Source organism: Jaculus jaculus, chromosome 8 (assembly GCF_020740685.1).
Source record: "Jaculus jaculus isolate mJacJac1 chromosome 8, mJacJac1.mat.Y.cur, whole genome shotgun sequence".
NCBI classification, from domain to species: Eukaryota; Metazoa; Chordata; class Mammalia; order Rodentia; family Dipodidae; genus Jaculus; species Jaculus jaculus.
Window position 1 is genome coordinate 41,114,268 of NC_059109.1, and position 67,317 is coordinate 41,181,584.

The 67,317-nt window shown below is 52.5% G+C and overlaps 4 protein-coding genes across 11 annotated transcripts in view; 1 reads left to right on the forward strand and 3 right to left on the reverse strand.

Annotated features, from left to right (window-relative positions):
• Nucleotides 1-359: 359 nt before the first annotated feature.
• On the forward strand, nucleotides 360-40,262 carry Pak6 (p21 (RAC1) activated kinase 6). Of its 4 annotated transcripts, XM_045156405.1 has the most exons (11): nucleotides 360-1,078; nucleotides 1,857-1,947; nucleotides 14,955-15,052; nucleotides 28,705-28,913; nucleotides 31,097-31,732; nucleotides 35,312-35,809; nucleotides 35,916-36,049; nucleotides 36,332-36,458; nucleotides 36,544-36,669; nucleotides 37,072-37,206; nucleotides 38,698-40,262. In XM_045156405.1, the coding sequence occupies exons 4-11, from the start codon at nucleotides 28,710-28,712 to the stop codon at nucleotides 38,863-38,865; spliced, it is 2,028 nt and encodes a 675-aa protein (XP_045012340.1). In that variant the 5' UTR covers nucleotides 360-1,078; nucleotides 1,857-1,947; nucleotides 14,955-15,052; nucleotides 28,705-28,709; the 3' UTR covers nucleotides 38,866-40,262. The 4 variants fall into 4 exon arrangements, with proteins under 4 accessions (XP_045012340.1, XP_045012341.1, XP_045012343.1 ...); XM_045156406.1 differs by lacking the exon at nucleotides 1,857-1,947; XM_045156408.1 differs by lacking the exons at nucleotides 360-1,078; nucleotides 1,857-1,947 and adding an exon at nucleotides 11,603-11,713.
• Nucleotides 5,134-15,248, reverse strand: LOC123462795. 5 transcript variants are annotated; one of them, XM_045156413.1, is made up of 4 exons: nucleotides 15,222-15,248; nucleotides 14,057-14,295; nucleotides 13,795-13,876; nucleotides 10,531-11,216 (listed from the first exon to the last, which is right to left on the reverse strand). In XM_045156413.1, exons 1-4 carry the CDS (start codon nucleotides 15,230-15,232, stop codon nucleotides 11,114-11,116), a joined length of 435 nt encoding a protein of 144 aa, XP_045012348.1. In that variant the 5' UTR covers nucleotides 15,233-15,248; the 3' UTR covers nucleotides 10,531-11,113. The 5 variants fall into 5 exon arrangements, 4 of the variants coding, with proteins under 4 accessions (XP_045012347.1, XP_045012348.1, XP_045012344.1 ...); XM_045156409.1 differs by lacking the exon at nucleotides 15,222-15,248 and having other exon boundaries at nucleotides 14,057-14,546; XR_006638528.1 differs by lacking the exons at nucleotides 13,795-13,876; nucleotides 15,222-15,248 and adding an exon at nucleotides 14,500-14,549.
• A 3,624-nt stretch (nucleotides 40,263-43,886) lies between the features above and the next one.
• On the reverse strand, nucleotides 43,887-45,213 carry Ankrd63 (ankyrin repeat domain 63). The gene has a single exon (XM_004660779.2). The coding sequence runs from the start codon at nucleotides 45,211-45,213 to the stop codon at nucleotides 44,056-44,058; it is 1,158 nt and encodes a 385-aa protein (XP_004660836.1). The 3' UTR covers nucleotides 43,887-44,055.
• A 6,071-nt stretch (nucleotides 45,214-51,284) lies between these two features.
• Nucleotides 51,285-67,317, reverse strand: part of Plcb2 (phospholipase C beta 2) — a 24,102-nt gene continuing 8,069 nt past the window's right edge. The window contains exons 8-32 of the mRNA XM_004660780.2: nucleotides 62,970-63,070; nucleotides 62,657-62,823; nucleotides 62,422-62,568; nucleotides 62,087-62,244; nucleotides 61,753-61,835; nucleotides 61,420-61,504; nucleotides 60,268-60,418; nucleotides 60,092-60,201; nucleotides 59,912-60,008; nucleotides 59,150-59,234; nucleotides 58,901-59,025; nucleotides 58,259-58,413; nucleotides 57,574-57,738; nucleotides 56,913-57,012; nucleotides 56,337-56,441; nucleotides 56,097-56,191; nucleotides 55,911-55,992; nucleotides 55,616-55,657; nucleotides 55,264-55,477; nucleotides 54,966-55,131; nucleotides 54,763-54,839; nucleotides 54,577-54,672; nucleotides 54,035-54,092; nucleotides 53,362-53,448; nucleotides 51,285-53,007 (exon numbers count right to left, since the gene is read on the reverse strand). Coding sequence (XP_004660837.2) covers nucleotides 52,804-53,007; nucleotides 53,362-53,448; nucleotides 54,035-54,092; nucleotides 54,577-54,672; nucleotides 54,763-54,839; nucleotides 54,966-55,131; nucleotides 55,264-55,477; nucleotides 55,616-55,657; nucleotides 55,911-55,992; nucleotides 56,097-56,191; nucleotides 56,337-56,441; nucleotides 56,913-57,012; nucleotides 57,574-57,738; nucleotides 58,259-58,413; nucleotides 58,901-59,025; nucleotides 59,150-59,234; nucleotides 59,912-60,008; nucleotides 60,092-60,201; nucleotides 60,268-60,418; nucleotides 61,420-61,504; nucleotides 61,753-61,835; nucleotides 62,087-62,244; nucleotides 62,422-62,568; nucleotides 62,657-62,823; nucleotides 62,970-63,070 — 2,955 coding nt within the window. The 3' untranslated portion in view covers nucleotides 51,285-52,803. The remainder of the gene's footprint in view (nucleotides 53,008-53,361; nucleotides 53,449-54,034; nucleotides 54,093-54,576; nucleotides 54,673-54,762; nucleotides 54,840-54,965; nucleotides 55,132-55,263; nucleotides 55,478-55,615; nucleotides 55,658-55,910; nucleotides 55,993-56,096; nucleotides 56,192-56,336; nucleotides 56,442-56,912; nucleotides 57,013-57,573; nucleotides 57,739-58,258; nucleotides 58,414-58,900; nucleotides 59,026-59,149; nucleotides 59,235-59,911; nucleotides 60,009-60,091; nucleotides 60,202-60,267; nucleotides 60,419-61,419; nucleotides 61,505-61,752; nucleotides 61,836-62,086; nucleotides 62,245-62,421; nucleotides 62,569-62,656; nucleotides 62,824-62,969; nucleotides 63,071-67,317) is intronic.

The window sequence follows — 67,317 nt, forward strand, 5'->3', positions numbered from 1 at the left end:
CATGCATACTGTGTGGCACCCCCATCCTCTACACACAGCCAGTTGAGAGCCTGTAAGGGGAGCACAGCCCAGCTGTGGTCAGCCCCCCTCCAGTTGCATAATTCCAAACTTGGGGGGCTTAGTGGTGATCCAGGGAGGTCTGGCTTCTGGGAGGGGGGCAGAAGTGGAGTAGAGTACAATGAGCTCCCTCAGAACCCTGATGGCAGCTCTTCCTCTTCCTCCCCCTCAATAAAAGGAGGCAGGGAAAAACGTGTTTTTATAAATAGCTCCAGCCCCAGCTGATTTGTAAATTCAGTGTGTGTGTGCGTGTGTGTGTGTGTGTGTCAATGACATCACCCTCCTTCCCATGGCAACACCCGACGATATCAAAATTGCCAAGCAACGTTGGAGCAGTCTCGCGCCCTGAAGAGCAGGTCGCCGCCTGAGGATTTAATGGAGAAATCCCAAAGTGAGCGCGGGTGCACTGTGGAGGAGGGGCTCCCCGCGGCCAGGGCTGCCGGGCCCTGATCGCCAGAGGAAGGCAGGAGCTGGACGCGCTGGGGATCCGTGGCCAGCTCCCTCTGACAGCAGCGGCTGACCACAGCAGGTGGGGGAGGGTACTCCTCCTCTACTGACATGCCAGGAGCTGCCAGCAGCCATCCAGGTGACTAAGCCTGCCCACCGCCACTGAGTCACCCGCCCGCCAGAGCTTTTCTTCCTTCTCCTCGGCATCTGATTATTTTGGGAGCTGAAAACTTGGAGCTGCACCTGAGGCCCGCCCCTTCGCGCTCTCCCCTCCCTACCTTGGCTCGGAGAAAGATGGGACTTGCTATGACTCTGCTGCCACCCCCTAAGGACATGGAAGGCACAGCAGGAGCCAGAGGTGCCCAGGGAGAGACGGCAGCTGGCAGAGTACAATAGCAGACATGGTGATCAGTCGCCCATGTGTCCTCTGGAGGTGCTGGGAGAGAAGGGGAGTCTTGTCCACACTGACTGGAGTCCTCCCGGGCTGGCGTTGAGCTCACCTTTCATGGGGATGTTTCTGTAAGCGAGTGGCATTTGGAGAGCAAGGCTGGATTGCTTAGACAGGCCTGTGCAGGTAGGTGGCTCTGTGCTGGGTGTGGGCCCACGTGTGCAGGAGGGTGAGTGAGTGTGTGTAGCAGTATTTGAGCCAGGCCTCTGCTGATGACAGCTGCTGGGTCAGCAGAGAGCTGGAGATGGGCACTTGACAGCAGTTGATCCTACCTGATGCTGAGCAGGCCCGGTCCGGGATGGGTGCTGGAGAGAAGGGACGCCAAATGGCCTAGGCAGGCTGAGGAACAGCTGTCAGCTGGGGCAGGCCCTGGTCCTCGATGGGTCCACAGGACACAGAAATGGCAAGATGCCAAGGTAGAAAGTAGTTCTGAGGGTTAGCCATTGGTAGGATCCAAACTCACTTTAGGGGCACCAGGCAAGCACATCAGTTAACCCTCTCACAGAGAGCCCTGGGGATCAGGAAACACCGCCCCTGTCAGGAATCCTGTCCTCCCTAGGCAGTGCTGGTCAGCACCTATGTTGTTCCCTGCTGAGTTCACATCCAGTGAATGATGCTGTCTGGCTAGCGCATGGTTGCGGGGTGAGAACCCTTGAGCCCCTGACCCCTGTAGGGCAGACCCCAGTGTGTCAGGAAGAGGGGCGTGGGGCCCTTTCCTCCCCCACACAGCTGGCAGGCTTGAGAGCACATGGGTGAGTAAGCCTGTGGGGAGGGAGGCTGTGCCCAGAGGGAGGAAGACACCAACCAGGAGCCTTCAGGAGAAGAGGCTAGGTGAGAAAATCACTAAGGTGTTTTCCTTTCTTTTTCTTTTTTCTCTCTTTTTTTTTTTTTTTTTTGCCCAAAGGGAGCACCACTTTCTGGGCTCCAGACAAGCACCAGCCTGCAGCAGTGGGAGAGGGGAGAGGGGGAGGCCCAGCTGCCCAAGAGCAGCCAAGGTAAGATCCCTGCTGCGGCGGCGGGTTCTGGCTTACTAGACTGGGGACAGGGTGCCCAGGTGTCGTCAAAGCCACTGGGACAGAGAGGCTAACTCCATGTTATAGCCAGCGGCCCAAAGAAGGTGTGGCTCCCCAATAGAATAAGTCCCATGCCCAACACTACCTGCTACCCTGTGCCCCCACTAGGTGGAATTTTGAAGTAGCTCAGTGCTATCAGGCCTCAGACTCCATGCCAGAGAGACAAGGCTTATTTCTGCAGTTCCTGCTCCTGCTGGGCCAAGCCAGCGCCACCAAGACGCCCTACAGGAGGCCACTCTCACCTAGCTCTCATGTATTCATTCCACAAATATTTATGGAGTGTCTGTCTGTCCTCTGGGCCCCAGCTCCAAGTCACGCCCTTTCCCTGGGCTTGACCTGGCCAACTCTGCCTCTGAAAGTCAGCATTCCAGACTTAGGAGGCTTCCAGGCTGCACAGTGTTGCTCCCAGCAGCCTCGTGCTCCCTGCCTCTGCGGCAGGGTTCCTGCCTGGTCAGCTCCATCGGCCCTGGGAACCCAGGTTATAAAGCACACCCGCCCCCGGCGGGCAGCAAGGGCAATTCAGTGAGTGCAGTCTCCCCTTTGCTGGCATTGCACACGAAGGCCAGGAGAGTCCTGCATTTCTGTGTGGGGGGGTGGGGAGGGGCTCTTTCCCTAAGCTGGTTGTGATGGGAAGGAACTAAGTTCCATGTATTAAGGACAAGTTCAGAATGGGCCTGGGACTTGATCTCATAAGAGCTCCAAGGAGGACCCCAAAATCTCTGTAGGGAGATTTCCCTGCCAGGCACAGAGGCGACAATCTAGGAACTATGGTGGCAGGGGCACCAGAAGAGGATTGGCACTGAGAGCAAGCCCACTTGGAAACCCCTGATTTCGGTGGTAGCCCCATGTCCCTTGGGGTGGTGCGAGTGGAGGACACACACCTTTCTAGTCCCCCAAGGATAGACTGAGTGAGCTCTCTGGGCTATGCCAGCCACAGGGAACAGGCAGGCCAGTGGGGTCTCCAACCCACTCCTGTGCCCCATTCCTAAGGATAACCAACACCACCTCTTGAGCACATGGGGCCAGGGTCAAGAAGAGCCCACACTGTCTCCCACATCTGACTCCAGGATGAGAAAAGTGCCCTGGCTATGAAAAATCTTGCTTCAAAAGGGGCTCCAAGCCCGCGGAGGGGGAGGCTCCAGTGGTGCAGAGCTGAGCAGTAGCTAGCGCCCAGCTAGGCAGAGTTGGTAGCCGCTGCTGAGCGCAGGCAAATAGCAGGCCCACAGGTTGTAACTGCCTGGGCCAGGAGGGGGCCTAAGGTAGTGGAGGGGCCTAGGGGCAGGAGAGGATAAAGCGGCCTAGGGCTTTAAGAGGACTCAGAAAAGGCTCTGGAGCTGGCTTTCTTACAACATGCCCATCTTTGTGGGAGCACCTCTGCCTAGGGTACTAGCCTGAATCAGGCAGAGGCCAAGATGTTAAAACATTGCATTCCTTACCCATATGGCCCAGAGAGGCCTGCAGTGCACTGTGTCCTGGCTGCCGAAGGCAGAAAAAGCTCATGGGAGATCTCTTTGCAGAGATGTCCTCTAGACTGTCAATGGAAAGGCCCAATGGCAGAGGAGTCTGTCAGACTTGGGTAGCAAGGGTGATGTTTTGCAAGCTTGTCCAAAAAGGGCTTTGAGGAGGGAATTCATTTCTCTAAGTCTCTGTGGTAGAAGCGAACTAGTCAGCAACTGAGCAGAGCATGAAACATGGAAGTTTCTGGGGCCATGGCTTTCCTGTGCCCATAAGCTCTGTCTGCCTGGCCTCAGAAAGCTGTCACCCCTCCACACTCTTCTCCCCTATCAGTGTTCAGCCACTGGCTCCCGGGAAGGCTGAGGCATGAAGTGGGCCGTTACGATAAAGGGGAACTTGACTATTCCTGGTGTCTTGGTCTATTACATTCTGCTATAACATGAGAGACTGGGTGATTTATACATAACAGAACTTTATCTGGATCACAGTTCTGAGGTCTGAGTGGTTCAGGGCAGCCCCCATCTGTCAAGGGCCTTTGTGTTGCCGTATCATCCCGTGACACAAGGTGGAAAGCAAAAGAGTGTGAGGGAACAAAGGGTTGAATTCGCTTTGATAATAAGCTCTTGTGGCAAGGACATCAGTCCACTTGTGAGGGCAGTACACTCCTGCCCCAAACACCTCTCAACACTGTAGTCCTGAGGATTAAGTTTCCAACAGGTCATGGCCCCTTGCAAGATGTTGGATGCAGGAAGTGTTTGTTCCAGTCCACTGACTTTCAGGCAGGTGACCACAATTGCCTGACTACGTACAAAGCCCCGGTGGCTGGAGAAGGGGGTGGGGGAAAGATGACTGGGCCGAGCTCTGGGGAAGCTTGCCTTCTAGAGGAATGGAAAGGAAAGCTGAACTTGGGGTCAGAGCCACCTGAAATAACCTGAGCCATAGAGTCAGGCCAGCGACTGGCCTGACTTCATCCTGTGCCCTCTTGGAGCCCCAAACTCATTCCTGGAGTGTCATCCATTCCTCATCTAGTCCAGATACTTACGAATTTAAACCAATACTGGAAGTGGAACCTTATAAAGATGGATCAGAAAGGCTAAGTCAAGAATGAACATGTTGCAGGCAATTTTCCTCCTGGGGAGATGTGAACACCCATCTCCACCCCAAATAGGACAAAGATGGCAGACCAAAGTACTATTGCTCCAGTGCCAGTTCAGTGAACTGATGAGTTTATTTGGGGGGGGGGTCACTTACAGAGCATATAGGAATGTGGGGCCCCCAAAGCAGCCACTTTGATGGAGCTTCCTGTGTCAAGATTACTCCTCAGATGCTCCTCCCTGTCTTGGGGTGAGGGCTTACCTACAGAGCATAAGACCCCCCAAAGCAACCACCTCGATGGAGCTCATTTTTCTACCTTGTGCATTTATTGTACACAGGGAGCACTTGAGATCTCAGGTGGGGGTCTGATGACCCTGACCACACAGTCACTTGAGAGTTGTCCTAGCTGCTTTTTAGATATATGTATATATTTATTTATGAGGAGAAAGAGAGAAAAAATGAGAATGGGTGCACCAGGGCCTCTAGCCACTGCAAACAAACTTCAGATGCATGTGCCACCTTTTGCATCTGGCTTTACATGGGTACTGCAGAATTGAACCAGGGTTGTCAGGCTTTGCAGGCAAGCATCTTAACTGCTGCGTCATCTCTCCAGCTCCCAGCTGCTTTTAACAAAGCTGGCAAAGTTGTTCAATGCAGAGGAATTTTGCCATCCAACAAAACACCGTGAGGAAAACAGTTCCTATCTTCAGGCCCAGGCAGAGGAGCTTAGGGAGAACTGCAGCAAAAGCCAGACCTGGCATGGTGTGTGTCTGTGCAGCAGAAGCAGGCGTGGCAGGACTGGGTTGCCTCTGCCCCGTGACTTGGATCAGTTATTTCATGTATTTTGGTCTCCTGGCCCACAGAGATAATTATAATACCTGTGAGCTGAATAAGGATTGATTATGTGGGAACAATGTGGGGACTGTAAGGAATATCAGAGGAGAAGAGTGTCAGGAGGAAGAGACCCTAAAACCTTGCTGAGGGGACTCAGAAAAGGGTTCCTGGCGAGGCTGTGGAAAGAACCCTCCCCTGCAAGAAGCGGAGGCTCTCAGAATGAGGACAGATCCAGGCTCAAGAAAGCTAGGAGGAGTCACAGCATCAGATCCATTTAGCAGATTGTGTGCTGAGGTTCCCTGGGGACTCACTGAACATTCAAGTTTCTTCTGGGGTCCAGAGCTGAAGGTCTTGGAACAGGCTGCACCTAGGGAAGGGATCAAGAGGCAGTGTGGCCCTGGTCCCGTCTGTGCCCTTGTGCCTGGAATCCTTTCTCACATGGTGGCTGCAGCTCCCTGAGGAATCCTGTAGTAACTTGTTCCATCTAAAGCAAAAAACCCAGAGGGCTGAGGGTAGTCAGTCTGGCAAGTGACTTGAGATACCTAGTAAACATAAAGCTCAATTCCAGAGGCTTTTTGCTTTTACTCCCAAAGGGTTAACTGTACTAGCAATTTATAGAAGGTAACCTCACATTCTACTCACCTAAAACAAGGCAAACAGAACATGATGGGCTTTATGCTGGGAGTAATCCCATACAAATCAACAGTTCCTTCATAACTACACACAGCCTCAACCCCAGCAAGGGGACACCATGCTGGCCAGTAAGGTCTATAAAAGTTCATTATGACATTATGGCAGTGTAGAGACCCAAGCATTTCCAGAGAGACATGGATAGCTGTTTTTGTGCACATGTGGCTTCTCTGGGGCAAACTACACTGCCAAAGCCCTGCCTGGATCAGAAAGTAGGGCATCTCTGCCTTGGTGACAATCTGCTTGTGCTTGCCCACAGTCCCTATGTACTCAGTTCCTAGGCCTCTGGCTAAGGAAGTGTCCTTTTTCCTCGCTTTAGAACCAAGGGAGGGCTCCTCTGGGTGCTCAGAGAAGCAGGTGCAGAAAACTCAAGTTAGCTGGTGCATTGTTCTGACCTCTGATCCCAGTGCAGTGGGGCCCAGCCTGCTCTCCTCAGGGCAAATAGCAACAAACCAGTCACCTTGCCCAAGGCCACCTGCGTGTATGGCGCAGGAGCTCCTGAAAGCCAAGGCCTAGCAGAGTTAAAACCAGGAGGACTGGTTCTGTGGTTCAGCTTCCTGGCCAGGAACATCTCTAGCTCCATTTTCTTTCTTCCTTTTTTTTTTTTTTTTTTTTTTTTTTTTTGGTGTGGTGGGGTCTTGCTCTAGCCCAGGCTAACCTGGAATTCACTATGTAGTCTCAGGCTGGCCTTGAACTCATGGTGATCCTCCTATCCCTGCCTCCTGAGTGCTGGGATTAAACCCATGTGCCACCATACCTGGCTGCATGTTCTTTCTTTCAGCTTTGAATGACGCTCCATATGGCATTGTGCAAGGAAGCACCTGGGTAGAAGGAGCTAGGGGAACCAGTTGTGCCACAGCTGCCAGGCCCGAGCACAGGGGCTCAGAGGAGCAAAGGGTTACCCATAAATGAGCTGCTTAGATTGCTTCAGCACTTTCAAGCCAGAGTGAATCCTAGGAATGTTTAATTCAACCATCACCATCTCACAGGGAAGGAAGGTGGGTCCTGAGATCACCCAGATAACTAAAAGCCCTGCCTCTCTGCCTAGTGCCCTTGGCTACTCTGGATACCTGTCCATCAGTAGCAGCACCCGAGGCACACCTCCCTTCCCCCAGCAGGAGCAGATGAGAACCACTAGGCGGTCTGATGGCTTGAGAGAGGTGGTCTGGCCTGACATTGGAGGCTGGATACACCCCCATCCTCCCTCCCCTGTGAATGCCCTGTATCCTGCTCAACACTGATTCCCAATCGAGCCTTCGCTCAGTAATCAAGTATTTCCCAGGGACAGACTTCTCTTTTGGGACCAGGCCACTAGCTGATAACCAGATCTAATTTGTGAATGTATTGGCTCTGTGTGTCCCAAGTAGCATCTTCCATGCTAACTACTGGCTAAGAATGCCTTAAGAAGCGGGGAACAGCCGGCGTGGTGCCACATGCCTGTAATTCCAGTGCTGGGGAAACAGAGGTAGGAGGATTGCCATGAGTTCGAGGCCACCCTGAGACTACATAGTGAATTCCAGATCAGCTTGGGTTAGAGCAAGACCCTATCTTGAAAAACCACAAAAAAGAAAAGAAGGGAGCAACGGTGAGAGAATGTGGACATGAAAGAGCCTGCGCAGAAGGACAGGAGCTCTAGCTCAGATGGACTTCTCACCAGCATATATCTCCATCCCCAGGCAGTCGTCACTGTCAGCGATCTGAGATAGATGAGAAGACTTTAGAGCAGACCCTTCTGGAAGATGATGTGTCCCAGATCCAGAAATGAGGAGAGAGAGGGAGGTCTCAGCCCATGGGAAGGTTACAGGCTCAGAACAGGAATGAAGATGGAAGTAAGCCCGCAGTCCAGGGGAGGAGCTGCCTCCTGGCCATGCACCCTCTCAGCGGGGAGACAGCTAGAAGTGTGGCAGTGGTGTGACCACGACCATTGTTCACAGAACTGTTCAGCAGGCCAACCATAGCAGGCAGAGGCTCTGTCAAGTGTGTGCCAGAAAGCTGGCGGGAGCCAGAAAAGGGATGACAGCTGAGCGCAGACCAGCGAAGTGGCAGTTAGATGGCCTTACCTTCAAACTGCCCCAGTGGACAGTGCTTCCTGAGGGCCACACAGCTCAGACCCTGTGATCTTCCATGTCTTTACACCTAATGTCTTCTGCAGGAGTCTGGTAGGGCTTGAACAGCCATCCTAATTCCTCACAAGCCTTGGCCCTCACCTGGCCAGGAGGCACAGGCCTCCCTCCAGCCACTCACCTGTCCTGCCTGAAAGTCGGACCCTGGGCTTTACAGCGAGGTTGCCACAGTCACAGTCCTGCTCCCGCCTCAGACCTAAGGTGGCAGCTGCAAACCCAGGACAGAGAAGGAAGGATAATGAAGGGTTTCCATTCAGGGTGGCTCCCAGCTGTTGTTCTGCCAGCTGCAGTGCCAGAGCTAAAGTGCCAGCAAAAGACATTTGGATGGAACTTTAGAGGCCATTAAGAGAAGGGTCTGCAAAGCAATTGTAGCAGAAAGATATTAAATGAATTCATCACGTCTCAAAAGTGAGCGTCCTTACTGCAGAGGTGGCTCTTTCTGCTCCCTGGCTCTTCCCACAGCAGCTCAGCTCATGAACCTGGCAAGGGTGTTGTGACCTACAGTGACCCTTGCTCCTGCAAGGCTCACCCCTTGGAACTGTCAGGCCACTTGAGCCCCCAGTACCAGGTTTTGTTTTTCTGTTTGTTTTTTGAGGTAGGGTCCCACTCTAGCCCAGGCTGATCTGGAATTAATGATGTAGTTTCAGGGTGGCCTCGAGCTCACAGTGATCTTCCTACCTCCGCCTCCCAAGTGTTAGGCTTAAAGGCATGTGCTACCACGCCCAGTTTCAATGCCAGTTTTTATTGGGGAGCAATATGTATTCCTACTGGCATAGGAAGCCTAGAATTGACTAGAACTTGAGAAAAAGGCAAAGAGACTTGACATACCAGATGTGGCAGTTTCCCTCTGCTGAGACCTCGGATGTCTATAGGACATATTTATTAGTAGTGAAGAAGGCACTTTTCTCAATCATATAACAGGGGTTCTCTTTCTGGAGTCTGAAGTGGACAGATCTGTTGAATTGGTTGAACAGCAAGCAATAACCTTGTCTTTTGAAGGATCCTGTGATTCTGCTCTGTAGCCCACCACCCTGGGCTCAGTGGCTCCCTGTGGCAGGTGTATGCATACACAGGGTAGGAGCTCTTCTTGTCCCTTCGTCAGCCATGTTCACCCTGTCTGGAGGTACTGGTCCTTAGGACTCTTCTACTCTAATGCTTTAGACCTCATCATCCTACCACCTTCCCAAGGAAAACACTCCTTCCCCAATTACCCATGTCAAGACACCTAGCTGGGCACTGCAGGGTGAGTGGACAACTGCCCTTCAAGTGCTCAGGGTCCACAGGTGTCAGCCCCCACCTCCCCAGCAATCTGGCAATTGGTCTCCTATTTGTCAAGCCAGGTTTGGTCTGTGAAGAACAGATGGTTAAGGCAGGGAAGAAACCCAGCACTTGGATCCCGGGAGGAGACTCAGTGACCCTGCACATGTGAGAGTCCTCATGCCCTGATTAGAAACTAGGTGGGGGCACACCCCCACATCTCTATGCTGCACATGACTCACCCTTCCCAGGTAGTGGTCTGAGTTTGCCTCTTCGGGCCAACAGTTCAGACTGTCCTTGGGACCAGAGACTTCTGAGCGGCAGAGTCAACAGGCTTGGATTCTGGCTTCTCCCCCCAGTTGTTGTGATAGAATACCATCAACTGTGTGCGTTAGGAACAATAGAAATGGTTTCTCACAGTTCCAGAAGCTGGGAAGCTCAAGAACAAGGTGTTGGCAGATTTGGTGTCCAGTGAAGCCCACTTCCTGGTTCATAACTGGTTGTCTTCTCACAGTAACCTCACATGGCTACTGGCTAGGGACCTCTTGGCTATGTGTACTGATCCCCTTCAGGAAGGTATTACTAGAGGGTGGGAGTGAAAAGCCTGAGTTCTGATAGCCCCAACAAGCTAAGTTCAGCCTCCCATTCTGATATGCCAATTAGAGATAAGTAATGATGGTGAAAATCAGACAAAGATTTATTCAGTATAGCCACATTGAAAAGAAAAATTAACAATGGGGCCCGGGACTGGAGAGATGGCTCAGTGGTTAAAGTGTCTGCCTACAAAACCCAAGGACCTAGGTGCAATTCCCTAGTACCCACATAAAACCAGATACACAAGGTGGCGCAAGCATCTGGAGTCTGTTTGCAGTGGCTAGAGATCCTGGCACACCCATCCCCTCTCTCTCTCATAAATAAATAAATAAAATGAAATAAAAATTGGGGCTGGATATGGTGGTACACACCTTTAATCCCAGCAGAGATAGGAGGATCACTGTGAGTCTGAGGCCAGCCTGAGGCTACATAGTGAATTCCAGGTTAGCCTGGGCTAGAGTGAGACCCTATCTTGGGGAAAAAAAAAATGGGACCCAATGAACTCCAAGCCCACCTTCAGGGGGGCTGATCGAGGTTTAGGTTTCAATAGAGGACAAAGGTTACGCATAATTAAGCAGCCCTGGACGTTGTGTTCTCACCCACCATGGAGCCATCATTGTCTCCACTCTGTCTATCCTGCAAGGTGGTCCGTAAGTCTTCAGAAGTGTAAGAGTTCTTCCTCCTCGGGCAGGCTTCCCCACCATGGGACTCCTGGAGAACTTTTAATTCTTTGGGGTCCATGGTCTGGCAGTCTGATAGCTCAAGGGAGGGCACAAGTATCTCTCTTTCGAATACCTTCTCTCTTGCCAGGGTTGTTACAAGGAGGTCTGTCTTCATGTGCTAATCACCTCTGAGACCCTACCTCCTAATACCCTCTTCACATTGGGGACCAGATAAGACTGGGGGAATACAGAACCCAAATATTTGGTGTAGCAGGAAGTATGAGACCTTAACCACTGTGTGCCTCACTTTCCTCATCACATAACACTGTAGTGTATCCATCCCAAGGTGATTATAAAGATGGAGTGAGAAAGTATGTGTCAACAGCTCAGCCCAGGGCCTGGCCCGCAGGATATGTTCAGTAATGGGCAGGCACCATTACTTCTGTTGTCAGGAGGGCCGAGGCATCCACAGGAAGGAGGCCTGCAAGAGAAAGAGAGCTTGTTTGCAGGTTCCTGCTCTCAGGAAGCATTTCAAGTCAGAGCAGAAAGGTGCAGGGAAAGATAATGTGTTTGTATTTCTAAACCACAAGTTGATCCATATCTTTCCTCTTTGGCCCTAACCTGGGCTCACAGCTCTGGCTGCTGGTACTCAGATGTTACAACAGGCCCGACAGCCACAGGCTGAGAAAGAACTGGGAAATGCCTGCTCCACCCCATGTGCTGCCCGAGGCCTTGGCAAGGACGCACTGGCTGGCCAATGCCCTATAGTGGGCAGGGTTCCAGGAACCCCTTTCCACCTTGAAACATCTGTTCTCCATGCTTTTGTCTTTTGCCTGCCGGGGGCTCCCGCCCAGGGTGTGGACCATCAGTGCCTCAACAACTAACTCCTTCTGCCAGTGGCCATCTCCTCAGAGGCAGCTGTGTCTGGTGCCCTTCGACATCCTCAGCACCACAACAGGGAAACAGGACCAAAGGGAGGTGTGTGAACACTGGGGGACACGCTGCCCCCATATTGTTGCTGATCTTCCTACACTGCTATTGAGCCCTCTGCTCTGAAACAGGGCTGAGCTGGGCATGGAGCACAGAGAACAGGGAGAGTTACATGATTAATCACTTGACCCACCCTGAATGCCCCAGTTGTCCCAATGTGCAGTGTGTCATCCAACCACATGCAAAAAAGGCCGGAAGTGCAGAAATGTGGTTTGTGGTAGGCCTGAGGTTTCTTAATGTAGTTTTTGAAAAAAATATTTTAAATATTTATTTTTTTAAAATTTTTTTAATTTTTTGGTTTTTCTTTTTTTTTTGAAAGAAATGAGAAGGGCGTTTTCTTAGTATTGAAGAAATTTACCTTCTCAAATTTCTTTTTTTTTAAATTTTTTGGTTTATTTATTTATTTATTTATTTGACAGCAACAGACACAGAGAGAAAGACAGATAGAGGGAGAGAGAGAGAATGAGCGCGCCAAGGCTTCCAGCCACTGCAAACGAACTCCAAACGCATGCGCCCCCTTGTGCATCTGGCTAACGTGGGACCTGGGGAACCGAGCCTCGAACCAGGGTCCATATGCTTCACAGGCGAGCGCTTAACCGCTAAGCCATCTCTCCAGCCCCTTTTTTGGTTTTTTGAGGTAGGGTCTCACTCTAGCCCAGGCTGACCTGGAATTCACTATGGAGTCTCAGGGTGGCCTCGAACTCATGGTGATCCTCCTACCTCTGCCTCCCGAGTGCTGGGATTAAAGGCGTGCGCCACCACACCTGGCTTTAAATATTTATTTATTTTATTCATTTATTTGAGAGAGAAAAAGAGGCAGAGACAATGGGTGCACCAAGGCCTTTCAGCTTCTGTAAACAAATTCCAGATGTATGTGCCACCTTGCGGCTTACGTGGGTCCTGCGGAATGGAACCTGGGTCCTTTGGCTTCGCAGGCAAGCTCTTTAACTGCTAAGCCATAACTCCAGCCCTTAATGTAGTTTTGTATTTAGTATGGGAGCTTTTCTCTCATAGCTAACAGTAGTTTTTTAGTACTCCCAGTGATGGAGGATTCATTAATTCCCTGGTCAGTCTTCATTGGTTCTCCCAAGGTCTTCAGAAACCCCACTGGAGGAGCTCACAAGGTGGGGGAACCCAGAATTTTATAGGCTTACTCCTCTTCTATAGGCAAGAATGTGACTTGGCTAGTATCCACTCTGGGATATGCAAGCCTGGAGTCAAACCAAATTAGGTAGTAGTTCATTTCCGATAATACTCTGTTATTCACCATTTATTATAGTTCAGCAGTTCAAAATTATGGCTTGAGGCTATGGTTTAGGTATATAAAATTATTTGTATTAAAAGACAATAATTCACATGTACATTTGTGAATCAGTAAAAAGTAATTTAGGGTGTTGGTTCTAGATTCAACCCCATAATACATTTTGTTCACATTCTCAGCGCTGGCCTGGCCCTCTCCTCCCTCCACACCACAGAACTTTCTTCCTATAGCCAGCAACAGGCAAATTCATCTATGCCCCTGGGTAACTGATCTTTGGGGAAGCCATACTTGTATCACTTCAAAGGACTGAGTCAGCTTCCTGAGCAGCCACAAAAGTCAGGATTTGGCCTACAGTGTCTAGCAGCCAAAGGAAAATCATCCACTTAGGAAAATTCTAGATAGGCGGAGGGGAGACAGAGTAAGGAAAAAACAGAGACTATTTGTACTTAGGTGTGCTAAGCAGGAGTCTGGGAGAACCTGTCCAGGCTTCCATGCCAGCCTTCCACAGCTCACAGCTTTCCCCAGGGCGCCTGTGGTGCGGCCATACTGGGCACTGATCTGTTTTGGTCTGAGTTCCCATGGATCACCTTAGTGCTATTTAGTGGGATCTCCAAAGTGAACTATGCAAGTAATAGAACCCACCCCACCACGCAGGTGATTTATCCAGGCATGGCACCCATACAACCAGAGAATTAGTCAATAAAAATATGTGGCAATAACTGAAGTACCCAACAATGGTTAAAAAAAGAAAAATCCCCACAGTGTCCTATGTCCCAGTCTGTGACACCAGCAGTCACCCAGCCCCCACCTGAAAGCAGCCATTTGGGTTCCAGATGTCCTGGATTTCCAAGCCACAGTCCCCTCAGCATTCAGACAGCATACAGCCCTCTCTGTGGAGAACGGCAAGGGTCCCCAACGTAGAACCCTTCCCACCCTCAGGAGAAGTAGGGCAACTGTCCCAACCTACCCCAACCTAAAGCCAGGGTTGAGCCAGAATGTCTATCCTCACCGTGGGCCAGGGGCTTTTGGGCAACAACGGGGACACTCACTGGGTCTGGAACAGGACTCACCGATTCTGGGTGCTGAAAAGCTTTCTCTCCCCTGGAATCTTGAGACCACAGAGCCTTCAGGACCAAGCCAGGTGCGAACTGGAAACCCCTTTAAGTCCTGCACTCCTGCCTGCACGGGGAAGCCACCCCGGGCCAGTGTCCGTCCGTGACTGTCCAGTTCGGGCAGGCGGGCCGCGGTTCCGGGCTTCAGGCCTCCAGCTTGGGCTGCGGGAGAAGTGGATCCTGCGTTCCACGGCGTGCTGTTGCGCGGCAAGATAAAAATGCACGAATTACACGCAGCCGGCGCCCAGAGAACAAGCCCAGGTCTGGCCTTTGCCCGCGGGGATCGCGGCCGGGTCAGGGCTGGAAGGCGCCGGGTCGGGATCCGGGCTTGTGCGGTTTGAAAGCATTGGGACCACAGGGTCACCCCTGGGGCCATGGAGCTCCTGGCCGCCGTTTCCCACCTGAGGCCACACCCTGAAATCCAACTCCCGGGCCGGCCAGGTGAGCCGAGCCGGCGCTGCTCCGACACGCAGGGCTGCCCCTCCTCGTCCCTCCCGCCAGGGCGGGCCGGGCTCCCGCGGCCTCTCCCGGCGCTCCCGCTCGGCAGGTGGGTCCCTCCCGGGCGGCCACCGAGGGCCACAGATCCCTGGGGACGGAGCCGCGCCGCACGCACGCCCTCCTTTCCCCGGGTTTTCAAGTGGCTGAAGTTCGGGGAGGGGGAACCCCCCCACCCCCGGAGCGTGCACCCAGCCAGCCCGCCCGGAAGCCGCCGCCCCCCACCCCCCACCCGCACCCGAGCTCGCTAGGCTGCCCGGGTACGGTGCCCAACGTCCCGGACTCCAGCCCGTCTCGCAAACTCGGCGGGCACGGCGGGCTACAACTGATCGCGGTGTGTTTCCGATGTGTTTCTGCCCAGGCCTGCGGAGGGACTGGCCCCAGGAGAGTCTAGACCTTCCTCTGCTCGGTACCCGGGATTGCTGACCGCTCAGCCCTAAGGAGCCTCGGCCGCAGCGGGTGAGTGAGGGAGACACAAGCCCCAGCCCCCCCCCCCCCCAGTTCTCCCGACCCCCCCCCCCCCGAACTAAGTGAGGGAGGCACGGCGGCAGCTCTCCTGGGACTGTTAGGAAGTGGCAATGGCCGCATCTAGGTGTCATTTCTCAATCCTATGAATCGCTTGCACCACCTCTGCCACATGGTAGGCCAGCGGGGCTTCGAATGGCCCGCCCTGTCTCTGATTGTCATCGGGTCCGAAGGCCATAGTGGAGGCATTGTCTCGCAGCCCGGGCGCCCTGAGTGCATGCTTGGGAAGAGGTTCAGGTCTGGGCTGAGCGGTTCGGGAAGCCCTGCTAACATTGCCCAACTCTTCCTACACTCAGAGTAGCAGTCAACGTGGGACATTGCTGCTAGGCATAGGGCTCCCGGAATGTGGGCTGCACGCCCTGCAACTTGCCCTGTTCTGGTGGGTTTTAGGCTCCTCGGACTTATTTTTCTATATGAAAGGCAGGGAAGGGTCCCTGGTATAGACATAGGTCTGCTTATTTTTTGGCTGGGGCAGCATACATTGCACTGTTGTGAGTTCTTCTCAGGCTATAGAGAGGACCTTGCCGAACACCACGTTTGGGACCAAGTAGAGCTGGATTCGTATCTTCATGTTGCCTTTCACTAAGCCTTGGGCAAATTGCTTTACATCCCCTCTCTCTTTTAGAACGTATTTATTTATTTATTTATGATAGAGATAGAGGGGGAGGGAGAGGAAGAAAGAAAGGAAGGAAGGAAGAAAGAAAGAGAGAGGGGGGTGGCTGGTGTGGTGGTGTATGCCTGTAATCCCAGCACTAGGGAGGCAGAAGTAAGAGGATCTCTGTGAGTTCGAGGCCACCCTGAGACTACATAGTGAATTCCAGGTCTAGGAGTAGAGTGAGATCCTGCCTTACAAAGAAAGAGAAAAAAAGAAAGAAAGAAAAGAAAGGGTGTGTCAGGGCCTCTAGCCACTGCAGATGAACCCCAAACACATGTACCACCATGTGCATCTGGCTTATGAGGGTTCTGGGGAATGGAACCTAGGTCCTTAGGCTTTGCAGACAAATGCCTTAACTGCTAAGCCACACTCCAGTCCCCCACCCCTTTGTTTATTTTTTTTTTTAATGTCTGTAAAGTGGGGATCATTGTAAAGTGGCAATGATATTACTGTCCCTGTAGGGTAGTAGCAAGGAGTAATTGTCATGACAAATGTCCAACATCCTGGGAGGCTGCCTCACCAGCCTCCAGTTGGCATAATTTAAGCCACCCTGAGCTGGGGACTTTGAGACCAGAGTGGTCATTTGGCAAGATATCATTTGAAGATGTGAAAGCCAAGCTCTAGGAATAAAGTAAAGGCCAGAGGGCCCAGGAGGGCAAGTAGGAGGAGGTCCTAACTTGCGGCCTATAGCATGGGGAAGAGACCATTTCTGGAGGGAGATCTAGCTTTAGAGACAGAAACAGCAGTACCCTCTCTACATGATGCATGTATGCATATGTTCATGGGTGACCCTGAGCCTTTCATTGCCCTGGGTGCTGCCTAGGACACCAGGAACCTTTGTCTTGAGGCTTCTGGTTCCATGTCTGCTCTGAATAGCTGTGCAACAGAAGAGATCGTTTGGCACTGGGCGTGGTGGAGGAGCTTAAGTCCAAGAGACTTTGCATCCCACCTCTGCACATGCAATCTAGGATAGTAGTTTTTCATCTACTCAGTTTATTCATCTGCAAAATAGAGCTCCTAGGGCTGGAGAGATGGCTTAGTGCTTGCCTGTGAAGCCTAAGGACCCATGTTCAACTCTCCAGGTCCCACGGAAGCCAGATGCACAAAGGTGAGGCAAACACAAGGTCACACATGCCCACTAGGTGGCACAAGCATCTCTGGAGTTTGATTGCAGTTGCTGAGGCCCTGGTGTGCCAATTCTCTCTCTCTCTGATCTCTAAAATAAGAATAAATAAATAAAATAAAATGGAGCTCCTAGTAGCTACTATTAACCATCAGATGCACTAATCAAAAGTGCCTAGCACAACAGCTGGCATGTGGCAGATACTATTTATGCCACCTCTTTCTTCCTCTCCCCCACTACCTGCTATGTTTAAAATAGGCCCAGTAAAGCAGGTTCAGCCTACCTCATGGTGGCTTGGAGCATAAAACAAGGAGGTAAGGAAAACGGGTGTGGAGAGTGAAGAGCTGTAAAAACTAAAGCAGTCTTGGGATTCTATTAGGAGTCAGTTGAAATCGGACAGTAAGCAGGTCCCTGGCCTGCAGTGGAGCAAGGAATATCATTCTTTAGGTCTTTACTTAGGGACAGCCCCTTGCCCAGGACAGCTCAATGCTGGGCACAAAGGCTGGGATTCTAGGTGTAGATTCAGAGGTCAGTAGGCTGGTCTGGTGTGAGCTGCTGCTGGACCATACACTGTCTGAGCAGGCTGGAGCTGGGCCCAGAGGAGGCCCAAGTTAATATTGACCTTTCTCAGCTGGCCAGCCCGGCTCTTTGGCCTCTCTTTCAACTGGAGTGTTGACATAAGCCACTGAATGAGCTTCATCACCATATTTTTTTACACAGCAGCCCATTATCTCTCTCCTGGGAATTCTCTAGGGCCTGTGGTATGGGAATGGTGACAAGGGGCAGGGAACCCTGACATGCCACAAACTCTCTGGGTCACTTGAGTGTACCGCTCAGCCTCCTGAGGACTTCTGTACTTTGGCAGAGTGGCCCTGGGTAATGCCTACAGGCCCGCAGGTCATGGTGGAAAGAGCCACGGACCAAGCCTAGGCTCTTACCTCCCCTCCCACCCCCCCCAACAACTGAGCAAAAAGCAAAAAAGCAAGCCGGGCGTGGTGGCGCACGCCTTTAATCCCAGCACTTGGGAGGCAGAGGTAGGAGGATCACCGTGAGTTCAAGGGCACCCTGAGACTACAGAGTTAATTCCAGGTCAGCCTGGACCAGAGTGAGACCCTACCTCAAAAAAAAAAAAAAAAGCAAAAAAGCAAGTGACACTCCCTTACCCCCTGGTGTGGCTTTGGGAGTTAGAATAGGGTTCTGGGGAGTCACTTCTCTTGACTCTCTTATGTCATGTAAGATGAGCAAATGGCAGGCCTGATCAATGTTCGAGGCAGAGCAATGAGGGAACTGGGGGCACATAAGGGAGGAGCTTTGGGAAGGGCCAGGAGCTCCCCATCACTGAATACATTTGAGCCAGAGTGCAGCTAGGGTCCTGTTGTAAGTGCCACAGGGGTCAGAAATCTGAGTGGGGGCAGAAGGTTAGGCCAGGCATGTCCATGCAGTGGGCATCACCATCTGAGAACAGGCTGTCCTATTACAACATCTTATAAGAAACTTAACCCACTGAAGAGTGAGGGCCTTGTCTCATTTACCACTGTCTGCAGAGCCAGGAGTTGAGCCAGTGCATAATGAATACTTTTTGAATAAAAGAATTAATGGTTTTAAATTTGTATTTTTATTTATTTATTTAAGAGAGAGAATGGGTGTGCCAGGGCCTACAACCACTGCAAACAAACTCCAGACGCCGTGTGCCACCTTGTGCATCTGGCTTTTGTGGGTCCTGGGGAATTGAACCTGGGTCCTTGGGTTTCATAGGCAAGTGCCTTAACTGCTAAGCCATCTCTCCAGTCAGGCCATTGACAATTAAGACCATCAGACATTCTCAGCCACAAGGCTGGTTAGGATACTACTTCTGGATGGGTAGGCTGACCGTCCCAAGGAGAGTTACAAGGAGACCAAGCAACCTGCTGTAAGTCTCAGGGTACCAACGCACAGCTCTGTAGGGGACAGCATCTTCCCTAGGCCACTTTGGTCCTAGATAGTGGCAATGATGGTACTTTGCTAAGCTGTATAAAATCTCAGTGTTGCCTCTGTCTCATGGTATGGTTCTAGGATAGGCACTTTCCCCTGGGTGTCTTGGGAGGGCCGGAATCCTGATGGCTGACTGCATCCAAGTTCATCTGAGGGTCTGGGCCAAAATGGCTCCTTCCTTGCTACTGAACTTGTGCAAACTATTTAGTTTTTGTGGCCACCAGGTTCCTCACCTGCATGATGGGCACAGTAATAGTGCTTTCTCACAGACGGGTGGACAGGAGATCACGAATGTGGCATGTTCACCTCAGGGCCTGGCACTTTTTACTAGGTTTCACTAAGGGATTCTTTTGTGCTTTTTAAAATTTTTATTTATTCATTTTTTTATTTAAGGTAGGGAGAAAATGGGCACACAGGGCCCCCAGCCACTGCAAAAACAAAACAAAACAACAAAAAACCTCCAGACTAGCAGTGTGGTGGCATGTACCTTTAATTCCAGCACTCAGGAGGCAGAGGTAGGAGGATGGCTGAGTTAAAGGCCACCTGGAGAGCCTGGGCTAGAGTGAGACCCTGCCACAAAAAACAACAACAACAAAAAAAAAAACACAAAAAACCCACCTCCAGCATCTGGCTGTACATGGGTACTAAGGAGTCAAACCCAGGTCCTTAGGCTTTGCAAGCAAGTATCTTAACCACCAAGCCATCTCTCCAGCCCACCCTAAGGGATTCTTACCAAAATGATCCAAACTTTTCCTGGAGGAATAATATTCTATAGCCTCCCCCTCACTGAGCCTGGAGAAGCTGGCAGAGATGAGTCCATTCTCTTATCATCAGTAGATAGAAATGTTGAGGCACGAGGCCCAGAGAGTAGGCCAAGGGCACAGGCCTTGGCAAGGTCCAGGCTAAGCTTCAGACCATGGCTGTGAGCTCTGATAAGCAGGCCTGAGCCTTTCTGTGAGTTGGGTTGGGACCTTGGCCTGGGTATCCTCTGCTATTCTGGGAACCAAGAGCTGGCCCTCCCTTCTTGACTGATACCTTGGAAATGGCAGGGATTTTTACCAGCCTCATTCCTGAGAAACACTTGACCAACATTCCAGAACTTGTATGGCCAACCAAATCCAGACCCCTTCAAAGGAGCTGCAGACCCCTCTAGGCTCACTTTTTGGAAGCCGCCTCAGCTTGGGAGGCATTTTTCTGGTTCCCTTCAGCTAGCTAAGTATACTTCCCTTGAAAGGGATTTAATGTGTAAGGACCAAAAGTCGTTCAGAGTCAGGTGTGGAGGGTAGTGCAGTGACCACTTCAGACACTGTCATTCCTGGTGAAAAGCAGAGGTGACAGGTTACGAAAATAGCTGATATTGATTCAGGGCAGGATCCAAAAGTGATTCCCATAGGGGAATTCTAAAACCACTAGAGCATGTTTGGAACAGACATACACCCCCTGGGGGTCTGCTTCAAAGGGCAAGGCCCGTGTCCCAGATGCTGCAGTTGAAACAGGCCTAGCTCTGCCCTGGGTCTGTGAGGCCCAGCAATTGTGGCATCCTAGGCTTGAACATATGGTTGTCTTTTCCTCAGAGCAGTAGCAGTTTGATGGCTGGTTTCTGGTCCCTGTGTGGACACTAGAAGTGCCCTCCCTTGTCCCTGTGGAATGGTATCATAAGACATGGAACCTTGCCCAACTCTGTACGCCAAGTCTGTGGTTGTCTCTGTCCCTAGGGCTCTGCTTTTTCTATATGCCAAACCCCATTCATTACAGCCCCCCTCCACCCCAGTGCCCTTTTAAAAACATTTTTTTTTCACCCCTTCAGGATGAAAATATCCTTGTTCCATAGAAGGTAAGGGTCAGCCTGCAAATCAGAACAGTCTGGGGCTCTGACTCACAAACTAGCCCAGAACTTAGCAGCTGGGGTGGAGGGAGCAGACCCGGCCCCTCCCACTTCCCAAACTCACATGGGTTTATATCAGGCCTTCAGCCAAACCCAGCTCATGAAGACCTCCAGGAAAGGAGTCCAGCAGCACCGCACTGCCTCCCGTGTGGGCCTAGAGACAGAGCGGGAGCTGTGGGATCTGACCTGGGTTCGGGCCCCCAACTCTATGATCTGGGCCAGGTACCCTGACCCTTCTCGAGCCTACTCTCGATTGTTTATAATGGTCATTCCTTCCTCTCAAAGCTGCCTGTCTTCAGATGGAGACTGTCCCTGACAGGTGCTCAAGGAAAGCTACTACTTGTCCTGTGTGAATCTCTAGCCCCTTAGATACCATTGTACCAGCCCCCCCACCCTCAGTGACCCCAGGTCTATGGCTCCCAGAACTTTACACCACCTAGACTCTAAGGTTTGCCAGATGGGCATCGCTTCCTTCAGAAACTCAGTCAGGAACTGTCAGGCTCCCTCTGCCAGGCTTGTAGCTGGGGAGCTTCCTTCTCGGCACTTGGGTATCCCCAGTCATAGTTCAGCCTACCAGAAGTTGATATCAAAACATTGATATTGAAAACATTCTTTTTAAAAATATTTTATTTGGGGCTGGAGAGATGGCTTAGTGGTTAAGGCACATGCCTGTGAAGCCTAAGGACCCCAGTTCAATTCTCCAGGTCCCACCTTAGCCAGGTGCATAAGAGGGTGCGTGTGTCTGGAGTTTGTTTGCAGTGGCTGGAGGCCCTGGTGCGCCCATTCTCACTCTCTCTCTCCCTCTACCTCCCTCTCTGTCTCTAATTAATAAATAAAGTTAAAAAAAAAACCTTTAAAATTAAAAATTTCTCTCTCTCTCTCTCTCTCTCTCTCTCTATATATATATATATATATATACATATATATGTATGCATACATATATAATCTAACACACAAATAAATAAATTACTAAATACTTTTATTTTATTTAGTTATTTTATTTAGTTATTTGCAAGAGAGAAAGAGAGAATGGGCATGGTAGGGCCTCTAGACATTGTAAGTGAACATCAGACACATGTACCACTTTGTGCATCTGTCTTACATGGGTCCTGGGCAATTGAACCTGGGTCCTTTGGCTTTGCAGGCAAGCACCTTAATCATTAAGCCATCTCTTCAATCCTGAAAACACTCCTTAAATGCTATATTGAATGCCTAGCCTAAGGTCCAGTCCTCAGCCAGCCTGGGTTAGAAAGAATGAGGCAGGAACAGAGGGGACACCTCATCTCTGCCCATTTCTGCCTTAGGTTTGAGGCTACAACATCTCTTTCAAGGTATGCAGAAAAAAATCAGAGGTTGGCTGTGTGAGGAAAATCCTGCCTTCCTCCTCAGTGGTGTCCTTTAGGGCCACTCCACCCTAGATGGATGGAGGTGAAGATTCTGGGGTAACACTAAAGACTGGTATGGCCTGATTTGCTTGAACACCATAGTGTCATGGCAAATGCAGCAAGTGCTTCCCTCAGCCCCAGAGCTCTTGGAAATGGGTAGGAAAAGGAGCCCTAGAAATGGTAAGTTGGGGGCCTTTGAGCAACTGGGTAAGCAGAGGACCCTTATATCCGAAGTATTTCATGTGCGGTGACCAGGCATTACTGGCTACTTAGATGGGTTAGTGCCTCTTAGAACCTCAAATCTTTATTGATCGCTTTATATTTAAAATATTTGGGGGGCTGGAGAGATGGCTCAGTAGTTAAAGGTGCTTGCTTGCAAAGCCTGACAGCCTGGGTTCAATTCCCCAGTACCTACATAAAGCCAGATGAACAAAATGGCGGCATGTGTCTCGAGTTCCTTTGCAGCTAGAGGCCCTGGATCTTCTCTCTTTTCCTCCTCCTTCTTTCTTTCTTTCTTTCTTTCTTTCTTTCTTTCTTTCTTTCTTTCTCTCTCTCTCTCTCTCTCTCTCTCTCTCTCTCTCTCTTTCTCTCTCTCTCTCTCTCTCTCTCTCTTTCCATTTACAAATAATAAAAATATTTTGAGCTGGGTGTGGTTGCATATCCCCAAAGTCCCAACACTTGGGAGACAAAGCAGGAGGATCAGTAGGAGGCCAGCCAGGGCTACACATGAGAACTTCTCTAAAAAACAAAAACTGTGTCCCTTAGAAGAACAGACAGACGGCATAGGAGAAAATCACTCATTTAGCCCTTCCAGTCAAACACACAGCAACTATTTTTCTATATTCCCTTCTTGGTGCACTGATGACTCAGTGTAGGTGAACCCTTAAGTAATGACTCCCTAACCTGCACCATCAAAAAGTCTGCTCTGGCCCAGCATGGAAGAGCACAACTTTAATCCCAGCTCTTGGGAAGCAGAGATAGGAGGATCGCTGTGAGTTTGAGGCCACCTTTGAGACTACATAGTGAGTTCCAGGTTAGCCTGGGCTAGAGCGTGACCCTACCTTGGAAAACAAAAAACAAACAAATGAAAATTCTGCTCTTGACAAATAAGACATTGATGGTTTAATTTGTCTCTGGAGCTTATGGGTGTGGACAGGTTTTGACCCCAGCAAGCATGTCAGAAACTCTAGGAAAATGCATCAAACTTGGTCCAGTGTGGGCACAACACTGGGCCACACTGTGGGGAGGACAGCCAGGCTACACCCCTGTATTTTCCCATTCACATATATTTCTATGATCCAGTTCTAATTAACTTGGGGGTATTACATGAACTCATTTCTCATGTCCATTTTTTCCCACATGGATATTTAATTACATCCGTGACATTTATTGAAAAGATCTTCCATTCCTACCATATTGCAATGTCACCTTTGCCATAAATCAAGTGACCTCATGAGTGTGTCTATTTCTAGATTCTCTTTTCCACTCCATTGCTCTATTTGTCAATCCTTGTGCTAATTCTATACTATATTAATTATGGTAGCCTTATAATAAATCTTGAAATATATTTAGTATAATCCTCCAACTTTGTTCTCTAACATTGCCTGGGCTATTCCTGGTTCTGTGTTTCTTTGCACATTTTAGAACCAGTGTGTCAGTTTCTGCCAAAAGAAATATGCTGAGACGGAAATAAGTCTGTAGGTTAATTTGGGAGTAACTGACATCTTCACAGTATGAAATCTTCCAGTCCATTAACATTCCTTAATATCTCTAATAATAATTTGTATATTTCAATGTAAAGACCTTACACATATTTCATTAGATTGATTCCTAGGAATCCTCTTTTTAAAAAATGTTTTCAGCCGGGCGTGGTGGCACACACCTTTAATCCCAGCACTGGGAGGCAGAGGTAGGAGGATTGCCGTGAGTTTGAGGCCACCCTGAGACTCCATAGTGAATTCCAGGTCAGCCTGGGCTAGAGTGAGACCTTACCTCGAAAAACCAAAAAAAAAAAAAATGTTTTCACCAGGCGTGGTGTGCTCTGCTTTAACCCTAGCACTCAGGAGGCAGAGGTAGGAGGATTGTCGTGATTCAATGCCACCCTGAGATGACATAGAGAATTCTAGGTCAGCCTGGGCTAGAGCAAGACCCTACCTTAAAAAAAAAAAAAAAAGTTTTTATTTGTGAGCAGAGAGAGAAAGAGCATGTCAGGACTTCTTGAAGTTGCAAACAAATTCCAGATACATGTGCTGCCACTTTGTACATCTGGTTTTATGTGGATACTGAGGAATTGAATGCAGGCTGGCAGGCTTTGAAAACAAATGCCTTTAAAAATATTTATTTTTGCTGGGCGTGGTAGCGCATGCCTTTAATCCCAGCACTTGGAAGGCAGAGGTAGGAGGATTGCCATGAGTTCGAGGCCACCCTGAGACTCCATAGTGAATTCTGGGTCAGCCTGGGCTAGAGTGAGACCCTACCTCGAAACACCAAATAAATAAGTAAATAAATAAAAATAATTTTTTTTTTGGTGTTTCGAGGTAGAGTCTCACTCTAGCTCAGGCTGACATGGAATATTTATTTAAACTCCAGGTGCATGAGCCACCTTGTGCATCTATCTAGCTTATATGGGTACTAAGGAATTGAACCTGGATCCTTATCTGCTAAACCATCTCTCCAGGCCCCCACCTTTTTTTGAGGTATTGTCTTAGCCTAGCCCAAGCTGACCTGGAATTCACTGTGTAGTCTCAGGGTGGCCTAGAAGGCATGACAGTACACCTACCTATACCTTCAAAGTGTTGGGATTAAGAGCATGTGCCACCATGCCCTGCTTGCAAGTGCCTTTTTAACTACTGAGCCATCTCACTAGCTCCAGCATTTGCTATTTTTAAAAAATTTAATAGGAAAGACAGAGAGAGAAGTAAGCAGATAGAGAATGGGCATACCAGGGCCTCCAGACACTGCAAAGGAATTCTAGATGCATGCACCACCTTGTACATCTGGCTTTATGTGGGTACTGGGAATCAAACCTGGGGTCCTTAGACTTTGCAGGCAAGTGCCTTAACCACTGAGCAATCTCTCCAGCCCCAGCATTTGTATTTTTAATACAAAATGGTGGTAAATCATTGTATCTTTACACTTAATTTTCTTTAAAAAATTTTTTATTTATTTATTTATTTATTTTTTTGACGTAGGTCTCACTCTAGTCCAGGTTGACCTGGAATTCATTATGTAGTCTCAGGGTGACCTCAAACTCATGGTGATCCTCCTACCTCTGCCTTTCAAGTGCTGGTATTAAAGGCGTGCATCACCGTGTCTGGCTTATTTTATTTTATTTTTTTCTGAGGTAGGGTCTCACTTTAGCCCAGGCTAACCTGGAACTCACTCTGTAATCCCAGCTGCCCTCAAACTCACAGTGAACCTCTTCTTTCTATCTTCCCCTAGTGCTGGGATTAAAGGTGTATGCCCGGCTTTTTTCTCTTTGTCTTTTTGTTTTGCTTTATTTTACCTTTTTTGAGACAAAGGCTGTGTTGCTTAGACTGTCCTTGAACTTTTGCCTCAGCCTCCCACCAAGTGCTGGGATTAAAATTGTAAACTACCACACCCAATTTTGCTTCATTTTCTGTTAGTTACTGGAATGTAGAAATTCAACCGGCTTCTTCTTTTTTTTTTTTTTTTTTTTTAGGTAGAGTTTCATTCTAGCCCAGGCTGACGTGGAATTCACTACGTAGTCCCAGGGTGGCCTCGAACTCACAGCAATCCTCCTACCTCTGCCTCCTGAGTGCTGGGATTAAAGGCTGCACCACCACGCCCGGTTTGACTTCTTTTTTATGTTGACCTTGAATTGAGGACTTTCTAAATTCACTTATTTAATCCCAGTAATTTGTATGTAGATTCTCTGGCTTTACTACTTTCACAGACTTTTGACCCTGGCAGAGCTGGCTTGCTCACGTTTCAGATGTATCCTAGCAGCCTCTCTTTAGGTCACAGATTTCCTGTTATCTAAATGACTGGTTGATTTCTAAATCTCTCTCTGCTACCCAAAGCCCAAGCCCCTCACCTCCCAAACTTCTGCCAGTTCCCCCACTTAAACCCTCAGCCCTTGGCTCTGGGCTGATGTTTCTCTTCAGGTCTCTGCTGCTGTCTCTGCGAAGGCCTTGTCTGGGAATGGCCATTAGGGTGAATTAGGAGAGGGTACCAGTCACTGAGACCACTTACTAAAGATGCTGCCTCTGCCCCAATACATTCCTACAGCAAGAGCCAAGTTCTTGGCTGGGCTGGGAGAACTGTGGAGTGGGGTCTCTGTACCTCCAAAAGATTTCACAGAGCTACGGAGGAGACACGCAGTTTAACTAGCCCAAGGGTGGCGGGCATACCCAAGAGGACATGACGGATATGTCTGCTGAAGCAAAAAGGCAGAGGCTGAGAGAGAGGCGGTCCAGTTTTAGCAAACCATGAAGAGGGCTGGAGAGATGGCTAAGTAGTTAAGGGCTTACCTGCAAAGTCTAATGACCCGGGGTTCAATTCCCCAATACCCAGGTAAAGCCAGATGCACAAAGTGACACATGCATCTGGAGTTCCTTTGTAGCAGCTAGAAGTCCACCCCACCAAGCGCCCATTCTCTCTGTCTCTCTCCCTCCCTCCCTCCTTGAAAATAAATTTAAATTAAAAAAACAAAACAAGCTGGGCATGGCGGCACACGCCTTTAATTCCGGCATTTGGGAGGCAGAGGTGGGAGGATCACCATGAGTTCGAGGCCACCCTGTGACTGCATAGTGAATTCCAGGTCAGACTGGGCTAGAGCAAGACCCTCCCTCAAAACAAACAAACAAAAACATGAAGATGCCACAGTCCCCTGGTCTCAGAACCTAGAATTCAAGCCTGACTTCTCAAGAAGTAAATGAGAGACGAACGGCGTGTGGCATCACTTCCAGACCCTAACCTGTCCAAGTGCCTGTGTCTGGAGGCCCCCAGCTTAGAGACAAGGGTGGAGAGAATATGGCTAGAGAACAGCCACATCTGCTGGAAGTCTGCTACTCGGTACTGTGTGAGCCTCAGTTACCATGAACACCACTGGGTAGATAAGGAACACTGAGGCTCAAATTGCTTTAGCTTGCTCCTAGTTACTCCAGATTAGGGGGAGACTTCCTGAAGTTCAAACAGATGCCTTTCACTGGGAACTCCTTGGTTTATAGGGATCCTGCATCTGTGATTCTGCCCGTAGGGCGTGTTAGGGTGGCTGCTGACCACAAGGTCTAGAAAGGTAGCTGACCTGCTAAGAGGCATACTGGGCATTCCCGCTGCCTGACGCATGGGACGCCCCTGGTGAGAAGCAGTGGCTCTTCCCACCCTTGCCTTTCTCAGTGGTCACATTATCTCCAAGACCCAGGACTCTTTCCAGACCCTGTGAAAATGACCAGGGAACAAAATGCTGTTTCCAGAGCAAAAGCCACGAGGGAATGTGATGGCCCTGTATGCTTGCTCTCCAGATGATGTGTAATCCAAGCATTCAAATCGGGACACATGTTAAGCTGTGTAAAGTGGTATGTACTTGTAGTCTCAGCTAACTCAGGAGACTGAGGCAGGAGGATCCCTATCCGGGCAACAAGACCTGAGAGAGGGAAGAGATTCATTTTGGTTGTTTCTTTTAAAGTATTTTTTCCCCTTTATTTATTTGAGAGAGGGAGAGAGAAAAAGAGAGAGAATGGGCACACCAGGGCCTCTAGCCACTGCAGATGAGCTCCAAACCCATGTGCCACCTTGTACATCTGGCTTACATGGGTACTGGGGAATTGAACCTGGGTCCTTAGGCTTTTTTGGTTGGGGGGGGGGGAGTGGATATTTTTGTTTGTTTTGGCTTGTTGAAACAGGGTCTTGTTATCTAGCCCAGGCTTGCTCCAAACTCACGGCACTCTCCCTACTTCGCCTTCCTGAGTGCTGAGATTACAAGCATATGCCACCATGCCCGGCTCACGGTTACATTCTGAAGCGAGATTCATTCAGATTTTCCTTGTCTTGTACTCCTCTTAAATCATTGAAGAATCAAGGTCATATTTACTTCCTTACATGAGACTGCCAGCCTTCCTCTCTCCCTTTTTTTTTTTTGTTGTTCTTTTGAGGTAGGGTTTCGCTGCAGCCCATGCTGATGTGGAATTCACTATGTAGTCTCAAGGTGGCCTTGAACTCAAGTGCTGGGATTAAAGGCAAGCATGCCACCACACCCAGCTTCTCCTTCTTTGACATGGAATAACATTTATAATGGACCTTGGGTTTTACAAAAAGCAAACAAACAAACAAAATAATGCATGCACCCAATCTTTGTCTCCTCAGCAGGTGACTTGGCACAGAGAAGACAGATGCCTCTTTTTCTTGTTTACAGCCTGCATTGGCTTACTTACCAGGCTTGTTTCTGAGGGGTTCTGCTGGGGGCCACTCATCTCCCTAGGAAGTTGGGCTGACTGTGAGGGCATCTCCAGGCCAAGGACAGAGGCCAAGGAGCCTGACGCCCAGCATCTACTGAGCCACCACTGGGTCCCTGGGCCAAGGTTCAGCTTGACCTTCTCCTTGCAGTCATCATGTTCCGCAAGAAGAAGAAGAAACGCCCCGAGATCTCAGCCCCACAGAACTTCCAACACCGCGTCCACACCTCCTTTGACCCCAAGGAAGGCAAGTTTGTGGGCCTACCCCCACAATGGCAGAACATCTTAGACACCCTGCGGCGTCCCAAGCCTGTGGTGGACCCGTCACGAATCACACGCGTGCAGCTGCAGCCTATGAAGGTAAGGGGATGGCCTGCAGCCAGTCTCTGCTGCCTGTGAGCCCCCATGGGCACCTGGTGGAGGCACCAGGGTAGATCAGATCGAGCCAATTGTCTTCATTCCCCGCTGATCATCTCTCCCTGGTGAATGTGAGCCTGGGGAGTCCCCCTATGCAAGGTGGTAGGGATGCTCGATTTAACAAACAAAATACGACTCCCAATTAAATTTGAATTTCAAGCCAGACATGGTAGGGATCCAGCACTTAGGAGGCTGAGGCAAATGGGTTGCCTTGAGTTAGAGGATAGGCTGGACTAGCTACATAGTGAATTCTAGGCCAGTCTGGGCTACAGAGTAAGACCCCTGTTTAAAAAATAAATAAATAAATAAATAGGGCTGGAGAGATGGCTCAGTACTTGCCTGCAAAGCCTAATGACCCAGGTTTGATTCCCCAGTACCCATGTAAAGCCAGATGCACAGAAGTGGCACATGCATCTGGAGTTTGTATGCAGTGGCTGGAGGCCCTAGTGTGCCCATTCTCTGTCTGTCCTCTCTGTTTGCAAATAAATAAATAAATTATAAAAATTAAATGAAAGCCGGGTGTGGCGGCACATGCCTTTAATCTCAGCACTCAGGAGGCAGAGGTCGGAGGATTGCTATGAGTTCAAGGCCACCCTGAGATTACAAAACAAATTCCAGGTCAGCCTGAGACCCTACCTCGTAGAAAAAAATTAAATGAATAAGGGACTAGGGCATTGATTCAGTAGGTAAGGGTACTTGCTATACAACATGAGAACCTAAGATCACTCACCAGGACCCGCATGGAAAGGTCAGGCATGGGAGGTGGGCGCAGTGCCTCACGCCTTTATTTTTTTAAAAAAAAATTTTTATTTATTTATTTGAGAGAGATATATATACAGAACTAGAAGGTAGACAGACAGAATGGGCGCGCCAGGGCTTCCAGCCACTGCAAACGAACTCCAGACGCGTGTGCCCCTTTGTGCATCTGGCTAACATGGGTGCTGGGGAATCGAGCCTCTCAAACTGGGGTCCTAAGGCTTCGCAGGCAAGTGCTTAATCGCTAACCCATCTCTCCAGCCTGCCTCATGCCTTTAATCCCAGCACTCGGGAGGCAAAGGTAAGATTGCTGTGAGTTCGAGGCCACCCTGAGACTACATAGTGAATTCCAGGTCAGCCTGGGGTGAAGTGAGAACCTGCCTTGGAAAAAAAAAAATCCAGGCATGGCCATGCATACCTGTAACCCCAGTATTAAGGGGGGGGGAGTGGAGACAGGAGGATCATGTGAGCTCCAGGCTCAGTGAGGAGACTGTCTCCCAGAAATAAGGTGGACGAGCCTTAGATGGAAATATTTAGCATCTTCCTCTGGCCTCCACACACATGCACATGTGGTGTGTGCATCTACACACAAGTGCATACACCAAATGCACACACACACCCCAAGCCAAAAAAAGAACAAAATTGAGCCAGGCATGGTGGCACATACCTTTAATCCCAGCACTCGAGAGGTAGAGGTAGGAGGATCACCATGAGTTGGAGGCCATCCTGAGACTACATAGTGAATTCCAGGTCTACCTGTGCTAGAGTGAGACCCTACCTCAAAAACAAAACAGAACAAAACAAAAAAGATATTCAATTCATCCAAATTTCCAGTAACAACAATCTAAAGTCTATGTATGTCCCAAGTAATATTTATTTAGACCTCCAACCCCAAGGAGGCTGTGACTCTCGTAGAACAAGGGTCCACATGAGAAGACCTAAGAGCTGGGTAGGAATTAGGGTCCGGAGCCTTGTCAGGATATGTGTGGAGGAGGCCCCTGGACTGGTCCTGGCCTCCTCAGACAGCTCTCTTGGGCCTCAGACAGAATTAGGGTCTAACGCCCATTCACTGTGCTCCACAGTGCACCAGGCTCTGCTGGCCACCCACTTGGCATGCTGGGCTATAACCTGTGGTTACCCACCTGTGTGCCCTGCTGACAAGGGCTTTTTCCCCTGCATCCCTGTGGAACATCCCAGCGCAGGGCTGACCCGCTGTAGGCTCAGGCAAATGCCTGAAAACCTAACAATGGGTGGGTGACAAAGGACTCTGTGGGTGGACCTCCCCAAAGCCTTCAAAGAGCCTTTGAGTCATCTCCCTGCCATAAAGGTACTTTTTCTCCATGCTTTTTTTTTCTTTCTTTCTCCCTTAGACAGTGGTGCGGGGCAGCTCAGTGCCCACAGACGGCTATATCTCGGGATTGCTCAATGACATCCAGAAGTTATCCGCCATCAGCTCCAACACTCTGCGTGGTCGCAGTCCCACAAGCCGGCGACGGGCACAGTCCCTTGGGCTGCTGGGGGATGAACACTGGGCCGCTGACCCAGACATGTACCTCCAGAGCCCGCAGTCGGAGCACACTGACCCCCATGGCATCTACCTCAGCTGCAACGGGGGCACGCCAGCAGGTCACAGGCAAATGCCATGGCCCGAGCCCCAGAGCCCACGGGTTCTGCCCAACGGGCTGGCTGCCAAGGCACAGTCCTTGGGTCCTGCCGAGTTCCAAGGTGCCTCACAGCGCTGCCTGCAGCTGGGCGCCTGCCTGCCCAGTTCCCCACCTGGCACCTCACCCCCCATGGCCACAGGGAGGCGTGGGGTGAAGACTGCCAAACATGGGTCTGAGGAGGCCCGGCCACAGTCCTGCCTGGTGGGCTCGGCAGCCAGCAGGCCAGGTGGGGAAGGCAGCCCGAAGACCCAGGAGAGCAGCCTCAAGCACCGGCTGTTCCGAAGCATGTTCCTGTCCACGCCCGCGGGCAGCGGCAGAGCAGGTCCCGCACCGCAGAGCAAGGTAGGTCAAGCTGGGGCTTCCTCCCCGGGGGCCATTCTGAGGAGGGCAGGAATCCTGGCCTTAGCAAGTATCCCCAGGGAATGAGTGTCAGAGATGCAGAACCTGCCTAGCCTTTTCCACTGCAGGGTCAGGATCGGAAGAATGTGAGGAATCAAAATGAACAACAAACTAGTGCAGCCTTGGCTGAATGAAGGAGTCACAGGTTGGAAACCAGGCCATTTAGAGGGGGAAGGAGGACACCCGTGGCTGATCCTCCTGCTCTCTGAGGTTTCGGTGGTCCACACTGAAGGCAGACCTTTCCTGTAAAAGCATCATTAGCCAGGTGTGGTGACGCATGCCTTTGATCCTGGTGCTTGGGAGGCAGAGGTAGGATGATCGCTGTGAGTTCAAGGCCACCCTGAGACTACACAGTGAATTTCAGGTCAGCCTGGGCCAGAGTGAGACCCTACCTCGAAAAATTAAAAAAAAAAAAAAAAAAAAAAAAAAAAAGCATCATTGACCAGAAGCAGAGAGCAGATGCTATCTGCCCCCGGTGCCTAGCAAACCCCACCCCGCTCAGGTCCCAGCCGTGATATACGATCCAGTTGGTGGGGACTCCCCCCCTCACCCACTTGTTCCCTGGTTACCCAAGACTGTAAAGAGTAGGTATGGATGCAGCTCCCAAGGTGACAGAGGTAGGCATGGTAACCCTCTTCTAGTGAAAACTCTGGTTTTCTTTCCTATCTCTCTCCCTCCTTCCCTTCTCCTTTCCCTCCCTCGCTTCGGTGGTCCCTCCTTCCTCTCTAGTGATTTCTTCCATAATGTGTTGAGAGGAGAGGCTCATCCCACAGGCTTCCCAAGGGAGGGACGGGGCTCCATTTCTCACCTCCCTGGTGATGTGCCCTGCCCTACTCTAGTGCTTTGAGGGGACTTCTCCATGAGGGACACAGCCTTCCAGAGACTGTGTGCTGTGAGACCCTAGAAATCTGAATGTCCCCTGGAGCTGGAAACAGCCCTACCCCGGCCGCTCTGTGGTCTGTCCCCCTCCACCACCACCACCTGTATGCAAGAAGGCGTGGAGGCCGGAGGAGAAGGAAATCCTTTTACAGCCTTCCTTGGGAACTGCAGGCAGACAGAGGCCAACGGGCCATGTGCACAGCCTCCAAGGAACTTCAGGTGGCCCTGGCAGCTCAGGCCCACACCACACAGATGGCACATTTTCTCAGTCAAGTCCATACCTCATGGGCTGCAGGCAGCACCTGAGCCTTTTTCCAGTACCTGCCTAGGTTACTGTGTGATGAAGTTAGCCCCACCACCCCTGCATCCTCGTCCCTGCTGGTGGCATCTCCTGGGACCTATGCTCCCATGACAGAGGCAGTGCAACCTCCACCCTCTGCTCCTTCTCATGTTGGCCCTCCAAGAAGCTCCCTGAGTATATGGACTCTTAACACCTGTCCATCCCAAGCTTCTTAAGTGTGGTCCCCAGCCGCCTGCATCAGAATCCAGGGACCTTCTGAAATGGGGCTTCAAGGCCCAGAAATCTATGCTTTAGATTTCTAACTCTGCAGGTGCATAGCGCTTTCATTTATAGAGTGACTCACTCACCTGAGGGTTGTCCCAGGATAGAGCAGCTCAGGATGGGGGCCCGCATCTTGACAGCCTGGGCTCGAGGTCCGCTCATCCATTGCATAGAGGAGGGTCAGTGGGTAGAGTCAGCTTCCGGCAAAGACGCAGACGAGTCTATTTACTGTCCAAGTATACTCACCAGGGAAGGAGTGAGTCCATGCAGGCCTGGCTTTTTGGCCCACATCCCGCAGAAGTTGAGCCTGAGCCAGGCACAAGCCTGCAGAGGGCAGCACCTCCTCGGTGGGCAGGCAGGAGTGGGTTAGCAAGAGTTGGTCACAGTGTGGTCCCTTACCGTGTCCTTGCTGGACTGGACTGCTAGCAAGGCCGGGGCCCATGTTAGGGTGTGAAAAGACTGGTAGGATCTAGATTTGGGGGGTCCTGAGCAAGCAGCCCAGCCCAAGCTGACAGTTTTAGGTGATTCCCTGTGAGTTGGTTCTGTTCTGTGGTTAAGCAAAGCCCATAGCAGGCTTCAGTGAGGAATGAAGAGAAATCCTAAGTGGGCTTCTGTAAAACCCCTGAAGGCTCCCCTTCTACATGCCTTTTTGTTGTTGTTGTTGTTTATTTTGTTTTTTTGTAAGGTAGGTTCTCACTGTAATCCAGGCTGATCTGGAATTTCACTCTGTATTCTCAGGGTAGCCTCAAGCTCACGATGATCCTTCTACCTTTGCCTCTCAAGTGCTGGGATTAAAGGCATGCACCACCATGCCTGGTAGTCCACATGCCTATTTTTCTTTTTGAAAATATTTTATTTATTTATTTGGGTGAGAGGGAGAGTGAATGGGTGCACCAGGGCCTCCAGCCACCGCAAATGAACTCCAAACTTATGTGCCACCTTGTACATCTGGCTTATCCACATTAATTTATTAAAGAGAGAGGGAATGAGAATGGGCACACCAGGGCCTCTAGCTACTGTAAACAAACACCAGAGGCATGTGCTACCATGTGCAGCTGGCTTATGTGGGTTCTGGGGAATTGAACCTGGGCCCTTAGGCCTTGCAGGTAAGTACCTTAACCGCTAAGCCAGCTCTGCAGCCCTCTACATACCTTTTAAAAGCACACGATCAGCCAGGCATGCTGGTGCACAACTTTAATCCCAACACTTGGGAAACAGAGGTAGGAGGCTCGCAGAGAGTTCGAGGCCATTCTGAGACTACATAGGAAATCCAGAATCCAGGTCAGCCTGGGTTAGAGTGAGACAATACCTCAAAAAAAGAAAAACCGGATGGTTTTTGTGGGAGGTTACAGAGGATGGGCCCCTTTCACTCCAGTGTTGGCAGGAAGGCTTGGGCCCAGAAAGGGGAGGAGCCTCAGAGGCTTTTCAGGGCTAAGCTATCCCTTCTCCACATTCCCTCCTGCCCCACAGCGGCTACGAGCCTCCCCCCACCCGCTTTACTTGCTCTTTGAGGCGTCCTCCTCTAGGAGTTCCAAGTCTGGAGTGGAGCAAGGGGCTTCTCTGGAGAGTCCTTAAGGCACCTTGCACTGCTGGCTTGGATTCTTGATCTCTCTGGCACCAGCTCCCCAACCCAGAGTGAACACCTGAGATTCTCCTGATAGGACTGTGCTCTTCCTAGGGCTTAAAACCCCGGCCAAGCGTGGCTGTCGGCTATACCCGCATGGCAAGCCCCTGGCCCATCTTCTTGGCGCAGTCACGTGCACACAGGGACAAGTGCCTCACAGTGGTCTCCCTGGATTCCGCTATCAGTTTCCCAGGAAGTAACGTCCAGCTAAAGGCTAGTCCAGGGTCTCCCTGTCTTTGTCTTCCCAGGAGGGAAGTGGGTGTAAGGAGATACTGGCTGGCCTGCTCACCGAGGACCACAGGCTTCATCTGAAACGTCTTTGTTTCCCTCCTCTTCAGTTTCGTCTGAAAACTGCTCATTCCTGCCCGTATGCAGAGGCCACGGCGGCCCCTGGAAAGCTTGCTCTGAATGAGTGCTATTGCGTCCATGCCCCTGATCTCTTTCCTTGTCTCCACAGCCCAACTCTGCTTTCCGACCCCCACAGAAAGATTCTCCCCCAAGCCTGGTGGCCAAGGCCCAGTCCTTACCCTCGGACCAGCCCACGGGGACCTTCAGTCCTCTGACCACCTCGGACACCAGCAGCCCCCAGAAGTCCTTCCACCCAGCCCCAGCCGCCGGCCCACTTCCAGGCCGGTCTTCCCCGGCAGGCTCCCCTCGCACTCGGCATGCCCAGATCAGCACCAGCAACCTGTACCTGCCCCAGGACCCCACAGTGGCTAAGGGTGCCCTGGCTGGAGAGGACACGGGCATTGTGACGCATGAGCAGTTCAAGGCTGCGCTCAGGATGGTGGTAGACCAGGGTGACCCCCGGCTGCTACTGGATAGCTATGTGAAGATTGGGGAGGGGTCCACGGGCATCGTGTGCCTGGCCCGGGAGAAGCACTCGGGTCGACAGGTGGCTGTCAAGATGATGGACCTCAGGAAGCAGCAACGCCGGGAGCTGCTTTTTAACGAGGTGGGAGACGGGGCAGTGACTGTCCATCCGGGCTGGATGCCTGGGAGCAGGGCGGGGTGGCACGGGGAGACACTGTCCAGGCACTCAGGCTCCTCTCCACCCCCAGGTAGTGATCATGCGAGACTACCAGCACCTCAATGTGGTGGAGATGTACAAGAGTTACCTGGTGGGTGAGGAGCTGTGGGTGCTGATGGAGTTCCTGCAGGGCGGGGCCCTCACCGACATCATCTCCCAAGTCAGGTGGGCAGCTGGAAGCACCGGGTTGAGGGAGGGCTGCCCCACCACTGCCTGGGCAAGATGGTCAGCAGCTTCTGGCCCAGAAGACCTGGGGGACTGCTCACTCTTCTGGAACCCTTGTCCGCTTGGGTTCTCGGGGGTGTCGGGGGAATGCAGCCTGCCTGGGATGCTGAGCACACTGGTCAGGAGCTGTGGGCTTCTTTGCCTGGGACTCAGTCCAGCTCCCCTGGAGCCCTGTTCAAGCTAACATGCTCCTTCATGGGAGGCCACACCCTCTCTGTCTAGGCTGAATGAGGAGCAGATCGCCACTGTGTGTGAGGCTGTGCTGCAGGCCCTGGCTTACCTGCACACCCAGGGTGTCATCCATCGGGACATCAAGAGTGACTCCATCCTGCTGACCCTGGATGGAAGGGTAGGTCTTCCTTATGTCTGGCTCTGCTGCCCCGGCCACTTCCCTGCTCCTCCCTGTCTCTTATTTATTCCCCTTTCCATCCCAGGTAAAGCTTTCAGACTTTGGATTCTGTGCTCAGATCAGCAAAGATGTCCCCAAGAGGAAGTCCCTGGTGGGCACCCCATACTGGATGGCTCCTGAAGTAATCTCCAGGTCTCTGTATGCCACTGAGGTAACAATTCCCTCCTCCTCTGGGCCTCTCCAAAGAGACACACCTTTTCTACCTTGGCTCCTCCAGAGCACCCACCACTGACAGCTCAGGCTCCCACTTAGTACCTGTTGCCCCCTTTTTGATGGGGCTGTTCTCACCTAGACATTTCTGCCAAGAGTGGGTCCTGGAATGGCTCCCACCAGCTCAAGGGCACAATTGGGATGTGACCAGAATCTCCCATGAATAATGGCCTCTATGGCCACTGGCTGCTCATGCAAAAAGGAACTGACCTCAGGGCAGCTGACCAGAAGAGGAAGCAGACAGACTTACCAAGGGCAGCTAGGGACAGCTGCTCTTCTCCCCTCCCCTCCAGCACTCTGTCACCAAGGGCTAGACTCCAGCAGGGATACTCTCCTCTTGCAGGTGGATATCTGGTCTCTGGGCATCATGGTGATTGAGATGGTAGATGGAGAGCCCCCTTACTTCAGCGACTCCCCAGTACAAGCCATGAAGAGACTCCGGGATAGCCCCCCACCTAAGCTGAAAAACTCTTACAAGGTCAGTTGGTGTGCAAGGTATGATTCCCCCCCAGACTCTATTTTTCCCTAGTCAGGCCCTGCCTCACCTCTCCATCACAGCAGAAGGGTCTTGGCTTTCAGTTTCTCTCCACACAGAATCTGAAGTGGATGTAGTCATATCTGTACACAAACTCCCATGTTCACTCCAATGTGTTCCCACCCGCAGTCACAGCAGGAGGGTTACTCCTCAGAAGGTACTTGACAGGAGCCCACAGATGGCCATAGGGAGAAAAAACAAGCACCCCAAGACTTCCAACTCATCGTTTCTGCCTATCACATGAATTGGCTTGTCCCCTGGCATGACATGTCCTAACCATAGCTGAGCAGCAGCTGTCCTGTTAAAACCAATACACATCTGTATTCATTAACCCTATCCTGCTAAAATTGACCACGGCTGGAAGGTTGGCACAGGACAGCTAAATGGCACTGCCATAAGGTGGCCAGATAAATGGCCCAGAGAGTTGGACAATCTCTAAATGGTCCCAAGATAGCTGGTCCTTGGATCCTGCACTACCAACCCTGAGTGAGACAAGTGGCTGAAGGACATGGACCATTAGTGAACTGCCCCGAGGAGACAGCTTTCTATAGCAGCCTGAGACGGCTCATCCTCAGATATGGGCTCACAATGCATCAAGACAAGTCTGCTTTAGACATTACAGCTCAGAGAGGCAAAGAAACCTCCCTTTTCAGGCCTACCTTTGTCCTTTCCTGTTTTTCAAGCACTTCTTCATTTCTGGCCTCTGTTTTTATCTTCACCAAAGCCTTGTGTGGCGGGCATTGCGAGCATGCTTCATTGTTAGCTCATTTTGCAGATGGGAACACTGAATCCTAGAGAAAAAAAATCTCAACTTGCCTGAGATCAGAGAGAGAGAGAGAGACCCACGACTGGGGCACTGGGGCCAGCTCATGCCCCATCCACACAGCTTCCAAGGCTGAATGCTGAGACTCCTGAGAGGCCGGCAGGGAACGGGCTGTGTATGGAACCTAGCTCCTAAGCCTTCCAGGCATCCTCACTGCATTGCTTGGCAGCTCCCCTGACACTCACTGTACCTGGTCTGATCTGGCCTCCTTACAAACTATCTGATAACCCACCAAGCAATGACCCTGGGAGGAACCAGGAAGAAAGAAACCAGAGGGCTGGAGAGATGGCGTAGCAGTTAAGCGCTTGCCTGTGAAGCCTAAGGACCCCGGTTCGAGGCTCGGTTCCCCAGGTCCCACGTTAGCCAGATGCACAAGGGGGCGCACACGTCTGGAGTTCGTTTGCAGAGGCTGGAAGCCCTGGCACGCCCGTTCTCTCTCTCTCCCTCTATCTGCCTTTCTCTCTGTGTCTGTCGCTCTCAAATAAATAAATAAAAATTAAAAAAAAAAAAGAAAGAAACCAGAGAAAGGGAGCCCTGGTGGAGACCAGGCTGTCAAGCCACACCAAAGTGACTGTAAACCATGGCTTCCTCTTGCTGCTTTGTTTCCACAGGTCTCCCCAGTGCTGCGAGACTTCCTGGAACGGATGCTGGTGCGAGACCCGCAAGAGAGAGCCACAGCCCAAGAGCTCCTGGATCACCCCTTCCTGCTGCAGACGGGTCTGCCCGAGTGCCTGGTGCCTCTGATCCAGCTCTATCGCAAGCAGGCCTCCACCTGCTGAGCCCACTCCCAGGGTTCACCTGCTACCTGTGCTCACAGGCAGGGGACACTGAGCAGCCAGCCCACCGGCAGGACCTACCTGCCTCATTTTCTCAGTATTCTCTCCAAAGATTGAATGTGAAATTCTACCCCTACCCTCTTGCCCCTTTGCCCACTGGGCCAGGCCGGACCTGCCCCCTCGGGTCTCTCTCCCTTCCCAGAGAGTCCCCAGTTGCCTTTGGGATGATGGTGACCCCTTCTGCAGGATGGCCCTTTGTTATTTGCACAGGGATATTTCTTAAAAAAACAAAAACAAAAAACAAAAATATGGAGAGTGGTGCTCCTGGCCACTGGCCAGCACAGCCGGCTGCTGCAGATCTTAAAGGGCAGTTGTCCACTATTATCAAAGGCCACTCAAGATGGCCCATCTTCGCATGGATAATTGCTATTCTCAGCTCCAGCTTCAAACCTTGAAGTCCCAGAGGGATATTGGCAAAGGTTTTATTGCCTGAACCCTCCTTCCTCACTTGACCTGACTTCCTGAGGCCCTGCCCACTCCCACTTCCTGTCTCCCAACACTGCCTCTCCTCTCACAACTTCACAGAACTGTGAATCACCTGTGTTCGGGCAGTGGGAAGGGCAAGGGGGCATCTTCTGAGTGAGTGTGAGAGAGATGGGGTTTATGATAAAACTAGCTTCACTTTCCGGATTGGCGATAACGTCATGTGGGTGGGTATGCATATGTGTGTGTTAAGGAAGGAAGGGTACCCCAGTGGCCTGGGGTCCTTCTGTTACCCACAGCCAGCTTCAGCCTCATGTGCTGTCATGCCAAGCTCCACTCTGAAGGGACCTGCTTTCTTGGCCTGGCTTTCTGCCAGTCAAGTCCTGTGTTTATACCCCCAAAAGTGAAGGGATGTATGTCAAGTCTGATACATGCTGGAGGTCCTGAAAGCTTGAGTCTCTCCCATATTGAGACAAATAACAAGGGAAATTACTTTGTTTTACCTGTTTGTTTCATCTCAGTAGCCAGGTCATCAGGGACCCATCCTCTTCAGCTCCCTGGGCTGGGTCAGAAGATGAACCACCACCCAGGGGTCCCTCATGCCAAGGGAATGGGCACCCCCTTTGTGTGACTCTGCTTCTGCAGACACCTGCCTCATCCTCCCTCCCTCCCCACCTTCCTGGCTATGTGAGACAGGTAATGCCAGGGAAGAACACCAAGTGTCTGGACCCTATCCAGATAATATTTTTAGATTCCCCTGCTCCCTAGTGGCCTGCATTAGGGCAAAGAAATTGCAAAGACTCTTTTTTTTTTTTTTTTTTAAGAGGTAAGAGTTTTAAAAACGAGAGCATCTTCCCTAGAAATTTTTGTGAATTGTTTGCACTTGTGCCTGTTTTAAATTAAATTGAATGTTCAAACCTCTGTGCTGTGCTTTTCACTCTGGGGAATGGGCATCAGGGAATCTTGGATCTGGATGCCCTGTTCTGGTGGGCTCCTCACTTAGCTCTGCAGAATACCCACTTTCTCTGGTGATGTGTGCACTTGAAGTGAGGCTAAAGAAGGAAGGAAACCGGAAGTGAAAGGCCCTTGGGACTGAAACAGACAAAAACATAGGGCTCCAGACCAGTAAGCGAGGCCTGTGTACTTGCTGGGCCGCGAGGGTTCAGTCCAGGTGTGGACAGTGTTGATGACCACTGTCTGCCGGGCCGCTTCCTTCCCCTGCTGCTTGTGCTGGCCCCCGGGGCTGTACTTGGCAAGTGGCCTGAATCTGCTGCCAGTGTGTGTGTGTGTGTGTGGGGGGAACAGCCCCTGTTCCTTTCTCAGAATTGAAGGAGACAGTATGGAGCTGTCAAAACCCAAGAAACTTGGGTTCTAGTCCTTGGGCTGGAAGTAAAGTTACCTTGCAACTTCTAGCTCTGACACTGATTACAGCCCCTTCCTGAGAGCCACGCACAAGCCAGGGTTCACTGAAGTCCTTTAGCAGGAGCCACACAAACTGTCTTCCACTTTCCACAGCATTTACACCTAGATAGCATCACTAGGTCGCCAGGCCCTGGCAGCTCAGCTGGAAGCACATCCCTGGTGACATTGCCTTTAAGCCACCAGTCACTCTAGGGTAGGCGGGGATGGGCTGACCAAGGCACAATAGGGTCCACATAGGGCAAATGTATTCTTCCACCTCTACAGAGGAAACCAAGTGGCAGGAGTGGGTGGAAAGGCAAAAGGCAAAGAGAGGCCAGTTCGCGCAGTGGGATAATACTGGGTTTATTAACTATCTGAGGTCCACTAGCCCTTCCACCACAGCATCGCTCAAAAAAAGGCGGGCAGATGTCCTTTAGCCTCACACACCCATAGACTGGGTGACTCTTCAAGGTAGCAGCAACAAATCTGTGAGAATTCTTAGCGAAGTCTCTTCTGCAGAGAGGGGGAGCTAGAGAGAGCCCCAGCCTCCAGCCCGACCAAGGCTGGCAGAGGAAGTCCCGGGGAGCCACGAGTGGTGAGACGTGGAAGTTCGGCACAGAGCAGGGCCTGCTAAGGAGTCTGTACGGACAGCGAGGCAGCCAGACACACAGCTCAGTTCAGACAGGGGAGACCTCCTTCGCTGTTGTAGAAACATCACTTTCAACCTCCGAGCTTTCACCACTTCACAGACAGGAGGGGTTCACCCACCAAAGAGGCGCCAAAGTGACATTCACACAGAAAACCACATCAGTGGCACTGCAAAGATGTGTGTGACCCATACTGGTGCTGCTTTTAAGCCAAAACACTTGTATTCTTTAGACCATTAAAAACTTCATTAACATGAAACAGCTGAAGAGAGTGAACAAGCAAGGGTAAGAACGGAGCAGTATGCATTTGGGGCGTCCAATTATCTATCCCTCACCTCATCCCTGGCCTCCTCTGGCTTTCCAAACTGGTATTGTCCATCGGTCACTAGACAGGGGACTAACGGGAGCGGATGTTGAGAGGGGCCATAAGGAGACAAAAGATCACCCCGGAAAGTAAAGCAACAGCGCACAATGGACAGATGCCAAGACTCGGAAGCCACAGGGGAGAGTCGGCAGCTCATTTGTTCTGAAGAGCAAGAGCTCTCGGGGCAGGGGAGCCTTAAACATGGAAGATTGCTTGGGGTTCTTAACAACTGTCTGGGCACTGCTCCACCCAGTGCTGCGATTTCTTGTTCGTTGTTGCGAAGAATGGCTTCAAGTACTCGGATTGAACGCTCTACAGGAGGAAGACGTCCCGTGGGTAAATGCACACACAAAGGCGGAAGAAACAAACTCACAGCTGCGGATCTCCGACGTGCTGGAGCGCCAAGGAGAAGCGAGCAGAGCCCAGCGCCGCCACCAGAGGGCACCACGGATCATGGTCCAGCGTGTCAGCCCACGCCCGCACATACGTGTGTGTGTGTCCGCGCGTGCAAGGACTGGAGAGGTGCCTGACCTCCCACCCCTCACCCACAGGCCCAGTTTCTCAGCACGGTCAGTGACAATCGCTCTGAGCTGAGTTACTGCTGAGAAACCTTCCGTTCCACCGATCTACGTCTTGAAAAGACCCCATTGCACACAGGTCAGCAAGCACGCTCAACTTCAGAGGTCACACATTTAAAAAATAAAACAAAAGGTCCAGCTACTGCCACCCCAGAAAACTTTTCGCTGCCTTGAAGCAGGACTTTTTTTTTTTTTTTTTTTTTTTTACGCTAGTCTGCGGGTACAGAGCGTTCTTCGGTGCTACACGCGACCTGTCAAGTCCCCTCCCCCTTGCAAGGAAGGTACGGGGTAGGAGGCCAGGGGCGGCGTGGTGGAGGACAAAGGACCGGCCTAACTACCTCTCTGCGGTCGCCTCTGACTCACTAATCGGCCCCGTAATAAAAGCTTGGAAGCTGGGCCAGGCCTGCGTCCCCGCAGTTCGGCAGAGGTAGGGGTTCTTGGTCTCGACCTCTTGCATCTATCATCCGCCCTGCCCCTCCATTAACAGCCCAGCAAGACGCAGGCGACATTTAACAGGCCCCTTCCAGCTCGCGCCGGAGTTTGATGTAATTTAAACCCGGGGCCTGCGGGGTTCGCGTGGGCTTCCCAACTCCCGCGCGCCGCCTTTCACCGTCGCAAACACTTCAGTCAATTATCCCCCCTCCACACACACACACACCCCAAACCCCCTCGCAGAGGTTCTATTTAAAGAGATATTGTCAGGTTCTTAAGCCTCCGATCAGACCTGCTGCTTTCTGCTTCACATACAAAGACTCGAAACACGAGTTCTCTGAGGGTTGGAAGAATTACAATTAAGCTAAGCCTTCAGCAACCGTGCCAGCCTCCTGGAGCACCCACGTGCGGAACGCGGGAGCTGGGAGGCAGTGGGAGCGGGGAAGTGCTAAGTCCTCTCCATTTCAAGCCTCTGGGAGTGAGTGGAAATCAGGATGAACCCCAAAGATAAAACTCAAACTCAACCGAGCTGAGGAGCCAGGATTCAGTTGGGTTTGGGGGAGCAGTGACCCCCATACTGCCAATAAAGTTGAATCCTGGATTTGCCTGGGACAGAGGAAGTTTGTTACCCAGAAAAAGCTCAAGAGTCAACTGGTGGCCAACACTTGGAGGTGTTGGGGGGATAGTAGCCCCCAAATATTTTCATTGCCTTGAAAGAGTTTCTACCCCCAGAAAAACATAGCCACCGGATTCTCTCCTAACCAGTCTTCTTGAAGACACAGGTTCTGGTGCCCTCATTACCTCCCTTCAACGCTTATGTGGAGGGGAGACTTTGGTAGTTTGTAAAGTTTTGTGGTCAGCATCAGCTCGCTGGGCTTTTGTTCCAAAGCCAGCTCCCCTGCTGCTTAGGCAGATGGGAAGCTCAACAAAGGCAAGGGGACAGGAGGAACCTGGAAGTTACGCACCTGAACTTAATGGCTTGCGGGTGGGATCCCTCTTCCTGGCTAAAAGGTTGAAACCTACCGAATTAGTCTCCCACTTCTTTTGTCCCAGAGACAAGAAAGGCAGGTGGTAGAGGAAGGTGAGAGATTTACACCGGGAGTACATTTAAAAAAAAAAAAAAGGAATCCCTCTTACTTCTGGTGGAGAACTGGTGGAGGTCTCCTTTTGGTAGTGGGGTCAGGTTCTTAGGCATTTGGGGGGGGGGGTTCAGAGAAAGTGAAGGACCTGGAAGAAAGGACCAGAGGGTAGTGGGGGGGGGAGTTTCGGGGATCCGCCTTCACCCTCTTTACCGCTGAGCCTGCAGCACCACAGCCTCCGTGCCCGCCTGCCAAGGCTTCGGCCCAGGCATCGAGAAGGAGAGAGCGTTGGCCTCGATCTCCGGGCCGCTACTGTGCCCTGGACTCTCCCCGACCAGGCTGGGGATGTCTGGGGCTGTGGAACGTCTACGCAAACCCAGGCGGCCCGAACCGGGGCCACCCTCTGGGTGAGGACTAAGGCCAATAGGGGGGGCTTGCGCTAAGGTTGGGGGCGCTCCCTCCAGCACCTCCTGTGAGCGCCACCGCCCACTCCCCGAAGACTGGGGTGAGTTTGCTCTGGCCATCAGGGCCCCCGCCCGCAGGCGGGCCGTCTCCGCCTCCGTCATGGCACCCAGAGCTAGGCTCATACTCCGGCCCAGCTCTGGCCGCTCGCTGCCTGGTGCCCGGTGCCGGCCCGAGCCCTTCCCGGCCGAGGCAGGCTCAACGCCGTGACCGTGGCCGTGGCCGCCCGCCGCTCGCGCGAAGCGGGCCAGCAGAGGCCGCGGCAGACGCCGGGGGCTGGGTCGTCGACGCTCGGGGCTGGGCGCCGGGGCCGGGTGGCCAGGGGGGCTGTCGGAGTTGGAACCCCGGGCGGCGGCGGCGGCGGCGGCCCGGCCCCAGGGCCCGGTGAGGGCCTGCACACAGGTCCCGTGGCCCCCGGAGGCGGCCAGCTGCAGCGCGGTGAGGCCCGCCCGGTTGGTGCGGTCGAGGCGCAGGCCCAGCCGGCGGAAGGAGCGCACCAGGAACTCGAGCACCGCCCCGTGGCCGCACGCCGCCGCCCACATCACGGGGCTGTTGCCGGCCGAGTCCGCCGCCTCGGGGTCCCCGCTGAACTGCACGAGCAGCTGCACGGCGTCCAGGTGGCCTCGCTCGCACGCCAGGCTGAGAGCCGTGCGGCCGCGCTCGTCGCGCAGGTTCACGGCGGCGCCCTGCTCGAGCAGCAGCCGCACGAAGCGCGAGCGCATCGCCGGGTCGGGCAGCCCCACGGCCACCATGAGCGGCGTGCGGCCCTGCTCCGCGCGGCAGTCGATGATGCTGCGGTCCAGGGCGTCCAGCACGAAACGGGCCAAGTGCACTTTGCCCGCCTGCATGGCCTCGAGGAAGGTGCGCGTACCCGCTCGGGGACACAGGTCCTTGGGCTTGAGCATGGTCTCCTTTGCCGCCGCTGCTGCGCCCGGGCGGTCCGGCAGCTCCGCACGGGGGCGCCCCTGACCCCGTACCCCGCGGGGCTGCGGCTCCGGCCCAGGCCCAGGTTCGGCTACCGCTCCTTCCGCGCGCGCGGGTGGCTGTGGCCGAAGGTCCCCAAGTTCCCACTTGCGTGTCCAGCAGCTCCTCGGCTCGCACGCCCGGCCGGGCCTCCGGCCTGGAGGTGTGGGGTCGCCTTCCCCTCCAGGCCCCGCTCCTGGCCCGCCACCAGACCGCAGGCGCTCGACTCACTCTCCGTCGGGGGCGCGGCGCCCCTCGGTCCCTCGTGGCTGGGAGCGGCGTGGGCCACCCCCACCCCTCTGCTCCCTTGCCGAGCCGGCGGCGCCCGTGCGCGCCTGCCTCGCTCAGGCCCTGGCGGGGCGCACGACTCCGCGAGCTGCCGGCGCCTCTCTCCGCCTCCTCCCTTCCTGCGGGGGCCGCGCCGAGGTGCTGCTCACTTGGGGGGCTCGGCGACGCCGGAGCTGCCGGACGCGGGGATACCTGGCTTTATAGCCTCGGGGGTCTCCATAGCAATGGCTGCCCTGGAAGCGGGCTACGCCGTCAGGGCAGCGACGGACAGACGGACGGACGGACGGGTGGGGCGAAGAAACTGCTCCTGATGCCCCTCCCCACCCACCCCTTGGCGGGCCACGAAGTCGGGGAGCGGCTCCTCCTCCGCGCTCCCCTGGGAATGCGGGCGGTTGCGGGGCGAGGGCGGGGGCTGCTCGCCGGGGGGCCACATGCACCTGGCCGGGCCAATCCCAAAGTCGCAGTCTTCTCTTCCCCGCCCTCCACCCCCGCCGGAGTCGGTACCCCGGGCTGCTTAGAAACTGGCGGACCGCGGAGTTCATCCCGAGAGACAGCTGTTTCCAGCCGTTCAGGGTTAAAGGAAATGGAACCCCGCAAGGGCAGAACTGGACCTACACAAGCTGGGGGTGGCGGCGAGAGGCAGACAAGTCGTTGGTGGGGGGGGGGAGTGAGACATTTGTTCTGGGGACTGGGGTGGGGGTGCTCAGTGTGTCTGGGAACTGTCAAGCGAAGTGCAGCGAATCACAGCCACACACAATTGTGCTTCCCGCACACGCTCGGAGCAGGGAGGGGGTGCGCTCTCCCATCTCAGACGCGTCTCAACCTGACAACGCGCCCGCGTGTCAGTTCCACGGGGCTGGCGGGGCTAGGCGCCAAGCCTCTGCGACCCGGGGCAGGTGCCTTAGGACCTGAGAATGTGCAGGAACATCAGGTCTCCCAAACGCAGCCTCCCAGACTCCATGGTACCCCAGAAAGGACTCGAAAGACACAAGCAAGAATTCCCCGCAGGGCTGGATTCTGTAGATCACAAAACCACCTCCAGGCCACGGAGCTCTAACCCTGACTCTAGCTAACCCCAAGGAATGGGGAGTGTATAAGATGCCTTTTCTATTACATGAATATTCATTCCCTCTCCGTCCCTCCCTCCCTCCCTCCCTTCCCCTCCATCCCTCCCTCTCTCTCTCTCTCTCTCTCTCTCTCTCTCTCTCTCTCTCTCTTTCCTTCTGCAGCCAGCTAGTTGGCCATGGTGGAGGGTAATACTAAACACCTTGATTGAAATGGGTTAGGGTGCCTCAGCACCTCTGGGGGATGGTGATGGTGTAAGATTAGAGTGGGATTTATTTGTAAAGTAAGAAAGAAGTCGGGCGTGGTGGCACACGCCTTTAATCCCAGCACTCGGGAGGCACAGGTAGGAGGATTGCCATGAGTTCGAGGCCACCCTAAGACTACATAGTGAATTTCAGGTCAGCCTGGGCTCAGGGAGTGGCGGGGTGGGGGGGGGGGAGAAAGGAAGGAAGGAAGGGAGGGAGGGAGGGAGGGAGGGAGGGAGAGAGAGAGAGAAATGAACCAGGCATTAACTACTGAATTTAAAGAGATTTTCTGAACCTGGCACTGTGTTTCAAGCAATGGGAAAATAAGAAGGCAGAAACTGCATTGTGGATGAAAGAGAACTCCCCTCATTGGAAGACAGAACCAGAATATTACAAGTGGAGTTATCACCTAAATACAAAAACCCTGTCAGTGCAGGGAAAGGGGGAGTGGTGGGAAGGAGAGGGCTCTGGATCTCTGAAGACTGAAGCTCAGTTAGGTCCTTCAAATATGAGTGCAGAGGGGCTAAGAAATGAAGAAGACCTTCTAGGTAGTCGGCCTGGGCTGGGCTGGAGAGATGGCTCAGCCGTTAAGGCATTTACCTCTGAAGTCTAAGGACCCAGGTTGGATTCCCCAGGGCCCATGTAAGCCAGCTGCACAAGGTGGTACATGTGTCTGGAGTTTGTTTGCAGTAGCTAGAGGTCCTGGGGCACCCATTCTCTCTCTCTGCCTCTTTCTCTTTCTCTTAAATAAATAAAATGTTTTTAAAAACAAACCGGATAGTAGGGTTAAAGAGGCATGCAAACAGCACCAGTACGGGACAGTGTTGAGGGGTGCTTTCAGGGGTCTGTCCCATCAAAGATAGGAAATTCAGGAAAGAAGGGAGCTGTCTTTTGCCTGGGCACAACAGCAAGATGCTCTGTGGGAGACACTGTATGGGGTGAAGAGGGTTCTTGTTGAGGAAAGGAGATGGTGGGCCCTGGAGCCTCTGTCCTCTGTGGACCTCTATGGATTTGGTCCAGCTCCTATAGCAAGGCCTCCCACTCCCCTCCAACCTGTGAGAAAATATGCACTGAAGCCCCTCTCCCTTTCTGTTTTTGCATTTTTTAAATTTTATTTTATTTGTAAAGGGAGGGAGGGAGAGAGGGAGAAAGAAAATGGGCATATCAGGGCATCTAGGCACCGCAAACTCCAGACACATGCACCACTTTGTGTTTCTGGCTTTACATGGGTGCTGGGAAATTGAACTCAGGTCATTAGGGTTTGCAGGCAAGTGCCTTATCCAATGAGCCATCTCTCTAGCCCTGTTTTTGCATGTTTAAAAAAATTGTTTTTATTTATTTGAGAGAGGGAAAGGGAGCGGGAGAGAGAGAGAGAGAGAGAGAGTGAGGAAGAGAGAGAGAATGGGCACTCCAGGTCCTCCAGCCACTGCAAACAAACTCCAGATGCATGCACCACCTTGTGCATCTGGCTTACATGGGTCCTGGGGAATCAAACCGAGGTCCTTTGGCTTCACAAGCAAGCACCTTAACCACTAAGCTATCTCTCTAGCCCTTTTTTGCATCATTTGAAGATGTCATTTACTTATTTATTTGAGAATGAGAGAGAAGGGCAGATAGAGAGAGGATGGACACACTAGGGCATCTTCCCACTGCGAACAAAATTCCAGACGCTTGTACCACCTCGTACTTCTGGTTTACCTGGGTATTGGGAACCAAACTTTGATTCTTAGGTTTGGCAGGCAAGTGCCTTAACCTCTGAGCCATCTTCCCAGCCTCTGTTTTTGCATTTCTTAAAACCCTTGGCCAGGGCACTGTTTTTGACATCAGCATTAAGCCCTAGCCTAGTGGCATGCACTAGCAGTGGGGTCCAGACCTGCGTATTTCCATCTGCAAAAGTAAGCCTGCTCCTCACATCAGGGAGTGTCAGGCTAAGTGAAGAAGCACTCCATTGTTATTTTATTTGTTTACCTTTTTTTTTGAGAGAGACAGAGAGAGAAAGAGGTAGACAGATAGAGAGCGAATGGATGCACCAGGGCCTCCAGCCACTGCAAACAAACTCCAGGTACATTTGTCACCTTGTGCATCTGGTTTACCTGAGGTCTTGGGGAATCGAGCCTCGAACCGGGGTCCTTAGGCTTCACAGGCAAGCACTTAACCACTAAGCCATCTCTCCAGCCCCTCCATTGTTATTTAGAAGGTAGCCCTCAAAGCTAGGTGAGACTATCCACACTCAGGAAGGGGGCAGGAATGCTCTCCCCCTTTGCTCAGGTGGCAGAAGAAAGGCTTTTCTTTCAGGGCTCAGTTTCCCCTTTCTGCATCATGATAAAGATTGCTTTCTTCTCTTCTGTCTTCCTGCAGGGGAAGGAGCACCCTGGAAACTATATGTGATAGGCCATGCTGTGCGCCCCTCAGGTGGAGGGGGAAGCAGCAGAAACTCAGACTGAGGCCACTGGCCAAGCCCTTTGTCCCAGAGCCTCCCTGAGCTTCATTTATGACGCAGCTCCCTGTGGTGGGCACAGCTGGTTTCAGGAGAGAAAAAGTTGTCCAAGCCCGTCCCCTGCAAGGCCTCCCCCTGGTCTGTACTGGGTTCCCAGAGGTGTGGTGGTGCCAGGTCCCAGGCCCTCGACCCTTTGCTCTGACTCCCTTCCCCCGGGCTCGCTATGTTCTGAACAGAAAAGAAATAGCAACGCTGAAAAAAGCCCAAAACTCCGCTGCACAGAGCACAGAGGCGCCAGAAGCCTGAATTAGAAGCTGTCGCTTGGGGAGCTGAAGGCTGACAGGAGAAGGAGCGAGGCAGGCAGGGGGCAGGCAGGCAGGCACTTCTCCCCTCCTACCTGCCCAGCCTATTTCCCCCCCCCCCCCGCAGGCCCCCGGCTGGCAAAAGGGTTTCCTCTCCGAGGCACTTCAGTCTACAAGTCTGTCACTCTGACTGCAACTGTGCCCCTCCGGACTCCCCCTTTTTCCTTCTCAAGTGTCACCAGCCCCCTCACCCTGTCACGTTGCAACAGCAGCCTGGCAGCATCGGGCCTGGCAGCACGTGCCTGGGCGCTCCAGGGAGCCGGGGAGGTGGGTAGGGGACGGGGTGAGTCAGTAGGGGGATCGGGTACTGAGTCAGCAACGGCACCGCACCGGAAAAGGGTAAGGACCCTTCTGTGTGCAAAAGACGAAACAAGCGTACCAGGTGGAGAGGGAACCTGGCCCTGGCACCAGGGTTGCATGGCAGGGATGGAACCCAGGTGTCGCTCACCTGCCCTGTCCCCAAGGGAGGACATCAATTCTTCCTCCGCACGTCCTCTGTGGCCACACACCACCTCTTCAAGGCCCAGACATAGTTGTGTTTGTTTCTGTTTTTGAGGTAGGGTCTCACTCTAGCCTAGGCTGATGTGGAATGCACTATGTAGTCTCAGACTGGCCTCAAACTCACAGCGATCCTCCTACCTCTGCCTGCCAAGGGGTGGGATTAAAGGTGTGTGCCACCACGTCTGGTAGTGTTTGCTCGGGGGGAGCAGCTGGTGGAGTTTGCCCGGGACTGAAAGCAGGGGCATCAGGCTGCTTCTCAAGCAACCATGGACTCCCCTCCAGGAGCATCTCGCACCCTCCCTCTTCCTGGCTCCCAGCTCCAGTCTGGGCACAGACTGCCTGGCCTGTTAAGAGGAGAGCTAAAGCAGCTTCTCCTTGCTCTCTGTGGTCTTTGGCACCGGTGGTGGCTGCCACCCCTTGGGCTGTGTGAGCTCTGACTCTGGCTTATATCCACATGGCCAGCTTGGTGAGTTCATTCCCAGAGGATGCTACCCCTAAGTGTGTGGGAGGCGAGGGAGAGATGGGGCCCGCTGACAGCCCAGCTGGAGGATTGAGGTCAGTGCACTGCCCTGGAGTGTTGACGCCCCATTCTGGTGGCATCTAGTATGGATTGCGGGGTAGAAGCTGGCTGACAAGTGCCAGGCCTTAGTCCTATGAATGAGCAGGTCCTAGTGTCAATGGGCATCCAGGGACCAATAAGAACCCCTGAGGCCAGGCCCTGGGAGGGGTGGGGCAGGATGTTTCTGTTTATTTTCGGAAGGCACAGGTGTTCACAGCTAATGACATCTGCCGGAATACGGATAAGAAAACAACCTCTTCCCAGAATTGTCCCCACCCTGCCTTCCCCATTTGAGATTTGGGACTGTGCTATGTAGATGTAGAGAATGGCTGCCAACAAGCCCCGCCTAACCGCAAGCCATTGGGTCTCTCCACATATGGGCATTCAAGGTCTTCTTAAAAAAAAAAAAAAAAAAAAAAAACTATTTATTTATTTGAGAGTGACAGACCAACAGAGAAAGTGGCAGATAGAGAATGGGCGCGCCAGGGCCTCCAGCCACTGCCAACAAACTCCAGACGCATACGCCCCCTTGTGCATCTGGCTAACGTGGGTCCTGGGGAGTCAAGCCTTGAACCTTAGGCGTCACAGGCAAGCGCTTAACCGCTAAGCCATCTCTCCAGCCCCATCCTAGGTCTTCTTAAAGAGGTCCCAGTAACCTAGAGATTTGGGGCCACCAAGAGCATGAGGGGACACTTTTGTACTAGGGCCTAGTGTCCAAATTACAGCCCATGGGCTCTGTGTGTCCCGGGAAGGACAGCATTTTGTACCTTGTTAGCAGGACTCATTTGCTCCAGTTCTAGGAGCAGAGAAAAGGAAGGGCCACATCCGTGTCAGGGTGGAGAAGAGCGAGTGAAATCATCTTCCTGTGGCTGTGGTATGGGGGCCAGCAGAAGAGGAAGCTACTCTCCCCATGTGAATCCAGAGGCAGGGCCATTTATCTTAGAGCACGCATTCTGTTCAGCTCCCAAAGGAATTACTTTTTTAAAAAATACTTTATTTTTATTTATTTGACAGAGAGAGAGAAAGAGAGGGAGAGAGAAACTCCAGATGCATGTGCCACCTTGTGCATCTGGCTAACGTGGCTCCTGAGGAATCGAACCTAGGTCCGTTGGCTTTGCAGGCCAACACCTTAACCGCTAAGCCATCTCTCCAGCCCCCCAAGGGAATTCTTTTACCCTGAGGCACGTCATTCCAGGGGTACTGCATTCCTCTTCTACCCTTTTACAAGTGCAGAACAGAGAGACCAGGCTAAGGCAGGAGACACAGGGTTAGGCTTCTTTAGTAAGGAGTAGGAAGGAGAGCAATAAATAAACCGGAAGAGCTCTTGACACTGACCTCCTGAGGCAGCCCAGCGGAGGTGCCTGCCAGGAGGTACCTGTCTCAAGCTCAGAAAAAAAGGTGAGCAAGGTTCAGGGTAGAGGAGCACCCGAGAGGCCCGTCTCCCTTCATCACACGACACATGTGTCAGCAGCAAAGGACAGCTGAGGCCGCTTTTCCATGTGGGCCTCCTGTACTCCACAGACAAGAGATGCAGGAGGGGCCTCAGTTACCATCCTGAGGGCAGCTGTTTCCAGGAAGCTTTGAGGAAGCGTCCATCTTTGCCTAGCTACACTCCCTATTCAGGGCAGGTCTGATATGTGGCCAGGAAGCCCGTGCCACAACAGGACAGGGGGGCTTGGGATCGGTCCTGCTTGAGCCACAGGTACAAGAGTAAAGGCTCCAATGGGGCAGGTCCCAGCCTCCAGGAGAAGTTGCATTCTGAGCGGGGCGCCACCAGTTGAGCACTGGGAAAGGCAGGGTGGGTAGCATGACTTGGTTTTCTGACTCACAGTCTGCAGTCTTCTGCCCTCAGGGAACAGATGATACTATTAACAGGTGGGGGAAGAGCGGGGAGCTTGGAAAAGACTCTTGGACCCTACTTGGGCCCTGTCCTGGTGGTCCTTTTTTCCTGCCTCCTCTACCTGCTGAAGAGGGCCTGCAGCACCCCAAAAGGAGCCCTTTCCTCCTGGGAACCGTGGCCATGTGCCCAAGAAGATGTGAAACATCCTTGCTCCATCCCAACAAAGATGGGGGCATCAGAGGCGGCTCTCCTGGGCATCAGCCTTATCTGTGGGTGAATCCTGCAGGCACAGCTCACTGAAGACTTTACAGGACCTCTCAGGATTGTTCTCGGACTGAGAGGGGAAGCAGGCCCTGAGGCAGGCCCTCACCGACTCCTTCACCTCGGCCTCCAGGCCCTTCATCCCGGCCTCGTACTCCGCCAGCGCCTCCTGTTGGAACTGTGGAGATAGCAAGGCCCACTACCTGGGTCAGCAAGGGTTCCTGCCTGTTCTCCCAACTCTGGACTGTAGAACAAGGAGATGCCCAGGCTGTTCAGACCTATGAGAAGACTGGGGTGAGAGGTGGGGGTACTGAGGTCCATTAGGGAGCCTTCCAAGAAAGGAACCAAGCAAAGAAATCTGTCGAGCTGCCTCATTTGAAAGGGCCTTTGGATACCCATGGGAAACAGCCACTGGTGAGCGACGGCAGATAAGCTCCTTCCCTGACCTCCTGCCTGGCAGCCCCGGCGCAGGGCCCCTTCCCACCATGGAACCCGGACAACTCGACTGGAGCCAGCACGGCAGTCCCCTCACCTGCTTCTCCAGCTCCAGGATCTTCTCCCGGCACGCGGCCTGCTTCTCCTCCAGCCTCTCCTGCTGCCGATCCAGGGTCTCTGTCATCTGGGTAGGAGTGACAGGCAGAGAATCAGAAAGGCACAGGCAGCTAACCTGGGTGCCTGGAATCCAGCTCTGTCCATTCTTAGCTAACCAGACTTGGGACCAATCCTTTAGCTTTAGGGCCCTTTCTGTCATTTGTGCAGTGAGATAAGAATTACCTGGCTTGTATGGTGGTTCATAGAAAGCACCTGGCATGGTGCCAGGCACAAGGTCAGGCCACAGTAGGTGGAAGGCTTGCAACTGTGATCAGCAATCCCCAGGGGAGTCGTTTTAGGTACATTTTCAGCAGAGCCTTCCCCCCCCTCTTTCCATTCCTTGGCGCCCCAGGACGTCCTCCCACCCCCCTCCTCCAGTCTCATCTTTCCCTGGCCAGCCAGCTCATCGAGTCTCCCGCCAGGGAAGCAGGCTCCAGACAGTGCCCTTCAGGCTAACACCCCAGCTTTTCCATACACAGGCCAGAACCCTCAGACGTCCCGCCCATCCCTAGCTGCGTAGACAGCTCTGGATGATAACATGTCCTAAGGACAGAGGACCCCCCCCCAATACCTGTGGGGAAAGTGCATTTGGGAAGGACACAGCCCTTGCACACCTGTTTGACAGCCTGCACCACTTCCTGGATGTGTGAGTTGTTAATCTCTCTCTTCAGCCTGTTGGTATAGTTGGAGGTTTAGAAAGGGCTGGGGTGTGTGTAGGAGGTGCTTATTGATGAAGTATCTTCAGGGTGCAAACAAGTAAGAACTCTCACACAGGGGCAGGAACTAGCAGAGGGGCCAACATGGAGGATGGAGAGGGCCCTTGGGAGCCCTGGGCCCACCTGTCACTAGAACTCAGACTCAAAGGCATCCATGGGAAAAGCAACAGGAAACAAAACTGGCAGAGTGGACAAGCTCCATCTGCCTGTCTGGGTACTTAATGCCCCCCCACCGTCCCCCGCCCCATTGCTCCCCTCTGCTCAAGTGGTGTTGGCCTCTGTTTTGCTCATAGAGGACTTTCTGACCAGAGATGACTGTGGTGGGATCCACTTTCTCCAGGGCTATGGGAGAGGCAAGTCCGTGGGAAGTGAGTCAGGATCCCTTGTAGGGCAACCTGGAGTGGGGGTCTGCTCAGATGTGCTTCCCCTCCACGGCTCACCTCTCCTGGGCCACCTTGTCTGTGGTCACTTTGGTCATGGCCAGGATCCGCTCCAGCCTTTTGGCCTCCAACTTCTTCTTCATCTCTTTGGTGTCCCTGAGGGGAGAGAGGCAGAGGGAGCCGTTTGGTGGTCATGAGGTCTTTAGCCGGGAGGCAGGGACAGGCCTGCAAGAGAGGTAGCCATACATTTCTGAGGTCTCCTTGAAGGTCTTCAGCTCCGCGGCCTGTTTCTCCCTGGCCAGCTCCATCATCTTAGCTGTTTGCTGTGGTGGGAGGGGGAAGGAGGGGAGGGGTGGGGAGGAAGACTGGGGTTTAGTGAGAAGCCACTGCACCCCCCTCTCCCCCGGGGCAGCGGTGGGGGTGGCTGGCTGGTGCCATCGGTCCCACACCTCGGCCGCGTGCTGCTCCTTGCGCTTCAGGATGCACCGGTGCTGCTCCTCGCCGTGATGCAGCAGCTCCTGCTCCAGCCAGTCCCTCAGCTCCCGCACGCGCGCGTCCGCGCCCTCGGGGCCCTCGGCGGGCGCCAGCGCGCCAGTGTCCTCGCCGAGCAGGGTCCTGCGGGAGGCCCGCGCGGCGGGGGCGGGGTGGGTGGATGAGTGGGTGGCCCAGGCTGGGGGACCGCAGCCGCGCTACGCTGGGAGGGGGGCGGGGTGGAAAAGGCAGGGCACCGCTGCCGCCCTTACTTACCTCTTCTTGCGGGAGCCCTTGCCTGGGCGAAGCTTGCAGCCCGCGCCCTGCTGCGCCTGGAGCTCCGCCAGCTGCGCCGCGCCGCGCTGCAGCAGCTCTTCCCAGCGCCGGGCGCCGCGCCTCTCCAGCTCCCGCAGCTCCTTCTCGTGTCTCCGCTGCAGCTTCACCAGGCCCTTCAGCTCCCGCAGCTCCTCCAGGCTGGCCGTCTGCGGCTCTGTGGAGGCCTGGGTCAGGCGCCGAGCAGCCCCCCCCCTCACCACCGCCCTCCGAGCAGACACCCTCCCCGCGAAACCCTAGGCCCTTTCCTCTTTCCATGTTCTGCCCCAAGATCACGGGACTCAACAGACCTTACCTGCCGCTTCTTTCTTGGTCTCCTTCGCAGTGGCCCCAGCAGCTGCAAAAGCATACAGTGGCCTTGCAGGTGCCTTAAGGGCCTTTGCTTAGTTTGGCTCCTGTCAGCTCCCTAAGGGTCAGGGAGGGGTATAGGACCCTCCTGCAGCAACCCCCCCCCCCCCGCAAGCCTTCAGACTTCAGACCCAGCTCTTCCCCACTTCCTCAGATCTTAGTGTTAGGCTTGTGGGAACTGTGGGTGCAAGCAGGAGAGGTGAAGGCCCATCCACTAGGCAGGTGGACCAGGAAGTGCCTACCTGCAGACCCATTGCCTGCTGGGGCTGATGATGTTGTCCCATTGGCCTGGCAGGCAGCGGGATTCAGGGATGGGAAAGGCTTCTGTGTGAGGAGAGCAGGTCAGAAAGGTAGCTGTAACAACCCGCTCCTCCCGCAGGGGCTTCAGGCAAGAGGGCAAAGTTCCTGGAGGTCCGGGCAACACAGACCTCAGGCAGACTTCCTGTGGCCTCCTTGAGCTTCATAGACTTCTTGTCATGGGCATTGAAGTACTTGATGGGGTTAGCGAGCGCCACAGTGAGATCTAAGAGCACAGGGTATTCATTCATTAAGGGCCCCAAACGTATGGAGCTGGATCCGTGGAAGGATCCACCCCAGGGCCCTGTCCTGCCCCCAATCTGGAGGCTTGATGAGGGGAATGAACCGACTTGGGTCCCTGCCATGCCTACCTGCCCAGGTGTCAGGTACATAGTCTTTCATCTCCAAGAAGACGAAGAGCGCAGGCATGGTGAGGGGCATGTTGCTCTCACTGCGCAGGCACAGATGGTGGTACCCTATTGAGCATGAAGGAGCGCACTGTGAACCAGAGTGTGTTCCCCCGTGGCACCCCCCCCCCCCCCCCCCCGCCGACAGTCCAGTACTCATGACTTCCGGCTTTAGGGTCTGAGTCTGGCACTGCACCTCCGTTGCCGTGGGCTAACTCTCAGAGATGTTGCTTATCTACCTGCCTCATGTGGTTACTCACTACGAGAATGTAGCACGTTTTAAGTGCCCATAGTTGTCAGTTGCTCAGGAATCTGTAACAGTAGTTCCAGAAAACTGTGGACATTCTGTTAGATGGGCAGAGTTCCCACCTGTCAGATTACTGGAGAGCTTCTGTTCTTGCCCCACTCTTTAGAGCTGATACCATGGGGGTGTTAAGTGAGGTCTCAGGGCCTCTGCCTGAACCCACCCCCACCTAAACAGGATGCTGGTCTTGGTCTCAAATACCCTGCAAATAATGAAAAAAGATCCCCTTCCCTTACCAGAATTTAAAGCATTGATGGGGATGATTCGGTGTCCGAGGAATTTGTTGCCTTCTTCCAGCACAGCCACTCTAAGGGAGGCCAGCTCAGGCATCAAGATCTGGGGAGAATTTGGAATATCCTCAGGAGAGGCAGAGAGAGGAAGAGGGGAGACAAGCGGTGCCCCCTTCCTGACGCCAGAAGTCACAGTGTCAGGGTAAGAACCTAGCAGCTTTACCAGGTTTAGTGACAAGAGACTGAGGGCAGACCCTCGGGCACACTCAGGAACCTTACAGCTGGGCCCAGCTGGGCTCACATGGGGAGGACATGCAGCCAAGGGCAGAAGGAAAGGGCCTGTGCAGAAAGCCCTTGATAGCCTTGCCAACCAGTGTCCAGTGGAACTCCCACCATCCCATGGGCCCCTGAGCTGGGAGAACAACTTTCTGCTTCTAATTTAATGTAAACACACACACACACACACACACACACACACACACACAGAGCAAACTTCTGTGAACTTGAGTTTGGGACTTTTGAAAATCAGAATGGCATGAGTGAGGGACAGAGAGAGAAGGAAGAAGATCAAGGAGCCCACCCTTACTTATTTCCTCTTGTTTGTTTATAAGCAGAGGCCAAGAGCTAAGGACAGACCCCCAATGCCTGCCCTGTCCTGAGTCTCCACCTTCTCAAAGACAAAGGGTTCCTCCTTCCAGACAGGATTAATGGAGTTGGTGTTGGGTGACAGCTTGGTGCGATAGCGCCTCTTGGGGTCCCCTGGGAGGCCGAACAGTTCTACTTCCACATAGGTGCGCACACTGCGTTCTGACAGGAACTGCCCAGAGATCACCTAGGGGTGGGGAACCCAGAGGAGGCCAGCATTAGCTGCCTCCCCCAGGTTAGTTCCAAGCCCCTGGCTCCTTAGAGCTCAGCCATTCATTCTTGGGTATTGTGAAGAGCCCCCTCCAGCACTGGCCACCGAGTAGAGGCTGTGTGGTCCAAGGGTTACAGCTAAGCTCTAAGGGCCTGGCTTCTACTATCCAGCAAAGAGGTAGGCCACCCTCTGTTCCTTCCTAGCCAAGGAGGGAGAAACAGTTCCCCCTGACCTGGGGTCTGTGCTCCTGCTACCCTACTTCCTCTCCCCTCCCCCACCCCAGCCTCAGCCCATCACCCTTGGTTTCCATGGGGACCAAGAGGCAGCCTCCAGTGCTGAGGAGGAGGCAGTTTCCAAGGCAACTTGCTGCATGAACTGACTGGGGCTGAAGTCTTCAGTATATCAGGGAAGGGGGTTGGGGGAGGTAAAGTGGGCTTCGGGGCCTTCTTCCTCAAGAGTCCAGCCCTCCTGGTCATTTGTCAGCCTCAGGCCTTGCCGTAATGGAAAGGGTGGTGGCTACCACCACATCGATGCGGTCCACCGAGAAGGGGTTAAACTGCTTGTCCGGCCGGCGCATGAATTCATGCTTGAGGAGGTAGCCACTCTGTCCGTTGAACTCAAACAGTGCCATGTTCTGCTGCATGGGCAGGTCTGGGAGTGGGAGGATGAGGGGACACAGTGAGGAAGGCCTGACCCTTGATCTATGCCCAATCACTTCTCCTATACTTTTTGGCCTTTCCGGTCTTGGAAATGGGAAGGTTTGGGTGTATCTCGAGGGTGAGTGTTTCTCATATATCATCCCAACCCCTTGGGGCAACTCATCTTTCACAAAGTGTCCATAATCTGGAGTCAGCAAGGAGACTGCAGGCTTCAAGCTTACAGTGGAAGTTGGGGCCATAGACACACCAAGGCAGAGCAGGCAGAGCCCATGCCAGCCTTGACATCTTACATACGTGCTTGCCCAGGAGCAGCCATACAGGCATGCACAAACGATTTAACCTCCCACCTAAGTGTGCACACCCCTGGACATGTTCCAGAGCTTGACACCTAGTGGGCATCCAAGGTCCCTCAGGGAAAGGTGAAGATGGAATGAGCAAGACCCAGGGGAGGGTTTTCAGGGGGCTGGGAGCACCCTCACCCATTGTCTGGAAGTTGAGGGCAACCATCTGGCATCCAGCATTCCAGAACATCTGGGGCATGTAGTTGGAGGAGTCCATGCGGGTGCCCTTGGGGTACACGCGGCTCATCTGGCGCTTGTTGTAGCTGTCCCTGAGTATAGGAGGTGGCCAAGGCCACTTGCAGTACTAGCAGGACCCACCCAGGGAGGGAGTCTTGTTCCCAACCCTCAGCCCAGGCAGGGACCTGACTGGCAAGGCCTCAAGGATACTCCACAAACTGCACTGAGGCTTTGGAGAGCAGGTCAGCGGCCTTGAGCTCGGTGAAGGAGGAGATGACATAACTTCGGTTCTTCTCTGTACAGCAGGGGAAAAGAGGGGGGAGTCCATATCAGGTTTAGCCCTGCCCTCCCCTTGGTGAAGCTCCCACCAGAGGTCCGGCTGTGCACGGGCATATTCAGAAAGAGGCGCTCACATTGAGGATATGTACAGAGAGTGAGATGAATGCACTCTGGATAAGTTCTGAGAAGGCCAGGCTAAGTAACAGGATATGCACAAAAGGGGGAAAGGAAGAAGGGTGTGAGTTTGCTCCGGTGGTGGCTTTCTCTGCCTTCCACCCCTCAGGAACCCTCACCCCCACTTCCCCTCAGGGCCATGGCTTCTAGCCTCAGACCAGCCCCAGTACAGCTCAGATCTGCCCACTGCAGAACCAGTAGGAAGCTGCAGGAGCCCCAGGCAGGCCAGGCTGAGGTGGCTTGTCATAACTGCCTGCCTGTCGCAGACACACTCCAGAGCATTCTGTTCGTTGCCAAGTTCCTCGGGACAGTGCTGGGAGACTGGGAGCCACTGCCACTTAAACAGGTCCTGTTGCCTGACTCCTCAGTTGGGTATTTATAGACAGGGCCCCAAGTTCAAGGAAGGGGCAGGCCCCCCTTTCCTTTCCCCCATCCCACCCACCCAAGCCTTCTGGTATGGAGACTGCCTTCTTCTAAGCCCAGCCTGCTTCCATTCATGGCTACCCCATACTAACGTACGGGAAGAGAACTCAAAGGAGATGAACTTGGTGGGCTGGATGTAATTGACGAGGCTGGACATTTCCTCATAAGCTGTCACCTCCAGGCCCGCCGTGCCCTAGTGGAGAAGGGGGCAATAGAGAGCCCAGATTGGCCACTCAGAGGGCACCACCGTGAAGTGGCAGGACTGTCCCCACTCACCTCATCAGACTGCATCTTCTTCATCTCTTCTTCATCTAGGCTTCCCGACTCCTCCTCCTCCTCCTCCTCGTCCACCTCCTCTACCTCAGCCACTTCCTCAGCAGCCCACACTGTCACACACAGCTGTGTCAGCACCGGCACCCCTGGCCCTCACCCCACTCCTGTCACTTACTGACCTGTGTCCTCTCCCATGGGGGCACTGCCCTCAGCCTCTCCACCAGGCTTCTTGCTGGGGGCTACTGCACCAGGAAACGGGTTCTTTTTGTTCTTGATGAGGATCTTGCCCCGGAGCTCCTCAGGGCTGGGGAGAGGGATGCCAGGTTTCAACTGTGGAGGGGGTGGGTGGACACAGTCACCTCTTCTGTGGTGTCTATCCTGAGGCCCCTCTGCCCTTCTTTTGCCTCACCTGTCATTAGTGCTCCTCATGTAGAAAACTCCACCAACCTGCTCCAACTTACCCCTACCCCTCAGCACCTTTCTCATCGATTCCCTCTGATGAGACCGCTCTTGCCTCGTGCTCACTGCTTCAGATTTCATTTCAGCCACCACTTCCTCTAGGAAGCCTTCCCTGATTCCCTAACACCAGAGCAGTGTCTCCTACAGCACCTGTGGTGGTTTGATTCAGGTGTCCCCCATAAACTTATGTGTTCTGAATGCTGGGTCCCCAGCCGTGACAACTGGGGAATTGGACCCTTCTGGAGGTGATGTATAGGTAGGGGTGGTCTAATGGATGTCATAGCCAGCTTCCCTTTGCTAGTGTTTGGCACACTCTCCTGTTGCTATTGTCCCACCTAATGTTGGCCAGAAGGTGATATCCACCCTCTGCTCATGCCATCATTTTCCCCTGCCATCATGGAGCTTCCCCTTGAGTCTGTAAGCCAAAGTAAACCTTTCTTCCCACAAGCTGCTCTTGGTCAGGTGTTTTCTGCCAGCAATGTGAAGCTGATTGCAACAGCAACCATTGGTTGTAATGGTCTGGTTACTTGTCCATATCCTTACTAGAGGGTAAGAAAGTTGAGGGCAGCAAACATGGCGTTTTGTTTGTTAGTTTAGAGAGGGTCTCACGAAAGATAGCCTTGACTAGCCTAGACTCAAGATCTTTCTGCCTCAGCCTCTCAAATGCTGAGATTACAGGCATATGGCACTATGCCAAGTTTCAACTGTGTTTCTGCCACCAGTATACTCCAAATTCTATCATGATGTCTGACACACGGTAGGTGACAGGACCCCAGACCTAAAATACAACCAAATAAGCCCCAACATCTCTAACCAACTACCTTGATCCTACCCTGTTCTCAGACCCAGATGACTCACAAGAGTCCACTCACAGGGAACTTTTCCAGGGGCTCTGTAAGCAAGCTTTCCCCAAACATGGTTCGGCAGTACTCAGCCATCTTAGCCTGTTGTCGGGGCCTGCAGGGAGCAAAAGTTGGGGTGGAAGTTAATACTGATTCTCTTGCCCATCCTTTTGAGCCCTGGATGAGCCAGGAGGTAATGGCGACAGGGACAGGGGCAGAAGCTGAGGTCCCAAGGAGGCTGTGTTGAGACCTGGCAGAGGACTAAATGGATGGCTAGGTACAAAGAACATCGTATGGGGAGAGTGTCTGGCAGGAGTTTAGGGGCAGGGTAGAGAATGAAGCTGAAAAGGCCTGGATACGCACGAGTCCACATGGTTTTCAAATGACAGGATGACAGGGTAGGGGGAGGTCTTAAAGGCACTTTCTGCAATGGCTTCGATTGCTTCCTGGGGGAGAAGGAGGCTCTGTAAAAAGGAGGCCAATGGTCCTGCTGCCCCTCCCCCAATAGTGCTTTTCTGCACTCCCCAGTTTCAGTACATAGAATGAAACTGGGTGGCTATGGTTGGTTTCCCATCCCCTATCTTCTCTACTCCCTACACTGTTCTAGGGCATTCCAAATGTTCCTACCCTCTAGCCTCACTCTCCTTCACCTCAAACAAGCTGCTAGCCCAGAGCTTTCCTGAGAGCCACTGCCCACCTTGAACAAGATGTCTGTGGTCATGGTGAAGCCATGGGTGATGATCGGCTCCTCCTCCGGGGGCTTCCCCTTCCAGCAGTCTAGCTCCACACACCGGCAGCCAGACAGCAGCACCTGGCGGTACATCTCAGCCGAGGACACGCCTGAGAACTGGCCGGCTGAGCCAGCAAGGGGAAGGGGCAGGGACGTCATTCACGGCCAGCCCATGCCCCAGATTCTCTCATCCTTTGGTCTGTCACCAGGGTCAGCAGCATGTGGGCAGCACCTGCCGAAGATCCAGGGCCCAGGAGCAGCTCAGCAAGGGGCCGGCGGGGGGGGGGGGTGCCAGGACGCACCTGTCAGGTAGGTGTTGTGTGAAGAGTTGATGAAGTAGTGATTGAGTGGCTGTGTCATGTCATGGTGGAGCAGCAGCGTGTTCTGGGTCAGCACGCTGTTCTCTGGCCCACAGAGAAACCAGACCATACCCTCGGGTGACAGCTGGCCTGGGGACAGTGGAGAGTGGTCAGGGCTGCAGCCAGTTGCCAGGGTCGGAGAGAACCCCTGGGGAACGGGGCCTCCCTTAGTCCTCACCCCTCTGCACATTGATGCCGCTGGGCTCGTACTTTTCGATGAGACCCTGCACCTGATCAGGCCGGGCTGGAGGGAACAGCAGGGTGTTGAGCCGTGAGTCCCGCTGTTTCTGGTTGATGAATTTGGTCAGATGTTCCTTGGTCATGTAGGGCTTGGCCTTCGCATGGCTGCAGGCCAGAGAGAAGGGCCCGGGTTCATATCCCTCGGGCCTGGACAGCCCTCTTCTCGAGGGCAGCCTTGTGACTCCCAGACAGGTGAAAGGAGGGGGGCTGTTGACGCCACGCCTTTCCCATGCCCGCCTCGAGAAACTCACTAGGAAGTGAAGATTTCATCAATTTCTGGCCGAGGACACAGGCTCATGAGGAAGCTCTTATACACAGACTCTGGGAAGTCCTCGGGGTTGATAGCATCGTTCTGGGGAAAGAGCCACACTCTTGACCTCACCTGCTCAGATCTGAGATCTGTACCCAGCTCTGGGCAAGGGATCTGTGCAGGGGGAGGGCTCAAAGCAGTCAGATACAGGACACCAAGGACACACACTTCTGAAGGCCCTGCATTGCTGGCTAGAAGGCATGCTGGCCGCTTTGCTTTGTCACTGGCTTTGTACAGTGGCTAGTTCCTTAGCAGGGACAGGATTGGAATTAAGAATGAGCAGAACAAGGAGGGGGAAAGGTAAGAAGTAAGAGGTAGTGCTTGCCAGGGCAGTGGCCTACTTTTCCTCTTAATGAATTCCAGGTAAGCCTGGGCTAAAGTGAGACCCTACCTCAAAAAAAAAAACAAAACAGACAAGAAAAACCTGTATCTATCTTGTGTGTGTGTTGTGTGTGCACATGTGTTTTCTTTTTCTGTATGTGTGTGCATACTCACATGCATGTGCACACACGCCAGGGTCTCTTGCTACTGTAAATGAATGCCAGATACACGTGCCACTTTTGTGCCTTGGCTCTACATGGGTGTTGGGAATTTGGATCTGGGCTGGCAGGCTTTGCAAGCAAGTGCGCAATTAATTGCTGAACTATTTCCCCAGCTTCTAATATATATATTACCTTTTATATAGTTTTTTTTAATTTTTATTTTATATATTTATTTATTTATTTGAGAGTGACAGACACAGAGAGAAAGACAGATAGAGGGAGAGAGAGAATGGGCGCGCCAGGGCTTCCAGCCTCTGCAAACAAACTCCAGACGCGTGCGCCCCCTTGTGCATCTGGCTAACGTGGGACCTGGGGAACCGAGCCTCGAACCAGGGTCCTTAGGCTTCACAGGTGAGCACTTAACCATTAGGCCATCTCTCCAGCCCTATGTAGTTTTTTTTTTTAAAAAAAACATTAGGCTAGAGAGATGGCTCAGCAATTAAAAGCACTTGTTTGCAAGGCCTGATGGCCTCGGCTTGACTTCCCAGTACCCATATAAAGCCAAATACACAAAGTGACTCATGTGTCTGGAGTTCATTTGCAGTGGCTAAAGGCCCTGGAGTGCCCATTCTCTCACTTCTCTATCTCTTTTTCCATCTCTCATAAATACATAAATATTGGGGCTATAGAGATGTCTCAGTGGTTAAAACATTTGTCTGCAAAGCCTAAGGACCCAAGTTCGAATTTCTAGTACCCACATAACACCAGATATACAAGGTGGTATGTGTATCTGGAGTTTGTTTGCAGTGTCTAGAGGCCTTAATGCACCCATTCTCTGTTACTGTGCCAGTCATGATGACACACACCTTTAATCCCAGCACTCAGCAGGCTGAGGTAGGAGACTTGCTATGAGTTTGAGTCCATAGTGAATTCCAGGTCAGCCTGGGCTACCTACCTCAAAAACAATTGGGGAAAAAAAAAAAAACAATTGGGGGCTAGAGAGATTGCTTAGTGGTTAAGGCACTTGCCTGCAAAGCCTAAGGGCCCATGTTCAACTCCCAGGTCCCATATAAGCTAGATGCACAAGATGATGCAAGTGCAAGGTCGCACATGTGCACAAGGTGGCAAACATATCTGGGGTTTGATTGCAGTGGCTGGAGGCTCTGGCGTGCCAATTCTGTCTCTCACTCTCTTTTGCTCTCTCTCTCTCATAAAAAAAAAAATTAGGGGCTGGAAAGATGGTTCAGTGGTTAAGACACTTGCATGAAAAGCCTAATGACCTGGGTTTGATTTCCCAATACCCACATAAAGCCTGATGCACAAAGTGGTGCATGCATTTGCATTCTTTTGCAGCAACTAGATGTTCTGGTGCACCCATTGTTTCTTATCTCTATCTCTCTCTTTCTGTTTGCAAATCAATAAATGAAATATAAAACATACAGCCAGGGCATGGTGATGCACTCCTTTAATATCAGCACTTGGGAAGCAGAGGTAGGAGGATCACTGTGAGTTCAAGGCCTCCCTGAGACTACATAGTGAATTCCAGGTCAGCATGAGCTAGACTGAAACCCTACCTCGAAAAACCAAAATAATAATAATAATTAATTAATTAAAAAGTATAAGAAATTAATTAAATAAAAAGTGAAAAAGACAACCCCTAGAATGGGATAAAATATTCACAAATCAGGTATCTGTTATGCAATGATTGAACAACAAAAATGACATGAAACCAGGACAATGATTTTGAATAGACATTTCTGCAAAGGAAAGGACCAATAAGCCTGCAGAAAGGTATCCAACATCATTAAGCAAATGCAAGTCAAAACCACAATGAGATATCACTTACTCCCACCAGGATGGCATAAATAAAAGACAGGCAGTAATGGTGTTGGTGGGATGTGGGGAAATTAGAACCTTTATACAATGCTGATGGGATTGTAAAATGGTGCAGCCACTTTAGATCATTTTTTCAGTTTTCCTCAAAATGTTAAATATAGGGCTGGAGAGATGTCTTATCAGTTAAGGCATTTGCCTGCAAAGCCAAAGGACCTTGGTTTGATTCCCCAGGACCCACGTAAGCCAGATACACAAGGTGGCGCGTGTGTCTGGAGTTAGTTTGCAGTGGCTGGAGCCCCTGGCATGCCTATTCTCTCTCTCCGCCTCTTTCTCTCTCACTCTCTTAAATAAATAAATGAATAAATAATTTTTTAAATGTTAAATATAGACTAAACAATGTAACCTGGATGTATGTAGCCAAGAGAACTGAAAGCATGCACAAAAACTCAGGCACACCAGTGTTTATAGCAGCATTATTTACAATGCCCCAGGAGGGGGAGAAAACAAATATTTATCAACTGATGAGTAGGTAAAATGTGTTAAGCCCCCACAATGTAATATGATTCTTCCATAAAAAGCGTTGACACGTGTTACAACATGGATGGACCTAGGAAACATTATGCTAAATGAGTATCTCCCAATATTCATATTGTATGAATAGTGTATGATCGCATTTGCATCATTTGTTCATGATAGGAAAATCTATAGAAACAGAAAATAGATTGATGGTATTCAGGAATCCTGTACCTTTGTATTGTTTCCCACTTCCCCCTCCAAAGAATATCTATTAAATGACACTCAGAATCCTTTTATTTTTTATGTTTGGTTTTTTGAAGTAGGTTTTCACTCTAGCCCAGGCTAACCTGGAATTTACTATGTAGTCTCAGGGTGGCCTCGAACTCACGGCGATCCTCCTACCTCTGCCTCCCCAGTGCTGGGATTAAAGGCTTGCGCCACCACGCTGGGCGCTCAGGATCCTTTTAGAAGGCCAGGGTCTGAGCAGGAGAGTCTGGCAAAAACCGCAGCTCCAAGCTGGTCAGCCATTTCAGTAGGATGGACACAGCTGAGGTTGGGGCCCAGAAGCAGGAGGGAAGGTGGGTGATGTGCGCTGGCAGCAGGTAGGGGGTGGGGCTATAGAGGCCACAGTGGGCATCCATTCCACCCTTCCCTTGCCTCATGCAGACTGCACTGGGGAGTGGGGGGGGGTGCTAGGCACATGGGGCAACGCTCTTCACGTGACTGGTGACAGCACACAGCATAGTCTTGGTTTTACTCATTTCCAGGCTTGTCAATTCCTCCCAGGAGGAAATATGTTGTGGGAAGCAGGTTATAATTACACAAGGGCACTGGCCAAGGTGGGCAGGGGCCTGAGGTCCACGATCCCAGCCCCGCTTGAGCCTTGGCTCAAGGCCACAGCTACCCAGAAGGCTTCTTTTTGGTTAATTCACATAAGGCGCCTCACGGGGTGACCCTGCTTCCAATTTGTAATTAAAAATTAATTGCTTAATTAAAAAGAGAGCAGAAAATGTGTTTCTGCATGGAGCCGAAGCCTGTGTCCTGGCAGCTTCCACCCATGGTTCTGTTCCTCTTGCCCACACCCTGCGGAACGAATCCCTTCCAGCAGCTGTCAGATCCTGCAGGCTGCCTCCTCCTGTCCCTGTCGACCTTATCTCCCTCCTCCAGGCTGAAAACATTCTCTCACCTCCCCTTCCCAAGGCCAGAGTGACAAAGCCTGGCAGATCTGCAGGTGCCCTCCCCAACACTACCCTCAGGAGTGCGGGATGCACACCCAACCAAGCATGGCACTTCCTTGCCCTAGCCTCACCTCTGTCCCTAGATGAGTAGTCAGCATTCCGGATTAATGGGCTTTGGGAGCCATTGATGAAATGGTGCTGTCACTTGTACCCTCCTCAACCATCATTCCTGCCCAAGTTTTCTCGGGTGGGAAGAAGAGCACAGGGGCTGGCGGGG

Bases quoted from the DNA above. Each gene is read 5' to 3' on its own strand.
- Ankrd63 (XM_004660779.2), bottom strand. From the start codon at position 45,213: ATGCTCAAGCCCAAGGACCTGTGTCCCCGAGCGGGTACGCGCACCTTC.
- LOC123462795 (XM_045156409.1), bottom strand. From the start codon at position 14,474: ATGGCCCCAGGGGTGACCCTGTGGTCCCAATGCTTTCAAACCGCACAA. The intron at 13,877-14,056 runs GTGAGTCCTGTT...CGTTCTCCACAG, and splicing joins CTTTTCAGCACCCAGAATCG to AGAGGGCTGTATGCTGTCTG. The intron at 11,217-13,794 runs GTGGGGGCTGGG...TTTCTCTTGCAG, and splicing joins ACCCAAATGGCTGCTTTCAG to GCCTCCTTCCTGTGGATGCC.
- Pak6 (XM_045156405.1), top strand. From the start codon at position 28,710: ATGTTCCGCAAGAAGAAGAAGAAACGCCCCGAGATCTCAGCCCCACAG. The intron at 36,050-36,331 runs GTGGGCAGCTGG...CTCTCTGTCTAG, and splicing joins GACATCATCTCCCAAGTCAG to GCTGAATGAGGAGCAGATCG. The intron at 37,207-38,697 runs GTCAGTTGGTGT...TTGTTTCCACAG, and splicing joins AGCTGAAAAACTCTTACAAG to GTCTCCCCAGTGCTGCGAGA.